Here is a 71,556-nt window from a genome sequence, read left to right as displayed (position 1 = left end):
TAAAACCCTTCAGGTCACTTTGACATGGTGGTAAGGGTTTTTTTCTTCTCGAAGATGCTTGGTCTTTTCTTCAGACAATGGGCTCTATGTCTGAGGAAGAGCTCAGGTCTGAAAACTTGGCGAGAGGTCCCGAACCTTGATTTATTCTGATTGTGTGGATTGAGCAATTTCCCCACTGGCTGCCTGTCAACCTCGCCTTTAGGAATGTCGGGTTCTATTAACCATCTTAATGGCTGTCTGCGGGTCGGGCCCCCAGCCGCCTTGGTGACTGGGCTGCTCATGACGATATTTGCGTTCATCTTGCTTCTGGTGGTCACATGCCATCTGGGATGCCATCATTCCCACTTCCATCAGGGAAGCTGAGGGGACCCAGCGTTTTCTGGAGGGAAAAATGTGATCACTTGGCCTTAGTCAGGGGTTTGGCAGTCAGGCAACGAGGTGGGGGCATAAACTGAGCGTGGGATGGAGCGTATGTTTCCTTGCAACATGGAGGAGGGGAGATAACTTCCTGCATCACGGTGAAGCCGGCGAGGGTGCTAGTATTTACCAGGGGTCCTGGGCTACCTCTGCAGGCTCTGATGGTCCCACAAAGTGTGGGGGCTTCCAGGCTCTTGGGTGCATCTACACTGAGGTCCCGAGCCAAGACTCGGGGCTCCGTTTTCCCAATTAAAGCTCTGACTTTGGCATCACAGAATGGCCAGCGTTGGGCATTTTCTTGGTGCTCTGTTGCCCTTCTAATGGAGCCCTGGGCCTGAGTCTCAGCCTCTCCATCCTCTGACTGATCGCTTCCGAGGAAGTCCTTTCAAATTCCAGGGGGTTTTAAACCTCCTGCCATGGCCGAGGAGGTCCCGCCTTTGGACTTGGGCCCTGGGCCCGAAAGCGGCAATTTTCTTGATCTTTCTCCAGTCCGTTCATGGCATTCAGCGAGAGCCAGGCACTTTTAGTGACATTAAAAATAGTACCACATCTTATACCTCTCAAGAGCCTGAGATGCTGCACCCACCATTCTATTCCCTCCCATGGTAAAGCCATCCCAGTTTGCTACCAGTAAAAGGCTATGTTCACACAGCTATACTACCCTGGGGCCATGTGTACGCCATGTGTCCCCTTGCTCCCCGGCCCCTAAGTGCAGGAGTACTCAGTCATTGTCCCCAGCCAGCAAATGGGTGATCCAAAATCCCATTCCAATTCACATCCTTAGTCAACTCCTCTTTGGGCACCAACTCATTAAAGTCAGACACGCTGGGGAATAGATTCCAGGGCAGAATCTGAATGGAAGTTGTTTAATGGGAAGTACTTTTGGGAACGGCCCCTGCAAGGGAAGAAAGCAATGTAGGACTGGGCAGAGGCGGAAGGTGACCTCTGACGCAGTCACAACAGAAGCCTCAGGCGGTCCCACAGGGTGCTCCAAAGCTGAACTTCTGTGCTTACCAGTTGTGGGGCTGCTCACAGCCAGGGGAGAGAACTCTGGGGGACAGCCAGCCACTCCTGGGGAGGGACAGCCCCCGGGAGAGTGAGGGCCTCCGTCTGAAAGGGGGATATGGGCGGAGACCACAGCGTCCAGAGACCTCAGCGGCGGTTCTCATAGTGGGGTCCCTCAACCGGCAGCATCAGCATCCCTTGGGAACGTATTAGAATACGAGACCTCAGGCCACACCCAATATCTGCCGACTCGGAAACTCTGGATATAACATCCTGCAGCCCGTGTCTTCCCAAACCTTCTCAGTTGGCTTGAGGCCGCGGAAGTTCAGGCTCCACAGAACTAGAAGGAGTGAGAGCTAGCGGCTCATCTGTGGGGAAAATTCCTTCTGCTCAAGGTCAGTTCCAACCTCCACGTGGAAAGGCCCACTGGAAGGGTGGGAAGTGTGTGTATAGTGGTGTCTCTTTATACACGATGTCCTTGATCTATTTTTAAGGATGTTTGTGTGTTTCTCAGTGGACTGGTGCATGAGGGCAACTGGCTCGTTAGTTTCAAGTGGTTGGTTTCACCCACCTGGGTGCTGAAGCGTTCCCCAAAGTTCCCGCAGCTTTCAGGAAGTACCCGGGCCCTGGCAGCCTGGGTGTCTAGAAACACTGACGTACATTCCAAACAGCCCAGTGGAAAGGCTGTGAGTGCTGACATCAAGAGGACCTGGGTTCGGAGCTGGTCCCCCAACTCCTCTGAGGGTGCGACCCTGGGAGGCCCACTCTTTCTTTCTTATCTGTAAAAGGACGGGGTTGATGTCAAAAGGGAAAGGAAGTCACACATAGTAGCTGATAAAATGCTGAGCTCTACGTTTCCTTCTGCTGCCCTGGGTTCTAGTCTCTTCTCCTCTATGGCCACACGGTGTGATGTTGGGTACATCCCTTCCTGTCTCAGGACTGTCCCCACATCCACTGACTGGGAGGGCGTTGATCAGGACAGGTGCGAGGTTCCTTGCACGTCCCTCAAAGTCCCCGTGAGCAGGAGGAATTGTGTTAGTCCCCCAGGCATTCAGGACCCAAGACCTCAGGAGTGGAAGAGTCTTCCAGGCTGTTTAAAATCTCCCTTTTATTAATTCCAGGGGGTTTAAAATCTCCTCTCACGGCTGAGGCAGTCCCGCCCTTATGACCTGGCATCCAGAGACTCCTTAGACCTCGCCCTCTGCAGCCTGCCTGCTCCTGTCACTCTGTCCCTTCCTAGTCTTTGAGCAAGCCAGCCTTTCCCATTTTCCCAATTCCCTTTGCATGTCCAATTCCCTCTCCTGGAACATTCCACCCTAGCTCCTTGCATGACTAAGTCCTTCTCATCTTCTGGGTCAGAGAAGCCTTCTCACTACATTAGTCCTCACTGCCTTGACTCAGTTACTGTTGCACCAGCCCATCTGCTTCCTTGCAGGCACTTTTCACAGTTGGAAGCTTTCTTGTTTTGTTCTATTATGTATTTAATTGGCTACCATTTGTGCCGTCCAATGGGATGCACAGCTCTGTGAGACTGGCACCTCTGATCTGGCCTTCCTCATGACAGCGTCCTCAGCAAATGACCCTAGCTAATGCTCAAAAATGATCTTTGGGTCTGACCTGTGGTGGCGCAGTGGATAAAGAGTCGACCTGGAAATGCTGAGGTCGCCGGTTTGAAACCCTGGGCTTGCCTGGTCAAGGCACATGTGGGAGTTGATGCTTCCAGCTCCTCCCCCCCTGCTCTCTCTCTGTCTCTCCCTCTCCTCTCTAAAATGAATAAATAAATAAAATAAAGATCTTTGAATGGCTGAGAGAGTGGAGACATGCTCCTGGGAACTCAGGCTGGCTCTGTCTCTCTCCTCTCTACTTCTCCTCTCTCTTTGTCTGTCGTCACTGAGAAGTGGATTTCAACAGGCAGGCCCATGTCCTCACGCTGCCACGTTACTGCACTGTGGTGCACGCCACCTGGCCTCAGGAACCGAGGAGACGTGCCGGCCGGGCCTGGCTCTGTTACCATGAGTGCCCACTCAGCCTCCCCAGGCCTTGAGGCCAGGAGAGAGCAAAAGCATAGAAGGAAAGGAGTTGAGCTTGGCTTTGCCCTTCCGAAGACCAGCAAACACACAACGTCTGGTTTTGCATTTCACTGAGGATTTGTCAGCAGGGCCTGGGCTACAATGGCCTGGGTGGGTGGAGGGGGTTACGTCACTGGTGAAGTGTGGTGGCGTAACGTGGGGTGACAACACTATGCAGGCCCGGATATGGTGTCAACAAACATGAGAGGAGCTGGGAGGTGGGGAGGGGGTGGGGTGACCCCTGAGGGAAGGGAAGAGGAACGGTCATTTCCTGACAATGCCTGCTAGGCGCCAGGTCCTTTCGTATGAGAATTCTGTGAAGATTCTTTACCCACCAGGCAGGGCTCGTGTTACTGATGTCATTTTCACATGTGAGGAAATCAGGTTTAGGAGTTGAGGTAACGTGCCCAAGGTCATAAGGTCCAGGTATAGACAGGGCAGCTCCTCACCCCTCTCTGTTCCCCTCTTCCTAGGGGCTCTGGACAGATGTTGCAGCTACACGACCGCCTCACTTTGCGAGTTCGATCAGGTTTCTCGAACTCTCTCTCAGTTCTCACAGTTATATGGAGGTGTTACCCTCACTGGTCCAGGTGGGATGAGGATTGAATGAATGGTCCTTGTAAAACACTGGGAAGAGGGCCTGGCGCTCTGTGCCCGGACCCATCTTCCTTCCTTGTGAGCCCAGAGGTCCCAGCCCACTGGTGGCGGCACTGCCGTGAAGGAAGGAGACTTGCGGGGGGAGGGGGAGGAAGCGAGGTAGAGGTGAGAGTGGGATATCCTCTCTGATTGGCTCCGAGAGGTGGAAGCTGCCTCTGGACCCCAGGCGGGGGCCTGCCAGATACAGCATCCTTTCCTCTGAGAGCCTGCTCAGTAGGTGACTTCCACCGTGCGGTGATGCCCAGGTCAGTTGGCCTCCTCCTGCTCACTCTGTTGGCAACGAGAGCAGGGTAAGGTTGCAAGGGGAGCACTTGAAGTCCTCAGTCTTGTCCCGCTCCCCTCCCCCCGCCCCGTATAAGACCTTCAAGAGGAAGGTGGTGTCTGTCCCTTGCTCTCCTTTTACTGATGAGCAAGCTCCTGACGGGAGAGGTGAGGCCGGTCCAGCAGTCACACAGCACTGCATGGGGAGATCTGAATTCGAACTCGTGTCCGCTTGCCAGCAGCTGCATGGCTGCTGGCTCTGCTGTGATTGACAAGCGGGTGCTTCTCCTCTTCGGGACTCCGCTTCTCATCTAGGAAATGAGGAGGGTGGACCAGATGACCTTGAAGATTCCTCCCAGCTCTGACATTCCCTGATCTCCCCCAAGACAAACCCTTTGCTTCTTTCTTCATCTTCCCACATAGTTTTAGGTGCTGTAGTTGAAACGTGTTAGCTTGCTGGCTTTTGAGGTCACAAGGAGCTGAATTGTGGCCATTTCAGGTAGTCCAGCTGACCCCTTTGGTCATTCCACTTCCTGGTGGAGTTCCGTCCTCTGTATCTGTCCCCTTGAAGACTGTGATCTTACAGAGGGCAGGGCCTCAAAGGGCCCTGGTGCTGGTGGCCTTTGGATGGACAGAGGGATGGAGATGGCCTTGGGAGAGAAAGAAAGAGCTTTTCACTCATCAGGAGTCCTCTATGTGCCGGGCGCGTTCATGGGTGCTTGGACACACAGTCTCCAGTCTCCATGACAGCACTGTCAAATAGGTATGATTGTCTCCACTTTCTAGAAGAAGAAACTGAAGGCCCAAGAGTTTAAGTGCCTTTCGATTGGCTAGACAGCTTTAGGAAAGGCAGAGCTGGGATTTAAGACCAGACCCATCTAGCTTAAGAGTCACAGTTCTTTTCACATGAAGAAACTTGATATTTGAAGATCTCCACCAGGTGCAGATTTTAGTATCATGAGTTGCAGGCTGGAGGATATCTAATTACCCATCTGTTTATCCATTCAATAAGTGCTTATTATAATTCTTAGGATCTGTGGGACACTGTAAGTGTCTAAATAGTGCAAGGACTAAAACAGGCCTGGTCATTGGCCTCATAGACTCCATAAATTAGCTCCCTACTTTGTCTCTAAGAAGTTGTGGATTTAACTACTAACTGATTTATTACCAATCTACTCCTCCTCCCGTCCATCTGTCCAGCCATCACCCATGTATTCATTCAATTGACTCACACATTTATGCATTCATTTCTTCACATGCTTAATCATGTAATCCTTTATTTTGTTACTCTTTCCTCTCCAATTGCTTAGTTTATTCTTTTATTCACTCACTCATTTATTCTTTATAATTCATTCTTCTATTCTCTCTTTCCCTTCATTGATTCATTTAAGGACATGCTGATTTATTTACTCACTCACTCCCTCTCATATCCATTCTTTTTTTTTTTTTTTATCATTATCATTTAGTCACCAAACACTTATTAGGTCTGTTTTGTGTTCCGGGGCCCCCCACACAGTAATGGACAGGTGCCGAAGGAAGGCGCGGCTGTCCTGTCTCCTTTGAGAAGAAGCCGGTGAAGAGGAATACCACCGGGAGGCAGCTCTCTGGTGGGAGCCCCCGGGAGCTGTGGGGGCCCAGGGCAGCCTGCCAGCATTGTTTCCTAATCTGCGGAGCCTCTCGGTGAAGACGGCTGTCTTCCTGCCGAGGGTCACCTGTTGCCACCTCCTGAGAAGCGATCGGCTGGGAGAAGCTGCCAGCTTCTAGCTTTCTGTCTCTCCACCTTTCTCAGAGACGGCCCTGCAGCTCTTTCTCGGTCTGCCCTGACTTGGGGGCGGGGCTCAGGAGTGACTAGCAGGGTGGAGGCGATGGCAATGGCAGGGAGAGACACGAAGCTTCCTGAGGCTTATCTCAGGCCTGTGTGGCAATGGGAGCCAGAAGCTAGGACGGGGGAGGAGCTTAGTGATCTCATCAGCAACTGTTTTTGTATTTATCTGGAAATGGGGGCGAGGTAGGGGGTGGGAATGGGATTGAGTTGTGGCAAAAGGAATTTAGATGAGACGCCTGGAAGAACTTCCCAGCATCAGTGCCATAAAGTCAAAGGGAGATAGAGCAGCTGCCTTTTATCCTGCGTCAGTGGTGCAACATCACTGTGTACAGGTGTTCACTGAATGTGTACGGAACTCAGAGGACTAGGGGTCTGGAGACCTGGGTCAAAAGCCCCTCTCCGCCATCCATTCCCGTTGGGGCCATTTCTCCTGTTTTACTCCTTTGAGCCTCTGTGCTGTTATCAGCCTTACAATGTTGTGGTGAGGAGTCAATGTCACAATATGTGAAAGTGACTAGTCCAGCCAACGCCTGGCACATAGTGTGTGCTCGAAAAATATCTGTGGCATCTGAATTCTGGAACTCCAGGACACTATGGTAGTCCAATAAAACTAATCCAGGAACTCATAACCAGGATTTAATTTATGGGGCACAGAGTGTTTATTCCCGTTGGTTAATAGCCAGTAGGTTTGGGAGTAGGACAGACCTAGAAGTATTTAGAGCGAGGCGTGTGGTGGGGGGCTGATTGGGGAGGAGGATGGTAGAATGAACTGGGAAGAGTCAATGAATGAATCAGAGGCACACTCAACCCACCTCCAGGCCTGCTGACAGGAGAGGTTTGGGAAGGGGAAAATAGCCATTGAAAAACTTTAAATTGGAGAAACAAAGACCTTTGGATGCTAAGAGAGGATGCATTTGGGGGGCTCAGAAGTGGATGCAGGGAGGTCATCCTGGAGGTCCTTGCAGAGGTCCAGGTGAGATGGCGACAGCAAGGTGTTGTCATCAGAGGGAAGCTCGAGGTGAGATGGGGCTTAGCCGCCTCATATCTCTGTGAAGGGCAGGTGCGAAGGTGTTGAAAACCGTCTCAGGCTCTTCTGACCAGACCAAACTCTGCACTTCTTTTGAAGAGGAGCTTGTACAGTGTATCCAAGGCCTTCCCTGGCTCCACCCTCTTTGATCCAGTAATGTCCCTGGAAGACAGTGTGAGCCGATTACCCAAACCATGGCGGGAGGCGTGGCCAGTCAGGGACTCTTTATTGAGCCCTGGCTCTGTGCTGGGCCCCGAGAGAACATCAGGCAACAGGAAGGGGGGAAACACACCTGGGAGAGATTTTAAAGGGCTGCCCAGGTCTTTTCTCTTGCCATTCAATGAAAAAATATTTACCGAGCAACTATGATGTGGTCTGTGTTCTTCATGGTTCTGGCTTTACAACTGGACAGACAGGGTGTCCGCATTCTTGGAATTCAGAAGCGTGACAAGCAAGAGTCAGAGGCCAGCGAAGTTTGAGTGTTTGTGCTGATGTAGCAGGTTTCCTGCTCACCCCCCCCTACCCCCAAATTAAGTTTGGTTCTTCTCTTCTATGGTCTTCCCTGTCCCCCAAACTCACTCAAAGTGGGGAACCCTACTTCCTGTCCCAATTCCCACTAAAAGCCATCATCCAAGTCCTTTGCATGCATAATAAACTTTCTCTCAAATTTTGGGAGATGGAGAGAGTTATACAATGAGAAGGCAAATATATTAGTTGTCAGTTAATTAGCCATCACCGTTCTTTCAGATTCTTTGCCCACCAACTGGTCTGGCCGCTGCCATCTTCCCTCACTTTATTTCTGCTTCCTCAGTGGCCAGCAAGGTTCCTGTCGCTTCCAGTTGTCCCCGGTATTTCCCCTCTCGTGGCCACATGAACACTTGCTTGTACAAAGTCTGTTATTCTTGCTGCGTTACAAGCTCCTCGGAGCACCTGGCTCAGTGCCTTGTCCATAATGGACAGTTTATAAAATAGTTATTTAGTGAAGGAACAAATGGATGAACGAGACCCCCTTCCGATCACTTCAGATAAATGGTCTTGCCCATGTTTTTGAGAGAAAGGGAAGCAAATGAAATTTTCTCAAAGCGACACCTCATGGAATTCTGAATTACAAGATGGGATTTCAGTGTGTGGGTTTGCCCTTTGCCCTTTTGTCTTCCCTGCACAAAATGATGAACAGCACAAGCTCTCGAGGTGGGTGTGGTGGGTGTGACTCTCGGCCCTTGCATAGTGCATCTGTGGGCGAGGGGTTCGTGTCACCCTAGTTCCCTTATCTGCTCGATGGGCACGCTAAGAGAACCGCATTTCGTGGAGTGGTTCAGCGTAGACTCCAGAACTGGACTTCGGAATTCACGTCCCAGTCATACCGCTTACAAGCTGTGTCATCTGTTATCCTCATCTTCAAAGTAGCGATAATAATAGTCTTTCCCTCGTGGGGTCGCTGGGAGGACTGAGCGAGGGGATCTATTTCAGGCACTTGCGTGGAGCCGGGCACTCAGTCAGCACTATGTAAGGTCAGCTTATATTATTACCTTCCTTGGAGAGCAAAGAGAACGAGATAACATAGGTAAGGTGCATGCTGGGATGTCCTAGCTGTTCACTACCTGCCTGCTGATTGTCATTATTACCGTATATTTTGTCAACTTACGTGCACATTCTTTCTCTTTCTATCATCTCTGGAAATGGAATACATCTGTCAGTCACTTTGGGGAGGGAGGCATTTGTGGCATAGTTTTTATTGCCTGAGCTTTAAGTTTTGCAGGATGGTGTCAGCAGCTTGGAATTGCCCCCAGGAGACAATAGCGGGGCACTCCCTGAAGAGACGCTGCGCCGTCCCTGTAATTATTCCTCTGTTCCAGATGGCGTGGAGGGTGACATTGGGGAGACGACCGTGGCTGTACACGACTGTGCCTCGAAGGGTGATTCAGAAGACATGGACTCTGAACGTGTCCGAGTTTTGGGACGACCTTAAGCAGCTTGCTTCATTGATAGTTCGCTGTCCGTGCCTATGTGAGGTGGCCACAGAGTACAAGCTCATCTGCATCAACCCGAAAAAGCTTCCAGTCAGTCTAAAGTCTACATTTGGAATAATAAAAGATCTATGGTGTCATAATTTGATAGGTAGCATTTTTCCTTTCCTTCTTAGAAGTACATAAAATATTGGTGCCTCTGACGGTCACCGGCATCCTGGGTGAAGGCGTCGTGGCACGTGTCGGTCGGTGTGGTCTGAGCAGCCAGCCACTGTAGCAAGCGCTGAGGTGTGAGAGTCCCAGGTGGGAGGGTGAGAAACAGATGCTGAGGTCCCGCCTGGGGCTGGCCATGGTTCTTCCCGGGGACTGGGGCGTTGCCAGGGCAACCTAGTCTCCCTATTCTTCCCCCGAACCTCTTGCTGCCAGACTGACCTGCTCCTCTCTGGTTGCTTGGCCTTGGCTCGCTGTCAGCTTGCAGGCAAGTCCATTCGCTTCCTCTGAGCAAGTTGTGACTGCCTGAGATAAGCCTGTCCCGTGACTGCACAAGGGACAGGTCGGGTCGGGCAGGCAAGTAGGTCTGATAAGGAGGATGGGGCAATTTCTGGCCTGCACCACCTTGCAGGGAATCTGGGCTTTCCCTCCAGGGCTCGGGGCAGGGGCAAGGGAAAGCAGGGCGGGGATGTGTAGCCAGTGAAAGTGACAGGCCTCTGTGTAATCAGAGAGAGAGAGAGAGAGAGAGTGGAAAGAGGGACACAGTCTTAGAAGTAGGGGTGTCTTCTCGTTGTCAGGTGCTCAGGGCTTACAGGAAGTCAATTAGCGACCCCTGCTTCCCACTCCCGAACATGAAATGCTCTAGGCTTTCCTGTTTGGTTTCCAGAGAGTTCTGTGGGGGAGAAGAATTGTTATTTGTCAAGAAGAGTAGGTGCCGATCACTCAGTTTGGTGATATTAGCTACAGGTGATAACGTGGTGTCAAGGAGGGAAGGGCCCTGGATGGGGTAAGAGGCTGAATGAGGTGGCTGCCTGTAGCCAATGCCCACATTATGCATGGGGGAGGGTTATAAACACCCACTCCTTTCCGAAAATCATTCCCAGGGTGTGAGTACATATGTTTGTGCTTTTACTCCCAAGTCCGACTTCTCTGCCTAATGAATGCTATTTTGAACATAGCATTCACTGTGAACTCACCTCTCAGGAAAGAAATAGTTGATCTGGTTTGGCCATTTTTAATTTGAAAACAATTGAAGAGAAAAGAAATGAAAAGGAAGGAAGAAAGAAAGGAAATCCCATAAAAGTAATTCCTTTCTGTGTTACCATTCTAGGATGTGGCCACACGGCTATGATTTAGGTATTTCTGGATTGGCTTTCTGATTGATCCATCCTTTGAGCAAACGTTGATTACCCAGAATGAGTCAGTTGTTGTGCTAAGAATAAGGGGCACATCGTAATAAAACAGAGGGTCCCTCGCTTTGAGAAACTTCCGTGGTAGTAAATAAGCAAATTTCTACAAAATGAAACATTTTTCTTTTTTGAGTCACTTGATCTTTACAGCCTCCCTTTGAAGTAGGTATTGTTATCTATTTTACAGATAGTGAAGCCGAGACTCCAAGAGGTGAAGAAGCAAGTACGTGTGGACAGAGGACTAGGGGAGCTCGCAGGGGTGAGAAGGGATTTCCATTTAGCGGTGGTCTGGGAGGCGGTGACCTCTGGGCGCTGAGACCGGGGCAGAGCTGGCCCGCAGCAGGCGGAGAGCAGGCGCTGAGACCGGGGCAGAGCTGGCCCGCAGCAGGCGGAGAGCAGGCGCTGAGACCCGGGCAGAGCTGGCCCGCAGCAGGCGGAGAGCAGGCGCTGAGACCCGGGCAGAGCTGGCCCGCAGCAGGCGGAGAGCAGGCGCTGAGACCCGGGCAGAGCTGGCCCGCAGCAGGCGGAGTGCAGGCGCTGAGACCGGGGCAGAGCTGGCCCGCAGCAGGCGGAGAGCAGGCGCTGAGACCGGGGCAGAGCTGGCCCGCAGCAGGCGGAGAGCAGGCGCAGACAGCTCCCGGCCTCGGAACATAGCCAGAGCTGCGGTGAGGGGAGGCTGAGCTGCTCGGAGAGCGGCTGGCGAGGCTGTTGGCTAAGTCTGAGCCCCTGGGACCTCCCGGTGGGGAAGCTCAATGACCCGAAAACAGGTCTGAACCCCAGGCAGATAAGGAGCGGTCATTGCAAAGCTGCATCACGGGGAGCTGCTCAACCTTCAAGGGAGAAGCAGCTGTGTTTGGAGGGGTCGCCCAGCACCGGGCAGGGCTCCTCTGCCTCCCCGCTGTCTCCTCTTAGCCCATCAGCTCAGCCACGTGGGCCTCAGCCTGTGGAGACCAAGGTGGGCACTAGAGAAAGCCAGCTGCAGGCAGAGCCTGTGGCCTCCATTGTTCACTTACTCATTCCACAAGTATTTACTGAGTACCTACTATGTCCCAGAGGCTCTGCTAAGAGATAATGAAAACACCGTGTCTACGGTACAAACACTCAGTCTAGTGAAGGGAAGAACCACAAAGCAGTAGTTACTCTAATGATAGATAATGAAAGCTCGCCGATTGCCAGACACTGTTTAAAGTGCCTTGCAAGTTTTAACTCTGAGAATCTTCCTAACAGGCTGGTTAGCTCATTACTCTTGTTTTCTGGAGGAAGAGATGGGGTGGGGGTGGGGGTTGGAAAGAGAGATTAAGTGACTTGCTCAAGGTTCTAGGGCTAGTAAGAGGCAGAGTCAAGATTGAAACCTAGGCCGCCGACCCAGAGCCCAGGTGTTTAACCACTGTGTCCTACCACCTGCTGTTCATGCAGCCAAGCCGCTTGTTTATTTCATGCAGGATGACCACACAGAATGCTGCAAGAGCGCCACGAAGAGCTCCCCAATCCAGCTGGTGGGGGAAGGCAGAGGACTTCCTGGAAGAAACGTATGTGGAGGCCTGAAGAATGAGTGGGGGCACTGAGGCCGAAGAGAGGTCGGGGGCAAGTGCCAGACAGGGAACAGAACCAGAAGGAGACGCTGGTAATAGAAAGTACAGCCTGCCGGAAAGACGACGAGGAACCCGTTACGGCTGGGAGGGAGGTGGGGAGACTCCGGGGTGGGCAAGAAGATGGACAAGGGCCATGGTTTGAGAGGAGCTGATCGCATCTCCCTCTGGCTGGTGGTACCCTGGGTTCCCAAGGCTGCAGTGCCCAGCCCCGTGCCAGTCGTACATGGGCCGCTCAGAGGGTCAACGGCCTGTGTGTGAATGAACACACCCTTGCAGCATAAATCCTGCACATCGAGTGACAAAGGTACCTACTGAGGCCATTCCTTTAGGGTGACTTGAGAAACCAGGATGCAGCAACTTCGTCTTTCCAAACTTTGGTTTCATCATCTCTGAACTGGGGTTCTGTAATAATCCCAGCCAAGGTGGTACCTGGCAAGGTGTTTGTGGGGGACCCAGCCTCCTTGCTTTCAACAGCTCTCCCGATGAGGGGATCCTCACTCACCAAGCGGCAGATTTTACAGCAAGGGCTTTCCAACGGGGTTTTCAAAGATCTTTGCGTATTCTAATGAAAACAACCCGACTGGTTCTATTATGTCACCATCTTCTCCTGGGAACAGTGTCTGGTTGTTACCAGGGTAACGTGCCTTAAAACTTTTGAGTTCAAAATTGGATGTTAACCATGACTATCATCCGACTGGAGTGGGTGAGTCTGATGGGTGAGAATGAATCATAAGACGCCAGGGTCCTCTTCTCTGGCGTGGTCAGCTTCTCCAGATACCACCGGTTCCTTCCTCTCAGGTCCATCAGCTGAGTTACCAAGTCATTCTTTCTAACCATCCAGGGCAGTGCACTTCACGGGAGGTTTTAAGACACAGTGATAAGGACAAGCATTCCTGCCTGCTGGAGCACTTGGAGGAATTGAAGCAAAACGCACTGGCTCGAGGCCTCAGAGACATGTCTGGGAAGGCCATGTGGACCACCTGTGCAGGCTGCAGCGAGCAGGGGTAAGGGAGAGCACTTTCCTGCATAAGAAAGTGAAGTTAGGGAACCATGTGGACATCACACGGGCATCTATATTCTTGCAAAACTTTGCTTCTTGTCCCATTTAGTGGTTTATTCCAATAAACCACAGGGTTTATTTTCACTCACAGGGTGGGTGAAAGTAGGTTTACAGTTGTTTGTATGGAAAATAATATCATAATAAATAATAATACAAGAACAAACTCTAGGTTCCACGTACTCACAACGGTAAACCTCTTTTGCCTGTATGTACAAAGCCATGTATCAATAGATACATATACAAAATCGCTAAAATATTTTTGGTTTCTAGTTCTTATAATGTACATTTAAACTTATAACTAAGAATCCAACCATTAGTAATAAACATCACAAACTATCTATTATTTTCTGAAGCACAAAAGGTCAATCTAAAGTCCAATAATTCTTTCCTTCCAGGATATTTTGTACTCATTTGAAAGGATGATTTATTAACTATGAAATCTTCTGTGATTATTTTTTGGCAGGAGTCCTCTACTCCATCCTAAATAGTTTCGAAATGTTTATTGCTTGACTCAGATGATAAATAATGAAGAAAGAAAAAAAAAAAAGGAGGGATCTTAGATAACTGCATTTTGCAATCCTTTGAAAGAATTCCTGAAACACTTAATATGTGATCTATTTCAAACCAACGATACATTCAGAGAGTTGGAAATGATTCCCAGTACCCTGCTCATTTTATCAGACCCTTGATCTTTGAAAAATCATTTTAGACCATTTCCTAAATTTCGTAATCTCTTAAAGGAAGTTAAACTCAAGCGAACACAGCCTACCATAATGGGTAGCCCAGAGACAAGTCCAAGGAGTGACACGGCCTCCTGCATGCTGCGACTTCGGTCTGCATGGCACTGCTTGGAAAAGTCATCAGCCTTCCTTCAGACGCGCGGATTTACAGTATCGAGCGGAGCTCCTTTATTTCTTCGCTCACACATCAAAATGTATAGTGCTGAACTCCCAACCTTGGCATAACCATGTGTGTAGGAAATGCTTAGCTTTCTTTTCATCAGTGTTGCTACGAATCCACTCACTCCTCTGCTCCCGTGAGCAACATGATGGTAAGCCTGGCTGAGAATTTTATTCTGATGCACTCTAGGCTGCAAACCCTGTGCACATTTGTCCCTGTGTTCCTCCAACCTGGGGGAGTGCACGGCAGCCTTTCTTTGTTCATGCTGGGCTTTGAGGTCTCCCCTGGTCTCTGGGCACAGTTGATGAGTGTTCCTTCGCTTCAGGTACTATTAACTAAGCTGAGGAAACATTAATCTCATTCTTAATGCCCTGAAACATTTCATGCTTCATTGCTCTTTTAAAGAGTTCATTAAAAAAATATGTGTGTACTTATGTCATTCAGTCTAATGCTCTCAGAAAAAGCTAAAAATGATATGATCTCACATATAGGTGGGATATAAAACTGAGACTCATGGACATAGATAAGAGTGCAGTGGTTCCCAGGGGGAGGGATATGTGAGGGAGGGAGAGAGGGGAAGGGGTGGGGGAAAGGTCTAGAGAGGGACAAATATAAGGTGATGGAAAATGATTTGATGTTGGGTGATGGGTATACAACATAATCGACTATTCAAATGATGTAGTGATGTTTACCTGAAATGTATGTGCACTTGTTGATCAATGTCACTCTGTTAAATTTAATTTTCTAAATAAAAAAAAATAAGTGTACTTTTATAGAGATCAACTAGTAAACACCTCGGTCCAGGTAAGTTCTATGAGGGCAAGGACTTTTGTCTGTTTTTCTTTTTCATGGCTAGACATATTTAGCACATAGTAGGTACTTAGTAAATATCTGTGGAATGAAGTTTTTCTTTCGTGATTCACTTTGATTTCAAATGTGCTCCTAAACATTGTTTTTCTTTCCGGATACATAGATTCATGTTTTCAACCAGGGGTTGGCACAGTTTTTCTGTAACGTGACATGTTACAGAGTAAGTATGTTAGGCTTTGTGGGACACAAAAGGCTCTGTCACCAGTACTCACCTCTGTCAGTAGAGCACAAAGGCAACTAGAAATGGTATGTATATGACTGAGCGTGGTTGTGTGACAATAAAGCTTTATTTACAAACACGGGTGGAGGGCTAGATTTGACCTATAGGTCATGATTGGGTTTCAATTGTTTTAAACCACTAATTCTTAAAAACCTTTTCCCTTCACTTCAACTTATTTGGGTTGAGCAAGTGATATCCCCCTCCCCTCCCATGGTTTCACCACAAATCAATACCCACTCTGTAATTGCAATATTATTTCTTACATGTTTTCTGAAATTTTTCGTCCCCTGCCCCCCCTCCCCCCAATAGAAATAGCAAGCTTCCTTTCCTACTGCTGAATTTTCCTGGCAGCACGATCACTCTGAGGACCAGGAAGCTGCTGAACTCCAGCCTTCACCAGTATGTTCTCCGGAATCTTCGCACTTTGTAATTAGCCCTGAGCTCTCTGTCCTTTGAAGGCACATTTTGGTTGAGAGGATGCAGCTGCTTCTTATATAATACATTTCAAATCACGTGCAGGATCTCGGCTTGAGAGAGCGCTGGGTCCTGCCTCCATGTTGGTCCCAGATGTCCCCCGATGCATGGTCTGCGGTGATGAAATTTGATGTTACTCAGCGCTGCTGTTATCTGCCCTCCCATTTGACTAGCGAGTTTTGCAAAGAATGATCACACAGGCTTTTAAATAATGACAGGCGGTGGGGAAGAAACCAGAGTTCATCGCATCCAAAATATCAAAGATCTCTAAGGCTAAGTTTATGAATTTTAAAAGATTTTTGCTTAGAACTGCAGAGTGCTGGCAGGAATGAAGAAGTAGCAGATGAGACAGTGGGCAGGACAACACCTCTGCCTGTTGAAATGTCACCGTCAGTTGACTTGTATGAATACGCTCTTGGATTTTATTTGCTATGGTGATGAAAAATTAGGTTAGTACCTTCATGGATCATACACAAATGTACATTTCACAATTCAGAACTAATTTTACATAACAACAACAACAACAACAATAATAAAATAGTTACATTTATTGGGTATTTACTAATGCCAGTTTCTATACTAATGTCTTTGCTTGGATTATCTCATTTAGTTCCCACTATAGACCAACTAGTAGTGGGCACTTTGTCCCCAGTTAGCTGGGGTTTAGAGACGTTAGGTTGTACCTTGTCCAAGGTCACAGAGTTACCACGTGTGGAACTGGTATGTGTGTTTCTGATGGGTACAATTTTCTCTTCCTTTGAAAAATGTGGTTGGGGGAGAGAGTAGGGCAAAGAACAGGAAATCTCCGCCTCTACACGGACTCTCCACCACATCCTGCGATCCCCATTGCACTCTGTCTCTGCCTCGTCTCCTGCAGAGGTTAAAGAGCCAGAAGAGAACGTTCCAATGTGGCTGTGTGGGGGAGGGCTGTGGGGGCAGGGCTGGAGTAGAGCCCATCAGTTCCACCCAGGCAGGGCTAGCCAGCCCCGTGGGAAGGGGAGGCAGATGGAGAGCAGGACATTAGAAGAGTCATTGCGGACGTCTCAGGTTCACCAAGACTGGAGCCAGCTGAGAGACAGAGAAAGCTGGCGTGTTTAGGACTTAGCAGTAGAGTACCCACCCGTGTTCTGGGAATGTGGTAACATCTTTGGTGGGAACAGAACACGGACAGAAGATGCTCTGCCTAGGTATCAGTTGGGGTTCTCTAGAAACTGGAGCCGATAAGGCATTTGTAGATACACAGAAAGAGATTTATTATGAGAGATTGGCTCAGGTGATTAGGGAGACCGAGAAGTCCCACAATCTGCAAGCTGGAGACCGAGGAGAGCTGGTGCTGGAGCTTGCTCGCTCAAAGGCCTGAGGACCAGGGGAGCCGTGGGGTCAGTCACGGTCTGAGTCTGAAGGCTTGAGGACCAGGAGCTCTGGTGTCCGAGGGCAGAAGATGGAGGTCCCCGCTCAGACAGAGGGCGCAAACTCACCTTTCCTCTGCCTTCGTGTTCTGGGTGGGCCCTCAGCTCACTCAATGATGCCCGCAGGCACTCGGGAGGGTGGTCTTTGCTCCTTCTACAGAGTTAAATGCTAATCCGAGAAACACAGACACACCCAGAATAATGGTTTGCCAGCTCTGTGGCCATCCCTGAGCCTAGGCAAGCTGACAAATAAAAAGACTGGTCAGGCTTGTTGCTTTAGAGGGAATCGTGTATGTGTGTGTTTTTCTAAAAACACCAACCACCACTTCATCGCTTCTGTACTAGGCACCCTACAACCACAGTTCATCACATCTGTCGCCAACAACCCCACAGAAGAGAAGCCCAGCACCCAGAGAGGCATAGTGATTTGCCCGAAGTGGCACAGCTACGAAGGGGCAGAATCAGGATGTGAAGTTCCCGCAGGAGAAGTCCCGGTGATTCATCTTGTGCAATTCTTTACTGACCGGTGACTGGCCAGGGTGTGGCTGGCCTCAGCCAAAGTGAAGGGGGTGGGGGCTAATGCCCTTTGTTTTCTTGGCACCTGGTTTAACAAGCCTTAGTTTCACTACCGATAATTAACAGAAATAACTGCTTAGACCTGTGGATTGTTAAAAAGCACTTTGACATCTGTCATTACGTTTAATCCAGGCAAGCCTGTGATGTGGGCTGTTTATTGCTCTCACTTCATAGAGAAGCCGAGCTCCTTCCAGGTCCGTGTTGCTGTGAGTTAAGACGGCCAAGCCCGGCCCCAGCAAGGAGAACAGACATGTCAAGTGAGAGTGAGAGCAGTAATCCGCGGCCAACTGCTCGGGTTGGAATCCTAGTTCCGCGGCTTCCCAGCCGCACGACTGGAGGAGAGATCGGGGGAGAAGGCAGGATTTGGGAAGGGGGGAGAGGGCATGCTAGGCAGAGACAACGAGGGCCTACCTGAAACGGGGAGGGGCAGTGGGAGCCAGTAGTTAAAAATAATGCTCTCGGGATCATTTATTTGCATTTGATTTTGCGTCTTCTCCACTTGGATACGCAGGTGCCTAAGATGAGGCCGCTCTCACCAAGTGAGGTTGTGTCAAATGAATGGAAGGGATTGCTCAGCCTGGAGCTCAGCCTGCGGTCCGAGTTCCCCCTCCTGCAGGCATCAGTGCTGTAGTGTTTGAAAAGGGGGGGGGGGGAGCCAGCCTGGGTGTCATTTGAAGGTGTCAGAGTCTGGGGACTAGGGTGTCCCTGGGGCAGTGCTTGAGGATGGCTCATGAGACCCAAAGGACCTTCAGGAGTCACACTCGGGCTGGAACTGCTGGGCCTGGGACTCGTAGTCTGCATGGTCGCCAGGCCCGGGACTTTGATCCTGGAGGCCATGAACACAGCGTCGCTGGGGCCCTTCTTCTCCCCTCTCCTTCCTGTAGGCGTCTTCAAGGGCTCGTATTCTCTCTTGGCAGGACGGACCACATCACTTCTGGGGCGCAGTGTAAGAGAAAAACAAACAGAAATTCTCCTGTTCAAAAATTACTAAGAATTTCAAGATGGCCCTGGTAGAACAGGTGGGGTGGGGGTTGCTTTCTGAGTATGGAACCGTGTGCAGCTGCACAGGTCACCCAGCCATGCAGCTGGCCCTGACTGTCCCTTCCTGGACATCTGAATAAACTCTGAAAACCTCCATCAGCGGTCCAGGTACCACACACCAAACATGTAGGCCTCAGGGAACACCCAGTTTTTAATGGATTCTCTCTTAAATCATTTGTTAAATGCAGTCAGAGACATTGATAAGACCAATACTTTCTCCGAGCAAGTCAACGTCTAGTGCGACAAAGATACATGTACACACACAATGATTAATAGCTTAATTATTTTATTCATGTAGTCAACACAGAATTATTACTACCTACCGTGCGCCAGGCACTGTGCTGGGCATCAGAGATACAGAAACGAATCAAATGCCCTATAAAGCATGGGATTTGAGGCTGCATTGTTGGGGTTAGGATTCTGATTCTTTCACTTGCCTGCTGGCTGGCATCTGGCAGATGACTTAACCTCTCTGGGCCTCAGGCTCCTATCTATAAAATGAAGATAATAATAGAACTTTCCTCATAGGGTTGTTGTGAGGATTAAATGAGTTAATCCTCATATTAAATGAGTTAATAGGAGAGGATTTTGAGAGCCATGCTTGGCACATAGGGAGTGCTATGTAAATTATTGTTTCCTCAAGGAATTAAAAGTCTAGTGGCAGAGAATGACACACACACACACACACACACACACACGAAATGCACACTGTAATTCATCTATTTAACAAATAGTTAATCCTATCTGCTCTGCCCCAGGCTTTGTGTGTGGCCCTGAGGGGTATAAGGGGAAAAGCTTTCCTACAGTTCCGTGGGCATATGACAAAGAAGGAGGACCCTGTCATGACAAAACCACTGTTTCAGAATATGTTGTCACTTCTCCATTTGGTGCTACGTACAGTGGGGAGGGGGGAAGGCGGATGTGCAATGCAGGAGTTTACAAGTCACTCGGAGAGTGTGAAGCCAAGGGCCATTCCCTGGCTAGGAGGAGGAGAGGGGTCAGCGCGTAAGGAGTAGTTCCCCGTCTCCCCTGGGGCCTTGCTGACCCAAGAAGCAGACACAACCTTTGGGCCCTAGCAGCCTGAATGGCAAGACGGAGCAAAGCCGAGCCCATATTTGGGCAGGGAGAAGTTCACTTCACTCCACGCCCTCTGAGTCACCCTCCCTGCCCAGCGGCCTGGGGCTGAGCTCACAGGCTGTCTGACTCAGTGGGGTGTCCTCATCAGGGGCAAGAGAGAAGACTGTCCTGGGCCCTTCAACCTCCAGCCGGCAGCCGGCCTCTCCCCGACCATCTGCTGGCAATGCTGCATGCATGTTGGGTGCTCAGCACACCTCTGGGACCCCTTTCCACAGAGGACTGCCACCCACCCCCTGTCCAGAAGCAGATTCTGTAAGAGCTGATGCCTCCCTGGGAAATTTCTCCCTAGCTTCTCCTTGCAAAGTGAGCTAGAAGGTGCTGTGATTTGGACGGATGGGCGAAACGCTGTGTGGTGGGTCACAGCAGAGACCTGGGTGCCTGTGCAGCTCTGTGTGACTGCGGGCCGCTCAGTGCCCCTCTCTGGGCCTGCACCGCTGAAAGCGCGGACGGGACAGGCGCAGTGGAGCCCAGCCGGCTCAGTAGGGAAGCACATGCTAGCGAGGCCCTGTCTTTTGGTCCCTTGCCTCCCTGTGTGTGGTCCCTAGCAAGGCAGCCTCAACATCACCTTGGAGCATGTTAAAAATGCAGACTCCCAGGTCCCTCTCCACCCACTGAACTAGAACCCGCCTTTTAACAAGACCAATGAGTGACTCACACACACGTGGAAGTTTGGAGAAATGTGTAAACTTGGCTGCACACTGGTACATGAGGAGTTTTGAAACATTCTGCTGTTGGGGCTTGCTCCCAGAACTTCGGAGGCTGCCGGGTGGAGGAGTGTTGGGGGTACCTTCCAGAGCCACAGGGGATTCAGAGGTGCAGGAGCTCAACCTGGGTGCATCAGGGTGAGGCTGCGGAGCCTGGTCCCACACTGGAATAAATGCAATGTCCAGTCAAGTGCAGACACGAGTCCAACAGGGTGGGGTCAGTGCCTGGGACACCCAGTGAGTGTGGAGGGGACTGCAGAGGACAGAGGACAGCTGTTGCCAGGGTGACAGGGTCCAGTGGCTACTGAGCTGTAGTCTATTCCTGTGGTCAGAAAGCTAGTAAATAAAAATATTGTATATGACTATGATAGACTATGTTCATGTATAACATTACATAATATATAAAATAGAATAGTCTTGGGTCTATCGTCTTTCTCAAAAAGTAGTCCTCAATTTGATATACTTTCACTTAAAAAAAAAAGGCCTTTAAAAATAGTTAGCGGTGACTTTGCTGGAGGATCTTTCCTTTTCAAAACAAAAATTCCACTTGAACAATCACACACCGCTGGGCACTCTGCTTAGGAGCCATGTGACGAAAGTCATGTGCGTTGGTTATCTATCCTAGCGTGACAAACCACCAACCATCCTAAGACCTAAGTCTGAGGCCTGAAATAACAGCTTTTGTTTTAGCTCGTGATTCTGCCAGGTGGCCCTCTGGCCTCGCTTGGGCTTGGCTGATCTTGGCTGCCCTGGCTCCTGTGTCTGTGGTTGACAAGGCTGTCTGCTCTCCGAGGGGCTGGCTCACGTGGCTGGGGGTGGGCGGGTGGCGGTGGGCTGCTGGTAGGAGCGGACCGCCTGGGTTGTATCATCCAGCAGTCTGGCCCTGGACTTCTTCACCGGCGGCGGGGATCTGGGCCCCTCTGTGTGTAAGCGCTTTTCAAGCCCTTGGTTTGGTCAATGTTTGCTACTTTTCCACTGACCAGAACAGGTCACAGGGCCGCGTCCAGAGACAGTGTTCAGGGAGTACTTCCAAAGGGCGCGGATCCAAGGAGCGCTGAACAACTTGGGGGCGATGACTGAGGTCCACCTTCCACACTATTATTAATTAAGAAAAGATCTAGTTACATTGTTAGGGACTCTATTTTCTCTATCAGAAGAATGGGGACAAATTCTAAAAAAAAAAAAAAATTGACTGATGGTACAAATAAGCAATTAAAATGTTTACCTTTCCTTCTTGTTTTACTTTGAATTTTATTGCTTTTTGCTGATTTTTAAGATGTCAGTCAAACTCTTCCTAAAATATCTGTTAGCAGAAAATGTGATTTAAGAAGGCTGAATACTTCATAATCCTGCCATTCCTGGGCCAACACCTATTAATAGGTTAGTTAGTATATATCGCTATGTGGGTATTAGCCAGTTACACACACATTATTTTCTTTTACAAGAATCAATTTATTTGAGAGTTAATTAGTGGATGCCACCTCTGTACTGAGGGGTACGTATTAGAGAGCAAAACAACAAAGTCCCTGCTAAAATGAGATAATATCGTCAAAGGAAAAAGAAATTTGCTTCCCCGCCTCCGCACTTACTCCATCAGCCATGGGAGTATAAATATCAGGTATTGAATGCTTATTTTGGGATAGGCACATGATACATGATTTCATTCTAATACTCACTGGCATCCTAGGAAGAAAGTACTTTCACCATTTGCATTTTATGGGAAGGAAATTAGGCAGAGAGAAGTTAAGGAACAAGACCCAGCTAGTAAGTGTGGCAACCCGACACTGGCCCAGATCTAATAACTAGCTCCGAAGCCCACGTTCCTGACCCCTTTGTCCAACTGACTCTTGGTTCCAGTAGAGCAGCCTCTTCCTTTTTGGTGCTCCATAGTATTCCGTTATGAGAGTACTTCTACATCTTAAACATTCAAAGTGTGTGTTTGCTGTGATTAAAACGACTGACCTCTCCATACTGTCCCTTGTGCTGGATGAATTTTGTTCTTTTTTGCCTGAAATACGCCCCCCTCCCTTTCTTTGTAGTTAACTTCTTCTGTTCATCAGGAAAGACTTCTTCAGTCTGTCATGTATTTAGCTGCCATCCGTCACGATCCCCCAGTTTCCAGGATTTTCTCAGCATTGACTCTGCGATCTCCCTTCTATACATGTTTATTTAGCTGACTCCCTCTGCCCTTGACAATGAGCTACCAGAAGGCAGGGTCTATATTTAACTTTCCTTTGTGGATCTATAAATATATATATATATATATATATATATGTATATGTATAATCTCAGCTCTTATCACTTGCTTGGGGTAAAATGAACTCTTATTTAATGCAAATTGAATGAAATCATAAATAACTTTTGTATCCATGGCATGTTTTCTATTAAAAAATCAATTAATAGAGCTAATTTATAGGTGAACAAACCTGTAAGCTAATTTTTATTATGGATATATGAATAGTAAAAATTTAAAAGCAAAGGGTATACTAATGAAAAAATATTTTTTCCCATTTGAGACCCCTAATTCTACTTCCCAGGGGTAGTTACCCTCAGTTTTTATGTCATTACTATAATTTTTTATATCTACAACCCACACATAGGTCATTTCTTAAAAATATCACAAACGGTAGCATGCTGTCACATTGTTCTGCCCTTGACTTTTGCTTCTAATTTATCATGGCTGCGTTTCCACGTCAACGGTCTACTTTTTAAAAGGGCCCCACAGGGTTCAGCTGTAAAAATTGTACCATATTTAGTTCAGTTGACCTTTATAAACGGGCTTTTTGTTTGTCACTTTTTTGTTGATTTTTACTATTACAATGTTTGCTGCAGTGAACATTCGTGGGTGTTCAATTTTGCTTTTATATTCATCTGGGATAAATTCTTAGAAGTGGAGTAGTTCACGTTTTTTAAAATTTATTTTTAATGAGAACAAAACTCCATACAAAGGTGGCAGAGGAACGGAAAAGCACAGAGGGCTGACGCTGAGCCCCATTGCTCACGCTCCCACTTCTCCTTGGCAGAGGACATGTGGTCTTTCAGCTGTCCTGTGTCTGAACCACTTTCAAATTTTAAGGGTCATGTGGTGCTTGGTGGGAGCCAGGCCAGCTAGAAAAGATGAAGGGGCTGGTACTCCCTCCCTACCTCTCGACGATGCAGCTGTTGGACTCGGGAGCTTAGGGTCTGAGGGTTGTGGAATAAAGGTGCAGGGATGATTAGAAGTGACTCTCAGGGAGATGGGATCCTGAGAAGACTCTTCTCCAGCCAATCAGCACACCTCTGACTTCCCTGGACCTCCAAGTTCCTGCCTTTGTTTTGACCTTGCCTGGAATGGTGGGCCCATTTTTCCATCCAGGGGAGCTCCTACCACCTTTCTGCACTTATTTTAAATATCATCACCTCCTCCATGAAGCCTTCCTGTACTTCCACCAGAACCATTCATTCCTAACTTCATTCATTCAGCACACAGATTAGTTGTTTTACAGCTGCCTTATCCCAAGTATTATCTGAGATGCCTTGGAATTATGCCTTCCTCTGGGCTCTGTTGCTGCTGCACAGAACTGTGGGGTTACGAGCCGGGGTGTCGAAGGCAGACTACCTGGGTTGTTCACACCCCAGCTTCATCGCTGGCTCCTGGACAAAGCGCAGCTTTTGGCCTGAATTCCACCCACTTGGCCTTCCTTTCTCTGGGCAGTGGGTTTCGGAAGGCTGCCTTCGAACCCTGGGGGTTCTGGAAAGTACAGTTTGCAAATTACTAACCTACTTCACCCCTTGTCTTGCACATGGGAGGAAGGGTGGCCTGCTGAGGGTGGTGACCTGCCCATGGTCACACGACAAAGGCCTAGCTGGACCATAAAGCCTGGGTCTCTTCACGTCCGGTAGGATATTTGGCCCAGTGCATCATGAGCTTCCCTGGAGCAAAGGGGGAAAGGGTCTAAGTTGTCCCTCAGGGGCCTGAGCAGAGTTCCCGGTCATCATTCACTTGCACTTTCGTGGGCCGCTTCCATTGAGCAGTTCCTGTGCTCCCAGCTCTGTGGGTGGGGACCACTTACTGCTGCCGAGACCCTACGCACCAGCCCAGAAGAGGGCCGGGGGTGGGTGGGGGTGGCTCACCCCCCCCCCCCCACTGGGAGTCTTGGGGTGGAACAAGGCGGGTATAAAAAAACATACAGAATTCATCCAGCACACACATTCAAGGACACATTGCCAGAAAGCTATTTTTAAGCTTCAGTTCGGGAATTTTGTGCACTCCAAAGTGACTGTGATTACAGGCATGTCTTTAGTCAGTTACTCTGTCTGCAGGGCAGTTCCGAGAATTTGTGCCAGCCCTGGATATAAGCGCAGGGTTGGGTGGCAGCGCTGGCAGGAAGGCAAGGAGGGAGGGGATGCAGCACGAGGCGGGCGTGGAGAAAGAAGCTGATCCCTGGCAGAGAGGACCTCTTATCCAGGGTCTATGCAGCGGGCACTGTACAACGAAGCATGAAAGAGAGCTGGTGTCCAGTTTAGTGGTGTATACAGTCAAGACTTTTGCTGAGGGGTGGAAGACCCTACCCAGATATTCCACCCTTGACTTGGCCTTTCTGCTCATGGCAAATGTCAAGTTCAGAGGGCCTGCTTTTTTTCCCCTCCCTGATCTGTTAGCTTTATGTTAAAGCAAAAAAATGGAGTTCATCATATTTCTTCATAGAAGTCATTTTTCTTTGACAATTATTGAACAACCGCCTGGTGCCCAGGGAGGCACTGGGGATACTGAGACAGAGTCCCTGTTTTCTGGAAGATTCCTAGTCAGTGGGAAAATGAAATGCAGCTCAACACAGTCTGTTGGGGAGGATGTGGGGGTCGTAGTGAAGAAACAAGTGAGTTGTCTAGAGTTCTACATAGTGCTGTGGGTCAGAGAGTGCTTTTCAATAATCTCTTAAAATTGTTCATTTATGTTATGATAGAGGTAATTAACATCTTAGTTTCTTTGCTTTGGTTGGAATTAAATCATCGGTTCAGAGTTGCATGCTGGTCAGAACCTTTGATTGGCTGTTGATGACATTCTAGAAACTTTGGAAACATGATTAGCAGATCAAAACCGTGATAGACATGCTGCCCAAGGAGCACATGTCTGGTTGTGGGTAACACACACACACACACAAGCACACACACGCAACCTTGATTAGTAAGAAGTGAGGAAATGTATTTGTTCTTACTCAATAAGTGTCATTTGTTTGTTAGACAAAAATCTTTCAAAACATGAAGTCCAAAGGGAACAATTATGAAAGGGCCCCTTGAGAATGAAAAGCGTGGGAATCGCTGGGGTAGGCTAGTCATCTGGTGGAAAGCTTGATTCTGAACATCTCCACCAAGGGCTCAGCTTCTCTTTGTCTTCTCTCAGTGACAGGAAACTCACCACCGTTTGAGGCAAGGTAGATGCCTCCCCTGGGTTCAAGGCCCTTGGCTTTAACCCCTACACCCTATCCCGTCAATATTTGGTTTCTATGATGTCCAGTTTTCCTCTCAGCTCTGTAGATAAATGGCCATGTGTTTTGGGCAACTTGTTTACATCTTTGATTCTCAAAATCAAATTTTCATGACAAAGGGAGAAGAGAATGCTCAAGTTCACCACTCTCCAGTCTCCTCTGGTCTCTGGGGACATGAATAAGCCCCATTTCCCAGCATCCTTTGCATCTAAGTGGTGCCACGCGACTTGCTTTGCCCAGAGAAGTGTAGGTGCAAGTGATCTGTGACATTTCTATTCCTGGCTGTTTTGTACTAGAAACTATCCAGGAGCCTGATTGGTCTTCTAAGCTTTCACCATCTCTCATGGCTGTGTGATTCCAGGTTGAATTGGAAGCCATATAACGGTGGAGACACAGTAGGATGGCAAACTGGATCTCTTTCACAGCAGGGCCTCTAGACCAGCAACATCAGCACGGGATGCTATGAGACTAAATACACCTCAGTTCAGCACAGAGACGGTGCTGAGTCGATGCTTCCCGGTGGAAAGGGAGGGTGGATAATGGCAGAAGTAAAACTTTCAGAGTGTTAAGACGAGGAGATTTGGAGGTTGTTTCTAACAGCTGTCAGTGTTAATTACACAAAATTAACAACCATTCCTTCCTGAGGTCAGAACCAAAAAGACAGATGGAGAGAACAATATCGACCCATTAACTGAGAAAAGTTGGGCTGAAGGATGTGGCATGAGTGTGTCATTGCAGTGAATGAGCTTCATGACGCCACCGCCTACAGTTAGACAGAGTTGTCCACCCTATCAGTGGAAACTCAGGACACGCCATGCTTCCCCCACATGGACATGATCCTACTGGCAGATCCTAAAGAGAAAGAACCCAGAACGGCTTATCTCTTGCTTCTCTCAAACTCATTGATCAGATAAATGGCTTCATCAATCATGAGGAGTGAGCCTAGTGGAAAACGAGGCAGGAAGTGTTACCTTGGATAAGGTCCCTCCACATGGAAATGTGAGGCCAGGAGACCAAGGTTCCCACCAAGGTTCTTCACAGACATAAGCGTTCGTGAGTACTCATGGCTGTAAGTTCACCGGGGAAAGGGGCCCCCTTTTCTCTTCCCTATGCTTCTCCCACAGCACTAGCACAATGCTAGACACAGACATGGTGCTGAGGTAATGCTGGCCGATTGACCCGTGACACTTCATGAGCTTATGTGACATTTCCCCCACTGGGTCACTCCAGGAGGAGCAGCAATTGCTGTGGTTTGACCCCTCACACTGGCAGTCCTTGCCTAACCCAACAATTTGGGAGTGTGAAAGGCTAAACTGATGACCCAATCCTTCCTTGGGGAGATGCCCGTGCTCTCCTTCTGCCCACCAAGTCCCACGCTGGCCAACACACTGGACTCTGCTGCGTTCCTAGCCAGCCGCTGCACTGGGGTGGGGTGTGGGTGGGGTCACCGAACGCGTCTGAGTCCCGTTTGGTTGTAAGTTCCTGAAGTCAGGGACTGAATCTGATAGTATTAGCTGAGCAGAATCTTCAGCTGGTAGTAACTGATTAAAGAAGGGTTTATTTTTCTTTCCTCTGAAAGATGTTTGGGGTAAGGAGACAGGCCAGCTGCGTGACATCATTGATATCCCAGGTTCCTTTAATCCGTCTGCTTCACCATCCTCTGTCCCATGGCTTCCATCCTCACGGCGGACTTCCAGTTGTAAAATGACACAGCAGTCCCAGCCCTTACGTCCATATTTCAGGTAGCAAGAAAGAGGAGGGAGGAGGAACTATAAGGTCCCCCAGCTGCGTCTACTCATTCTGTTTAGGAGTTTTCCAGGAAGCCCCAGACAACGAAGGATGCCTCGGTCAAAATGTAGCAAATGGTCTCATTTCTCTACAAGGGTGCCTGGGGAATAGTGGTTTTCAGCTGGTGCCATTGCTTTCCCTTCAAAGTCAGAACTGTATTATTAAGGGAGAAAACGAGGGTGGAAAATGGCAGGCAACCCAGAGTCTCTGCCTTGCCTCTCTCTATCCTGCGAAGTGCTGATCACACAGTAGGTGTGTGTCTGTTTCATTCAAACATTTCTTCTTTATAACAATCTTTTAAAAAAATTACAGAGTGAATACCTATTCAGGGCAGGCATATGTCTAGTTGGGAAGAGAAACAATGCGAAATAAACAAACAGAAGAATAAGATAATGTTAGATAGTGACACATGCTAAGAAGCAAAATAAAGCAGGGCAAGGGTAGGGGTGAGAGGCAATGTTCAGTTGGGTGGTCAAGGGTGGACTTTTGGAGGCGACGCTGAAGCAGAAATCTGAATGAAGAAGGATAGTAAGACATGCTGGGCTCTAGGGGAAGAAGTCTCCCGGAAGAAGCCCTGGGATAGGAGTGTGTTTGACACGTTGCAGAACAGATAGCCAGGATGGAGAAGTAGTTCAAAGCCAGACTTTGACCCTGTAGGCCATGACAGGGACTTTGAAATTTCCCCCAAGAGTGAGGGAAGCTAGTGGAGACTGAGCAAGGAATTAACACATTAAATTCAAATGATCTCCTGTATCTTTTTCTGACTTCCCATTAGACATATGTTAGACTCTCTTATTCTACCCACCATGTATTTTTTTTCCTCTCTGCAGTGCAGTGTAGATAATTTTTTTAGGTTTGTTTTTACTAATTTTCTCTTCAGATGTATTAATATATTGTTGCAGAAATCCATTGGGTTTCTAATTTTAATTATTACACTTTTTCATTTCTAGAAGTTCTGTTTATTTGTTTTTCAAACATGCTTGTTTTTTTAAAATTTTTCTTATTCCCTCATTATGTGCTCAGTCCTCACTTGTATTTCATTATCTACATGATTGCTTTATACATTGTATCTATTCATTGCAACATCTGTAGTCTTTATGGGGCTGATGACATAATTTGATTCTGCTGACTCTCATTTATGTGGGTTTGTTTATTTGTGTGCTTCTGATTCCTGACTGTGAGCTTGTGTTCCTTGGGCCGATATCTGTGGTGGTTCTCTGAGGCTGAGCTTTAAAGTGTACACCTCCGGGGACTATTGGTGATGTGTGTCTGCTCGCTATGCAGGTCTACTTGGGTCGGCATGGACTATATCAGAGACATGAATAATGGCCCCAAACACTGAACTTGTGCTTGTGCTCAGGAATTCTCAAGAGAATAGTTTTCCTTGGTTTCTGTTTCACCAAGAGCCAAAACTAGACAGATAAGTTTCATTTTTGGAGGCTGACATTTTTGTGGGGTTCTGACTTTTTATGCGAACTTTCAGTCTGACTAACCCCCTTGCGAGGGCCCCAGGTCTTGTCTCCTGCTTCCTGCCCATGTCCTTTCTGCCTCAATGCTCAAGATCCACTAAGACCTCGTCTCTTTGCTATTGGGGAATCGCATGCACTCTGGGCACATGTCACCTCTATGGATTCAAGCTTTTAAAAAAAAATTGTATCTGATCTTTTGGAGATTTCTGTTTTGCTAGCTTAACCATTCACTAAGGAATATGCTTTTGAAAAGACTTTATCTATTATTTTTATTGTGCTAAACTGGCAAGTTTCTGCTGTACTTTAGAAAAATCACATGACCTCATTTACTTAGTTTTTGGCCTGAGTACCTGAGTTCAGGGCACATCTCAGGGAGTGAGGTGGCTGTAGATGAAGGTGGCTGGAGCCCGTTTTCTAGGGTCTGAGCCTTTCTGGGTAAGCCGAACAATGAGCCTGTAGGCCCATAGACTCCTGAAGGGTAGAGAGGCTTGTGAAGCCTGGATGTCATTCTCCCTCCTCAGTTAGGTTGCTTCCCTTCGTCCAGGTTTAAATATCAACCACAAATAGAAGTCCTGGGTAGCGTGGGGAGCAAGTGTCCTGTCATGTCACCCAGACTGGGTCACTGGTTCCCCGGCCTTGGGGTTATGCTGACTTGAATATTAAACCCATCACCATGGATGAATGGATAATAAACAAAACGTGATGTATGCACCTAGTGAAATATTATTCAGACTTAAAAAGGAAGGAAACTCGACATCATGCTACCACATGAACGACCCTTGAGAGAACGACACCAAGTGAAATAAGTCAGGTCAAAAAGGGCAGATACTGTATGAGCCCAGTTAGAGCGGGTACCTGAAATAGGCAAATGCACTGTGACCGGAAGGAGAACAGAGGTTGCCAGGGGCTGGAGGGAGGGGCGAGTGTGGAATGGGAGTTAAACGGGTTCAGAGTTTCAGTGTGGGAGGAAGAGAAGGTTCTGGGGAATGATGACAGCGATGGTGGCAGAGCAATGTGAATGTACTTATCTGCCACTGAACTTGACACATAAAAATGGCAAAAAAGAATTTAAAACAAGCAAACTGATATAAAATTAACTCTGAATTTTGTCCATTGAAGGCATTAAAAACCAAACTATAATTTGTTATGACCACCATGTGATTCAAAGACAGAATATTTTTAAACCTCAAGAAAGCAAGAAAGAGTGTGTCTCAAGGTACATGATAAATCATTGAATGGGGCAGTATGAGTTGTATATATACATATATAAAAGCTATAGATATAAAAGCTACCATATTTTTCGCTCCATAAGATGCACCTGACCATAAGACACACCTAGGGTTTTAAGGAGGAAAATAAGAAACAAAATATTCTGAACCAAATCGTGTGTTAAAATATTTAATAAAATACCATATTTTTCACTCCATAAGATGCACGGGCATTTCCCCCTCCATTTTTTGGGGAAAAAAGTGTGCCTTATGCTCCACAGGCAAGAGAAGTGAAGGCAAAAATTAATGAATGGGACTATATCAGACTAAGAAGTTTTTGCTCAGCAAGAGAAACTGATAACAAAATAAATAGAAAGCCAACTAAATGGGAAATGATATTTTCACACAACAGCTCAGATAAGGGCCTAATATCCAAAATATACAAAGAACTCATAAAACTCAACAACAAACAAACAATCCAATAAAAAAAATGGGAAGAGGATATGAACAGACACTTCTCCCAGGAAGAGATACAAATGGCCAACAGATATATGAAAAGATGCTCATCTTCTTTAGCTATTAGAGAAATGCAAATCAAAACGGCAATGAGATACCACCTCACACCTGTTGGATTAGCTATTCTTAGCAAGACAGGTAATAGCAAATGTTGGAGAGGCTGTGGAGAAAAAGGAACCCTCATCCACTGTTGGTGGGAATGTAAAGTAGTACAACCATTATGGAAGAAAGTATGGTGGTTCCTCAAAAAACTGAAAATAGAACTACCTTATGACCCAGCAATCCCTCTACTGGGTATATACCCCAAAAACTCAGAAACATTGATACGTAAAGACACATGCAGCCCCATGTTTATTGCAGCATTGTTCACAGTGGCCAGGACATGGAAACAACCAAAAAGCCCGTCAATAGATGACTGGATAAAGAAGATGTGGCACATATACACTATGGAATACTACTCAGCCATAAGAAATGATGACATCGGAACATTTACAGCAAAATGGTGGGATCTTGATAACATGATACGAAGCGAAATAAGTAAATCAGAAAAAACCAGGAACTGCATTATTCCATACATAGGTGGGACATAAAAACAAGACTAAGAGACATTGATAAGAGTGTGGTGGTTACAGGGGGGAGGGGGGAAAGGGAGAGGGAGAGGGAAAGGGGGAGGGGGAGGGGCACAAAGAAAACTAGATAGAAGGTGACAGAGGACAATCTGACTTTGGGTGATGGGTATGCAACATAATTGAAGGACAAGATAACCTGGACTTGTTATCTTTGAATATATGTATCCTGATTTATTGATGTCACCCCATTAAAAAAATGAAACATTAAAATAAATGACTCAAAAAAAAAAAGTGTGTCTTATGGAGCGAAAAGTATGGTATAGCTATGCTAAGTAGTAAAGCACATTGCTTTCATTTCTTTTCTGTTCCTTGGTGGACTGTGTGGTCAGTGTTCCCAAAGCCACGGAATGGCTAGATGACCGCTTGTTGGAGGCAGGCAGGAAGACTCAAGGGTCACACAGGAGCTCTGGATGGAGGCCTCCTTCAAACATACTCGCTCAGGGGGATGGCAGGATGGCTGGCAGGCGGGTTACGACTAGGGTGACCACAGGAGAGTGTGCTGTTGTACTCGAAACTGCTCTGGTTTGGGTGCTAACGGGCACAGTCCCCTGGCTGCTGCCCCCTGCTCAGGAGACGCGCCTGGGCAGGGGCTGCCACGCCTGGAGAGTCTGCCCAGGGAGAGCCGGCGTGTGTCGAGGGTGCCCCGAGGACTTGGCGAGCAGCGGGTTCTTGATAAAGGGCAGTTATTTTTATCCAGGCCATCTAGAAAAAGCACTGGCTTTCGAGTCTTCGGATATTGGATTGAATCCCTGTTTACAAGGGCTTTGACCTTTGGCAAGGTACTTAAATTCTCTGAGCCTCAGTTTCTTATTGGTAAAGTAGAGCCGTCGAAACCTTTCTTACGGGTTGTTTGGAAACAGAAATAAAATATAACAATATTGACTAATGCATGTAAAGTACTTAGCCTGGAGCCAGGCACACAGTGGGTGCTCAAAAAATAACCACTTTGCCTTTCCCCTCCCTCCCTCCCTCCCTTCTTCCCTCCCTCCCTTCTTCCCTCCCTCCCTCCCTCCCTCCCTTCCTTCCTTCCTTCCTTCCTTCCTTCCTTCCCGCCTGCTTTCCTTCCTTCCCTGATTCCTTTCTGCCTTCTGCAGATACATATTCAGCCCCCTGATTCCAGTTACTCAGGAGCCTCCCAGGCCCAGCATGGGGACCTCCTGCACTGGCCAGAAGAAGTGCAGCTGAGGGTCTAACTTTCCTGTTCAGAATGGCTTGTTTGAGTACTGTCGTAATCTGTTCGGTCTGCTATAAGAAAACACCACAGATTGGGTAGCTTACTAACAAAAGAAATTTATTTCTCACAGTTCTGGAGGCTGGGAAATCCAAGATCATAGAGCCAGCAGATTTGATGAGAGGGCTGGCTGTTGAAGGCTCTATTCCTGATTTATGGAAAGTACCTGCTCACTGTGTCCTCACATGGGGGAAGGGGCTAGGGATCTCTCCGGAGCTTCCTTCATAAGGGCACTAATCCCATTCACGAGCGCTCCACCCACATGACCTAAGCACTTCCAGATGCCCACCTCCCAATACCATTATCTCTGGGAGATAGGAGCTCAACATATGAAATTTGGGGGGAACACAAACATTCAGACCATAGTAAGGACATTCTGCTCTAAAACTACAGGTGTCCTTGCCAAGAAGGGAAGTATGAGGGTGGGGAGGCATGGCTACCCAGACACAGAAAACACGAACTTCTATTCTCAAGGGGCTTAGAGCTTCCCTGGGTTCAAACACTTGCTCACACTTGAGATAGTCCAAGAGCATTTTCTCAAGGAGAACAAATGCTTTCTTCACCCCTAGTTTATCCCTAATTTTCAATGAACTTCTGAATACGACCATCCAATTTGTCACCCAGTTGGGGACAGAAACACTGGTCCTCATCTTAGAGACTAGCACAGCTGGGATGTCTTGTAGGACTCAGCTACTCTCAGCTACAGTAGGCTCTGTCAATGTCTTTAGGTTGGTTCATAGAGAGCCTTCAAGTTCATGGGCTGAGAAGAGATGGTGAGGTAGAGGTTGGCTGAAACCAGAAAATGACTCTTGCTGAGGAGATAACTTCTGAACTGGCATTTGAAAAGAAGGCTGGCGGGGTTTGCTGAAGAGGGCAGGAACGGAGCTCTGTCAGAACCCCCCTACATCCGGCTCACTCCTCCTGGCCAGCCTTGGCATTCTGCCTGGCACCGAGGAGGTGTTTCCCAAACTCTGGCTGAGCAGAGCTCACCTTCAAGGCCTGGCGTGTGGTTCTCCTCTTCTGAATCCTCCTGGGATTGCCCAGACAGGACTCAGGATCCACTCCTCCCCCTGGGCTCATGGAACTGGTATGCGTTGCGGCATCTGTCATATTGTGTTGTAATTACTTGTGGGTTCCAGACGGAGAGTCCTCGAGGGCAGAGGCTTTGTCATTGTACCTCTTGCTCCAGCTTCTGACTGTAATAGGGACTCAGCGCACGCTGAGTGACTGAGAACCACGGGTCAGCTTGTCTGGCATTGGCAGTGGTCAGGAGGGTCCTGAGGAATTAAGGGCTGGCTGGGTGCCAGGGGCCACTGAATACCACACTCCAGGGCTACGGTCTGCTTGCCAATAACTCTATTCCACATTTCCCAGAGACTGTTCTCGTAATACATGGGCAGCATGCCCAAGCCAGGCTGTGACTAGTTCCTAAAACAAGTTAAAGCTTTCCTTTTGGGACAATTCCATGAGCGGGACAGACGAGCATGCTCTGACTACTGTGGCTTCCACGGTCCTGATCGTTGGGTCGTATTTCATCCGGTTCCTCATGGCCCCTCGCAGCAGCCCTGTTGTGCTGGGCTGGGCCTCTGGCTGGTGGGGAGATGTGTTCTGTCTTCCCAGGTCTCGGCGTGGAAGGGAGCAACATGCATGCCCCCACCCACGGCGCCTGTGCGCAGCTGGGATGGAAACTAGCTCCTCATCCAGCAGATCTTGGTGCAGACTGGAGAGCGCTGGTCGGAGCAGGGAGCTGTGTCATTGTGGGTATAGCCAGGCTGTAAGTGAGACCACAGTCTCCCCATCGAGTTTGCTTTCCACTCTGGTGGGAGGCAAGGCCATTTTCCAGTGCCAGCTGCAAAAGAGATAGGGCTGGGCACTATCTGCCTGGGCTGGACCGACTTTCACCAGATGACGGTCATGAGGGTAGACCGTAGGATGGCCAGAGAAGAGAAGGAGTGACTCCTTGTGAAGAATTCACAGTCGGAGGCTGTCTCTCTCTTCGGGATGGTGCACTTCCACCCTTTAAGACCTACTCAGCACATCTAGGGTGTAAGCATGATTTCTGGCACACGCACTTGAACATCAGTCTCGACTTGAGTCATCTCAGCAATCCCCACCCTGCGCATGATCCCCAGGGAGCCGGAGAGATGAACCTCAGGAGTCCTTTCTGCGGATCCTTCAATAGGGGGCCCGCCGTGGTCTCCCTGTGCTGTGTGTGTCTGTAATAAAAGGGAGCACACAGAGGAGTTCAATCTCACCCTGAAAATGGAAGCACTCATTTAGTTGAGAAGCAGAACCGAGGAGTATGCAAAAGAGCACGGAATTGGGGGTCAGTGCCACTGACGCCCACCCAGCTCTGTGAACTTGGGCTGATCCCCTCATTTTATTTTGTTTTGTTTCTAGAATTCATTGAGCAAATATTGAGAGGAGTGTCGGGGCAGCAAAGTGGGGTACATCTAAATATGGAGCCCCCTGCAAGAAAGCACAGGGGGACGTCTAGGAAGACATTGATGAAGGGTCAGGTGGTAAGAGTCTGTCTCTATGAGAAAGATGGAGTGGATCAGAGGAGAATGATACCGATGCGAAGGCTCCAGGAATCGATCCACTTGGGAAGGAAAGGGCTTCCGCAGGAACAGTTGAACATATGGGGGGTGCTGAGACACAGAATATGCTGGAAACATTGGGAGGGGACATTGACAACACTCTGCTTGCAAAGAGAACAAGACGCTCAAGGCTTCTCTCAAAACCTTAGCCAGAAGATTGGGCATATTTGGAAAACCCGACGAGATCAAAGGCAGAAGCTGGACCCAGAATATCCTCAGCAGTTTCTGACCTTGTTTCAGCGGTGGGAGATAGATGTGCAGAAAGCCCAAGGACAAGAAGAGAAATGAGCTAGTTTGTTTTGACAGCAGCAACAATCTGGAGTTGCTCTGAGCCAGAGGCTGAAAACAATTAAACAGTTATGTGAGCAGCTCCCAAGGAGGATGGACGTGGAGAAGAGTTATGACACTCCACTGGCTGGCGCACAAAATGAACTTACAAAAGGAACAGCGATGTTGCTAAAGCCAATTACGGTGGACGCTCAGCAGCAGGAGATGGCAAGTGTTGGAAAGTCTCTCCAATCCATGCATTCTGATGACTCCGTGAAGGAAGAACTTGAACCTAAGAAATATGATACAATTACAACATTAGCTAAGAGGCATGTGTCTTTAGAATGGTTTAAAAATTCTAGCTGCCTAACCAGGTGGTGGCACAGTAGATAGAGCATTGGCCTGGATGCTGAGGACCCAGCATCCTCAAAACCCTGAGGTTGCCGGCTTGAGTGTAGGCTCATCCGGCTTGAGCATGGGCTCACCAGCTTGAGTGCAGGGTTGCTGGCTTGAGCATGGGTAGAACTGACTCCATGGTTGCTGGCTTGAGCCCAAAGATCACTGGCTTGAAGCCCAAGGTTGCTGGCTTGAGCAAGGAGTCACTGGCTCGGCTGTAGCTCCCCCCCGCCATCAAGGCACATATGAGAAAGCAATCAATGAACAACTAAGGTGCTGCAATGAAGAATTGATGCTTCTCATCTCTCTCCCTTCCTGTCTGTCTGTTCCTATTTGTCCCTTTCTCTGTCTCTCTCTGTCTCTGTCTCTCCTGCTAAAAAAAAAATTCTAGTTAAAATATTACATCGTGTTAATCATTAGCTTACATACAAGCCTCTTTCTGTTAACCTCCAAATAAAATCTAAATAGTTATGGGAGTAGCAGTCATTCTTAATTTGTATGTAGCAAGCTTTCTGCTGTTTAAATAGTAGTTGTGAATTTTTTTCTCTAACACTTGTCAACTAATGTAGCAATAAAGATGACTTAATTAAAATAAAAACCCAAAGATGAATCTAGTGTTTAAATAAGTGTAATGAACTATTTTATGTGCTTGACAAATATTAATGCATTTCATTTCTATAGTTTTCCATGATGTAGGTATAATTTTTAAACTCATTTTATGACTGAGGAAAGTGAAGGACAGAAATGTCAAGTGATGTCCCAAGATCATACAGCTAGTCAGTGGTGGAGTAAGTCTGAGCTCTCTGGGGTCTCAGCTTAGTTGGGCATAAAACCTGTCACCCTGCCCATGCCAGGATTTAGTCCCACAGAGCCTCACTTGTACCTCGGTGATTATTGGAATGAAATCCCTTTAAAATGCAGCTGATGAGGGCTTGCGCGTGTTCTTTGGTCATTGATTACTTGCACAAGTGAGTAAGAGAGCTTCTGACATGTCGCAGGCACTTAATCAATGTCGAATGAATGAATGAGTGAGTTCACCCCATCCCTCTGTGTTGTGATGAGAGGGACCCGGTTCCTCCCCACACGTGGCTTTCTGAAGGCACAGGCCATGGCTTCTTTATCTCTGGATCTCCATTCCTGGAGCAGACAGGTGCTCATACTGAGTGAATGAAGTCACATTACTGCCCTTTATCTGAGGTCGGAAGTCACCTGTTAGTCATGAAGGCACGAGCACAGTTAACTGTCATAAGGCAATGGACATTGACACCTGTGAGCTATGGAGTAATCTTTTTTCCACCCTTCTTTACCAAGTTGAGAGAAGGGAAAATAGAGAGACAGACTCCCACATGCATCTCAACTGGGAACCACCAGGCAACCCTATCTGGGGCTGATGCTCTGCCCATCTGGGGCCATGCTCACAACCTAGCTATTTTTAGTATCTGAGACAGAGGCTCCATGGAGCCATCCTCAGCTCCCGGGGCTGATGCACTCAAAGCAATCAAGCCATGACTGTGGGAGAGTAAGAGAGAGAGAAAGAGAGAAAGAGAGAGAGAGAGAGAAGGGGCAGGGGCAGAGAAGCAGATGGTCACTTCTCCTGTGTGTCCTGACTGGGAATTGACCCCAAGACATCCACATGCCAGGCCAATGCTCTATCACTGAGCCAACCAGCCAGGGCCTGGAGTAATCTTTTACAGTGAAAAAGATAAAGTGGAAAAAATGGGAGTCTTTTAGTTACTGTATAATAAGCCATTCCAAAATGTTTGGCTTAAAACAACGATTTATTATTTCTCCCAATAGTTGGCCAGGTTTCTGCTCTGTGTGGTTAGTCAAGAGTCTGTACTCACCCGGGACCTCTCTGGAGCTCTGACATCCAACGGCTTCTCATCCTTGGGCCCTCTCGTCTCCATGTGGCTCGCCATCATTCATTGCCGAGCTAGCTTGTGAGAAGCGGGGAACAGAGCTCTCCAAACTCTTAAGGCCAGGCTCAGGGGTCCCAGGCCGTCATTTTTACCACATTTGGTTGTGCAAAGCAAATCACAAGGCCAGACCAGATTCAAGGGGAAGGAGACTAGATTCCACCTTTTGCTGTGAGGCGCAGAACACAGGAGGTACAGAGATGGGAGAAACTGTTGGGGGCCATAGTGAAGACTCTACCCAGGGGTAAACTGGAAGTGGTGGCAGGAACCCCCAAATATCCTCATGTAAATGAGCGGCTGTTAAGGGTGAGGCTGTGGTTTGCCTGCCGGAAAGACAGCCTGGGGTGTGAAAGCTCTCCACCTTGACCTGGGAGGTCTGACGGACTAGGCTCCTGGAAATGCTCAAGTGTTTTCTTCTCTTCCAGGTGATGAAATAGGGAATAAAGAGAAGTGACAGGTCAGTGTCAGGATGAGCGCTGCTGTTTCCAAGTGACTTTTGGGTTCAAACGTTGGCTTTGCCACCAAAAAATCTGGACAAGTCACATAAACTTGCTTGACCTCTAGTTCCTCACTTCTTTACCGCTGATAGTAATGCCTCCTTTCTAGTGCAGACTATGTAGTGGTTAACAGCAGGCTTTCTGGAGCTAGACTACTTGAGTGCAAATCCTGGTTCTTCCTTTTACCACCTGTATTATCTTGGGATAAGTATTTAATTGCCTCATGCCTCAGATTCCTCCCCTGTAAAGAGGGGATAATAATAATAATAATACTGTTTAGCATTGTTGTGAAGATCCAATGAGTTTAAACTTACAGAAGCATCTATAGAACAATACCTGGAACATAATTCACAACCCATCGATATTATCTATTCTCAGTATAGTGTTTCTTTGAAAATTAAAATGAGATAATGTTTGCAAAAGCCTAGCACATGCCTTATATATCGGAAGTGAAGGCTATCCTGGGTGGGAAGGTGCTTGTTTTACCGTGCTCATATTTGGGGAAGTGTGGAGCATGCAATCCCAATTTCTCTCTTTAATTGTTCTTCTGCAAGCAACGAGTGTCTCATCTCACTTGTTAGAGTTGGCTGGTTACTAGTGGGCAGGGAGACTGAGCCTCTCAAACACAAACAGGCTTTGGCCTCCTCCTCTCCCTGCATGCACTGACTTCCTGCTTCTATGTGGTAAGTCCACTGCAAAGGAGTCCTCCCACCAGAGGGGGCGTACCTCTTTCTCCCTCACTGTCCCAGCCTTGCCTTTGACTAAGTAGATAAGTTCTAAGAACACCTGGAATTCAATCCCTTCTTTGACCATTACTGGTCTGCCATTAGTGTATCTCAGTGATCTATCTCATCTGTATCACGAAAATAACAGTACCTACCTCATGGACTTATTGGAAGAATGAAATGAGGTGATATATATGAGATAGTGCCTGGCACATAGTGAGTCACCAGGGGTTAGTGGGTTATAGTTGTTGTTATTATTATTATTATTTTATAATTTTATTTATTTATTTATTGTATTTTTCTGAAGTTAGAAGCGGGGAGGCAGTCAGACAGACTCCCGCATGTACCCGACCGGAATCCACCCGGCATGCTCACTAGGGAGTGATGTTCTTCCCATCTGGGGCATTGCTTGGTGCGGCCAGAGCCATTCTAGCACCTGAGGGGGAGGCCATGGAGTCGTACTCAGCATCCGGGCCAATTTTGCTCCAATGGAGCCTTGGCTATGGTAGTGGAAGAGAGAGATAGAGAGAAAAGAGGGGGAAGGATGGAGAGGCAGATGGGCGCTTCTCCTGTGTGCCCTGACTGGGAATTGAACCTGGGACTTCCACACTCCGGGCCGACACTCTACCGCTGAACCAACCAGCCAGGGACAGTTGTTGTTACTATTATGCATATTCCGGGCCCAGCTACAATGCTCCTCCTCCAGGAAGCCTTCCTGAGCTTCTCTAGAGGGAAGTTGGCATTTTCTTCCCCCGGGCTTCCTTCTTACCCCTTCTCTAGTTTTTTCGATATCATGTTTCTCTTCTAATTGAATGAGAATAATTGAGAGGTGAGTCTTCTCCTTGACGGTAAGCTCGGAGATGCAGTTTTGTGCTGGTTCAGCCCTTGTGCTCCATTGGTCTACCCCAGGTCTGGGCACAGAGTAGGCACTTAAGCGGTGCTCAGGGCAGGCATCCTTACAATCATTGCAACTATCACATAGTAATATATACATATATTAAGAGAGCACCTACTATGTGCTAGGCTAAGTGTGAGGGGTCAACATGAGCACACTCCTTCCTCATCCTCCAAGGTAACAGCCCCTCCTTCGCTCCACACAACCCTTTGGGCTGCCCCTTGGTGACTCCACACAACCCTTTGGGCTGCCCCTTGGTGACTCCTTTAGCTCTTTCAGGCTGCTCAGAAATTGCTTTCTCTCTTTAAGTTCCACCTCACTTGTAGCAGCTCTTGGGGGTGGGGGCGGGAGGACGAGCACAGGCAGCTCAGAGTCCTGTAGCTCTCTCCCTTCAGCGCTCTGACCGCCCCCCTCCCCCAAGCTGTGCATCTCACCCTGTGGCTCTCAGTGTCCTTGGGGTTAAACAGGAGCATATATGTCAAAGTGCTTGGCAGACAGGCCGTCCCTCCCAAATATAATTACTGTTTTCTGCCCGTGCCTGGGAACAGCTTTGGGGCCCTGAAATGTCCTGCAAATGTGGCAGGTATCCTAACAGGAGGTGCCCTGCTGCAAATTGCACCTGGGTTTTTGTTCTCACCCTCAGTGAGGAAGGTGCCGGCTATGCCAGGGGACAGGTGCCGGGGGCACCTCCCCGAGAAGTGCAGCTGCAGAAAGCCCTCAGGCTCCTGAGAGAAGGATATAAAACACTGTCCCTCTTTCTGGGTATTTAAGAGAGAAGAGATGTCCCCTGCAGTGCTCACAGGGCAGGAAATGAAGGATTTGTGAGGTCAGAAAGGAGAATCAGTTCTGAAGAAGCGTGTTCCGGGTGTTTTCTCACAGCCTGGGAAAGAGCTGAGTGCGAGGAAGTGATTTAGGAAAAGGATACTTTAAGAGCTCTGCAGGGGGGCCTGGCTGTGGGTCAGGGGCTTGGTTTTGGCATTGGCCTGTATCCAAGCAATTGCCTAGGCCTATTTCTGTCTTAAAACATGTTATTGAATTGATTGGGGTGACACTGGTTAATAAAATTATATCGGTTTCAGGTGTACAACCCTATAATACAGCATCTGTATATTGTACTGTGTGTTCACCATGTCAAGTCACGTCTCCGTCCATCACCATCTAACCCTCTGTGCCCTCTTCTCTCTCCCCCTACCATCCTCCCCTCCCTGTGGTAGTAATCCCCATACTGTTCCTGTCTATGAGGTTCTTTGTTTCTTTGCTTTATCCCTTCACCTCTTCCTCCAGCCCTCCCAGCCGTCCCTGTGACAGCTGGCAGCTTGTTCTGCGTGCGCCCGCGCGTTAGCAGTGGCAGTCTGTGGCAGTAAGGATTGTGGCCGAGAGGCTCCAAGGCAGTTAGTCGTAGGCTGAGCACACTCCAGGTCCTCTGAACCTGGTGTGTTTGAGGACTCATTCTGCTTTTCCTTGGCCCATCCCGGGGGCTTTGGGAGAGTCTGCCGGGAAGGGAGGAGACCTCCAGAGAGGTGCGGGGCTTTCTGCTCTTCGTGTAGCCGCGTGCTTAGGAGAGTCATTGGGAAGAAGGAGCGGAACGTGGCCGTGTTTGTGCTCTGAGTTCTGGAGCAGCGCTCACTCGCTGGACAAATTACCCCAGAGGGCATTGTGAAACGCCGAGAGAGATTTGGTCCGGATTAAGTTTTGTGTTTAGGATCCCGGGATGACTCGTTCTTGGGAGGCAGAGGACAGCCTGCTTCCTGGGCGTGGAGGTGCGGAGGGCACGGTGTGTTTGGGATCCAGGCAGAAGGCTGGCTGCCTGGGTCACAGAGTCTGCCCAAGGCGGCAGTGGGCGAAGACCTGAGAACGGGCTCCCCCGGGACCACGGAGGCCTTGGGTGCCTCTCTCAGGGATCTGGGCTCGCTCCTGGCACCCTGGGAGGAGCCAGTCGAGCCGTCATGACTGGGAGGGCCTGGGGGGCCGAAAGAGCCATGTCTCCCCAGGGCCCACCCGGTCTCCAGGAGGGCTGCCCACCGGCCCTCCATCTCCTTATCCGCAGTCCGTTCTCAGAAAACAGCCAACGCGGCAGCTCCCGGTGGCCGGATTGCGACACGGAACGTGTTTGTTCCCCGTGTTTGTGAAATGCCTCAGAGGCACCGTTCCAGTCCCACCTGACCAGTTTTCTGATTGCCACACAGCCCTGCTCTATCTGCCAGTGCTCCGCCGGGGCTGGCTGGTCGGAGATCTTGAGATGTTTGTGAATTCAGAATTTAAGAGACCTCATTTCTGTCTGTCCAAGTGAAGAGATTTTTTTTTTTTTTTTTTTTTTTTTTACCTTTCTGCAGCTTCTGACTATCACTTGTTGGACTTGGAGGCTACTCTGGTGTCCTGGAGTGAATGGTGTGGCCTTGGGTCGGTGACGTGACCTCTCCCAGCTCTCATTCCTTCAACTGCTCAATGAGGGTAATAATTCCTATCTTGTAAAATTGCGACCCACAAAGATACCACCAGAGGAAAGGTCAGGGTACCAGCTCACTCACCAGGCTTCCTGCCCCAAAGGTTACCGACAGCAAAGTTGACCTCAGATTTCTGAGTCATTAAAATTCAATCTTGCATTTAATTCTTGCAAATGAATTACTTTCAGTCTTTGAGAGCAGGAAGAAGAAGCCTGGCTAATGTATAACATCATGGGAACCTGGGAACCCCTGGCAATGGGCTCAGGAATATGGTCCGTAGCACTCCGCCCGGGGAAGGGGGCTGCAGGGGGCATGTGACCTTATGCACCATTTCCTACATTGACCTCTTGCTGAAGGGGAGGTGGGGTGGAGGGAAGGGGATGGGGTGGGGGTGGGAAACAGAAATTAGGGAGAGAAAGAGCTAACAATTATTGAGTTTCTATTATGTGCCAGTCATAAAAATAATTCTCATTTTGTCATCTCTTCAACCCTAAGAAGAAGGCAGTGTTTTCCTCAAATAACAATCACTCATTTCATAAATATTTATTGAGCAATCATTATGTGCTACGCATTGCTCTAGGACAGCAATTTTCTTTCTTTTTTAAAGATTTTACTTATTGATAAAGGGAGAAGAGAGGAAGTGGGGGGAGCAGGAATCATCAACTCATAGTTGCTTCTCATTTGTGCCTTGACCGGGCAAGCCCGGGATTTTGAACCAGTGACCTCAGCAGTCCAGGTCGACACTTTATCCACTGCATCACCACAGGTCAAGCAGGACAGCAATTTTCAACCTTTTTCATCATGAGACACACACACTAATTACTAAAATTCTGCCGCACATCAAAAAATATATTTCTTGCCAGTCTGACACACACAAAAAATAGATAGAATTTTGATTCATTCACAACAGACGTCTATTATTGTGTGGCTGTTGTCATTTTTTATTTGACAGTCCAAGGGAAAAGAGGTCAGTGCCCTAGACTAAATAATCAGGTACTGCATGTTTTGAAAATTCTTGCGGCACACCGGTTGAAAAATCGCTGCTCGAGGATCCAGAACATAGGAGAAAACTGAGACCCAGCGTGGTGTTACGACTTGCTCAAGGTCACACAGCTGGTACGTGGCTGATCAAGATCGGATCCCACCTTTTCTGAGGCTGATTTCAGGGTTGTTTCTTCCCAGGATGCTGCACAGACACAGATGCACAAATATGCACACAAATGTACATACACACAAATGCATCCACACTCACGTGCACCATTCTGCATACATACTCACCCCTGGTGCAATGCACACGTTCTCGCTCATGCACTCACACACACCATTTGAGTGCACAAACACAGATACATATATAATTGCACATGAATTAGCATACAACATTCCATTGATTGGTGATTAGTTTTTCAAACAGCTGGAATCTCTATTTCAGTTCAGTAATATTACAGATACTATCACAAAGATGTCATTCTTTTTGTTTCCTTTTCTCCCTCTCCCCTTCCCTCCTCTCTTCCTTTTTTTTTTTTCTCCCTCTCTCTCTCCATTTGGTGACCAGCCCTCTCTTCCTGCTTTTTTAAGTCACTAAGTCTTGGAGAATTATGAGGACTACTGGGCTCAGGTGGGAAGACCCAGCCAGAAAGCAAAGATTCTCTCTCTCTCAGGTACCAAAGGCTGACCCTACGTGCTAAATTCTACCTTGATCAAGGTTTCTCCCATACAGCTGCCCGAATCCCCTGAAATTCCCTTCCCACCAGCCCTCTCCCTGTCTGCCAGCAGGGGTGGCATGCTCAAGTTCAAGTCAAGACCTTGCAGCTGGGTCCCCAAGCCCAGATCCCATCTCTCCTGCTCTCTCCTACGTGTGCCAAATGCCTGCGAAGGCCTCTTCCAAGTGTTTCATCATGCCTGGGGGTGGGGGTGCCTCTACTTTTGTTTCAACACTTTGCTTCCACCTGGCATCTCATTTGCCAGCTAATAAGTGAGGTAACTCCTCCTGATGGCTGGTGGCATTCAAGGAGGGCGCTGTGCTCCAGTCTGTAGAGTGTTGTTGGGGGGGCATCGGGCATCTGACTCATCCTCAGTGATCGCTCGGGGGGTCGGCTAGGGTACTGGGCTTTAGCTCAGCTCATCAGTGTGGGAAATTCAAACTCTTCAGAATATTTCATCACCCAGGCAGCTGAAGGTGGGGTGGCAGAATTTGAGAAACTGGCAACTCCCGTGTCTCAATCCCAGAAAAGTGCCAAGAGAGTCACCTTGCCCAACTCACCTATTTTCCTATGGTACCAGCAATCTCTCTCTCTCTATATATATATCTCCAAAACCCCTTTGCCTCGAAACGCCCTCATAGGTGTGCTTGGGGATCCCTCGGAGCCTTCGGAGTCTGGGTTCTGGCACTAGTACTCTCCGTGACCATTTGGCCGTGTTGCCCAATTGGGTGAGTTTGCCGGAGGCAGGCTGTTGAGTCCAAGCCTCATTAAACGATTCACCAGCAATAGCTGTCCTAGGGGACAGCATGTTGTGCAGGCAGCCCAGGAACGGTTTTAGCAATATGTGCTTTTCCTGGGGGCAAACTCACTGTAACACACACACACACACACACACGCACACACACGCACACACACACCCCACTGCAGAAGATGAAATGGGAAGCTGGAATAGGAGACCGAGTCGGCATGGCCCTGTGAAAGAGAACACCACCCAATGAGAAAGGGAGCCCAGCACCCAGGTGCCTCAAGGGCGTGGGCCAGACTTTGGGATTGTTTAACGATAAAGAAATGGAATTCCAAAGGCGGGGTTCTCTGGGGTGCTTGGCTGATAGTCTTACCTGGTGATTACTTATGATCAGGTCTCACGTTGTAACTAGACTGAAAACCCTGAGCACGCAGGCACCAGGGCTGGAGCTCAGTTTCCCTCTCCTGTGTCCCCTAACTCAGACTCTTACGGGCAGGGCAGAGAGGGTTCATTCAGGGCAGGGAAGGAGAGGAGGCTAGGCTGCATTTATAGGATGCTGGGTCATGGTCAAAACTCTTTACAGTGACTCAGCCCCTTCTGGTGGCTGAGCTCACTTTCAGGTATGTGACCCCCTCACTGCCCTCATATGGGGCCCCCTTTTGTGTCTGACAGGGTTGCCTTGACAAGCTGTCTTCTAGCCGAGGAGGCAAAGTTTACAGGCACACTGCAGGGGTCACCCCGGGCTGTAGTGGGTTTGCTGGAGTGTCGTGATGTTCAGACAACACAGCCTGCGGCGGCCGTTGAGAGCAGTGTCCCCTTGTGTTCCAGATCGTGTCCCCTTCCAGTAGAGGGAAGCTTCTTGGAGCAGGTGAGACGAAGCAGGGCTTGGGAGAGAGGAGAGCGAGGGCTGCTCCAGGCAGGAAGAATGGCGCCAGCTGAAGACCAGTTCAGGGCTGCGCACGCGTGCATTTCTTCATTTTGTCCCTCTTGTTAACTCATTCATTCACCCCAAAAAGACCCCACGGACCTTGCTCTGAGCCAGGCACTCTCCAGCCATGGGGAGCAGAGCTGTGAAAGAGTCTGGTTTATAAAGCTGTATGGAAGCCAGATAATGAACACATCACGAGAGCGCGAGCCCCACAAGAACGGAGTGTCATGGGCGTGAGGGACAGGCGGGGGTGGGTGGGACGAGGGGCAGTGAAGCCTGGACCCTGGAGGACAAGGGATCAGCCTGGAAACGGGACGGAGGAGGATGGAAGGAATGACAGGAAGTGTTTCAAGCGTGAAGTTCCGGGGACAGAAAGAGCCTGGCTTTTGCAAGACACTTGAAGGAGTCCTGGGTGGCGGAGGGTAGGAAGTCCAGAGGGGGGGAGCGAGGTGGGGGTGGGGCACAGTGAACGAGATGGGGGGGGGCATGAGCCAGGAAGAGTCCGCACAGAACCTTCTGGGCCATGGTAAGGATTTTGGACTTCATGTAAATAGTCTAAGCAAGAGATGCTATTGACTTGAATTAAGGTGCAGGTTATGTGGGGTAAAAACGAGGCAGCTTGATGAATTATTCAGAAAGGGGACGTCCTGCTCACCGGAGATATTCTGTATGGTTCATTCCAGCTCTGCCCCTTGGTGACTGCACTCTGTGCTCGAGCCGGAGGCCAAGCTGTCCCCACGAACCCTGCCAGCTTCCTGAGGCCCTCCACTCACCACTGTACCCCCTTTCCCCTAGAGCCCCCTGCCAGTAGCCCGTGCCCTTCTTTACCCTGCCCAACTGGGTAGACCCCCAGTTATCCCAAGGAGCCTGATCCTCCCTTTACCTCTGCCTAAACCTCCCACTCCAGCCCTCCATCAACGCCATTTTTTTTAACGCCCTTATTTTTGCATCAAGAGCCAGCTTGTCCTCTTCCCAGCTGGGCAGCTGGGTGTCTTCAGCGCGCCCAGGCCCATGGCGCTCTGTAAACATGGCTGCCTGTTACTATCATCACGGCCCACACAGCCCTTGGCCACCCACCCCACACTCCTTACCAGCCTCATTTCTATCTCTCCTCCCAACTTGCCATCTCCCCAGATGCCTCCCGATGCCTGGAGCACACCCGTTTCTTTCTTCTCAACACTTCACTCATACTGTTCCCTCTGCTGGCAATGCCTTTCCTTCCCCCAGCAGCCTGAGGCCCAGCTCAGGTCTTGGTGACGCCGGGAACCTTCCTCAGCGGTTGACCTCACACTCCTGGCCAGCTGGACTCTAAGGCAGACCGAATCCTTCCTTCTCTCTCCCCAGCACTGGGGGAGCATTGCTTTACTATAACGCACGTTAGTGTTAGTGTGTTTTCCTTTGATCGCTGGGGGCAGCCTCCCCTCACAGATGTGCTTCCTGTGGGTGGGCCTGTGTGCTATTCACCTCCCCACCCGGAGCACTCAGCACAGCGCCCAGAAGAACGTGGCGGTGCAGTGCGCAGAGCTAGCTGGATGAATGAGGGAAACAGCCTGGTGCACTCATCTATCTGCTCGAAGGCAAAGACTGTCTGGCTCAGCTTTGTTCCCCGGTGTCTGGCACCCAGACGGAGTTCACGCAATTCTCCTCGCCCTAGATTGAAGGATAGATAAGGCAGGTGTAGGCAGAGACAGGAAGCAGGGCCAGATATGAAGGGCCAAGGAAACAGGACATTTGGACAATAGGATCAGGGGCTAAGAGATGCTGGCAGACCTCGGTGCGGGACGACTCGGGGCTGGAGAGCTAGGTTGTCATGGCGGGGGCGGGGGCGGGGGCGGGGGCGGGGGTGGGGGTCAGGCTCTCTTCCCTGGGCTGGAGCCTCTCCTAGCCCCGTGGGAGGGACGAGAGGGAGGAGAGGGAGGAGACCCCGCCCAGTCTGAAGGGGTCAACAGGCCAGGATGACTTGAGGAATATTTCATGGGCTTAGCTGTTAATCATGAAAATGAAATTATATTAAAAATGCAACCATGTGTGGGCTGCAGGACCACTTAAGGATTCCTCCCGCAGTCAGATGCGTGTCCCTGTAATTGAGGCGGTAATGACCGTGGTAATAACACCCCGGCTCTGTTTACGATCTCTTTCTTCTGAGGAGCTCAAAGCACTTTCTCTTCCTATCTCATCTCTCTCCCCAGCTTCCCAGGGAAGCGAGTCTTATTACACCCATTTCTCAGGTGTCTGTATGCCATGACTCACTCTGCGCTCTGGTGCGCGCCTCCCGGTCCCCCCCCCCCCCAAGCCTGGGTGGGGCCCATGTGCATCTCTCCTCCCTGAGCGCGGGACCTGGAGCACCTCATTTTCTGGGTGACTAAGAAGCCTGGCTCACTATGAGGGTGCCAAGGCACCGCAGGAAGCAGAGGGATGGGAGCAGGGGAAGAAGGGGAAGAAGAAGGAGGAGGAGGAGGGGAAGGAGGAGGGGAAGGAGGGGAAGGAGGAGGAGAAGGAGGGGGAGTATGAGGAGGAGGAGGGGAAGGAGGAGAAAGAGAAGGGGGAGGAGGAGGAGGAGGAGGAGGAGAAGGAGGAGAAGGAGGAGGAGTATGAGGAGGAGGAGGGGAAGGAGGAGGAGGAGAAGGGGGAGGAGGAGGAGGAGGGGAAGGAGGAGAAGGAGGAGGAGTATGAGGAGGAGGAGGGGAAGGAGGAGAAGGGGGAGGAGTATGAGGAGGAGGAGGGGAAGGAGGAGAAGGGGGAGGAGAAGGAGGAGGAGGGGAAGGAGGAGAAGGGGGAGGAGGAGGAGGAGGAGGAGGGGAAGGAGGAGAAGGAGGAGGAGTATGAGGAGGAGGAGTATGAGGAGGGGAAGGAGGAGAAGGAGGAGGAGTATGAGGAGGAGGAGGGGAAGGAGGAGAAGGGGGAGGAGGAGGAGGAGGAGGAGGGGAAGGAGGAGAAGGGGGAGGAGTATGAGGAGGAGGAGGGGAAGGAGGAGAAGGGGGAGGAGGAGGAGGAGGAGGAGGGGAAGGAGGAGAAGGAGGAGGAGTATGAGGAGGAGGAGGGGAAGGAGGAGAAGGGGGAGGAGGAGGAGGAGGAGGAGGGGAAGGAGGAGAAGGAGGAGGAGTATGAGGAGGAGGAGGGGAAGGAGGAGAAGGGGGAGGAAGAGGAGGAGGAGGGGGAGGAGGAGGAGGGGAAGGAGGAGAAGGAGGAGGAGTATGAGGAGGAGGAGGGGAAGGAGGAGAAGGGGGAGGAGGAGGAGGAGGAGGAGGGGAAGGAGGAGAAGGGGGAGGAGGAGGAGGAGGAGGAGGGGAAGGAGGAGAAGGAGGAGGAGGAGAAGGAACAGAGACAGGGGAGGTGCAGAGAAGGCAGAACGCTAGACTTCAGTACCCTGAGGGCAGGGACCATGTCCTGGTCATCTGTCTATCCCCTGGGCCAAGCACAGTGCTTGGCATGTTGCATGGCAGAGCACAATTTGTGCCACGTTATCACTGAAACATCACCTCTTCTCAGAAGCTTTCTTTTTTTCTCCCAGTGCCCTACCACACTGCTGCTGGCCTCTCACAGTCCTCGGAGCCTCAGTTTACCCTCAGGAAGCTTTGGTTAGAGTTAACTGCTCACGTGTTAGCCACCCTTATCCGGGTGTCAGCTCCTAGACTGGGCATGAGTTGGACTCATCCCATGTCCTTGAGGTCTGTTCGCCCAGGACTGTCATCCAGAAGGGTACAAATGGAGAACAGACAAGGCTAGATGTTGAAATGCGAAAGACCCAGATTCCAAACCTGGTTCTGCCCTTATAGCTGGGTGGCCCGGGAAGCCCCTTGACCTCTTCAGAGATTCCCCTTCCTCATCATAGAGTAGAGACAAGAAAACTCCTGCTGGCGGGCTGCGGCAAGGTTAACCACAGCGACACTGCTTGGCACCGCGGCGATCTCGCTCAGTTTTCATTTCCTGTGATTAATTTTAGATTTGGTGATTCCCAGCTCTGGCTCCACATCAGAACCACCCTTCTGAGGAACAGACATGCCTGGAACCCCCCTGGGAAATTCTGAGCCCAGGGGTCTGGGGTGGGGCCATCTGTCTTTTAAAACAACTCTCCAGCTCTTCTAATGCTGCAGGTCTTCCTTGTTGTCAAATGCAACATATGACTGAATATAAAATGGTACAAAAGTCCCTGGTTCTCTGGTTTCAAGGGTTCAATCCAGAAGGGGCAGTAAAATATTGTAGGTAAAAGTTGTCACTATCTTCTTCTTGATGGACCCACAGGTACCAGCGACTGCCTTTGGCCTTGGCCAGTCATGGAGATGGTGGACAAAGAGGATGTCCATCACCATCACGTACTCCTACATCTTGTCACGGCTAAGGAAGCAGATGAGGGCAGTAGCAGGGTGGGCTGCGGAGCTTTCCTGGATGCTGACCAATGAGGAGGCCCCAGTTGGATGGCAGCTGGAGGGGCCCCTTCCACAGTGTGGGACAGTGTACACTGCACAGGGCCCAGTGCCTGTCCCTGGCCACGTCAGACAAGAGATGCTTCCTTTGCAGGAACTGGAAAGGGTGGGCTGAATGATTTTTCAGGGTCTGAGCCCATGTTTCCAGATTCCAAGTCCAGCGTTCTCTCTGTGACATCGAGTAGATCCAGGGCGTGGCCCCTGCTCTGGGAGCTCGGCCTTGGTTTGTGGCAGGTGGCTGACGGGGTACTCGGGGGACACAGAGGAAGAGAAGCGCCCCAGAGAAAGTCTGCAGAGGAGGTGACATATGAGCCAGGCTTTTTAGGTGGAGACGAGGGAGAAAGCAGCGGTCCCCACTTCTTCATCTCCCACTCGCTTCTGCACCTCCACCCACGGCAATCTGGCTTCTCCCACCACATGGAACTGCTCTCACTGAGGTCATCGGCGACCTTCTTGTGGCAGATTCAATAAATGCGTCACTGCCTTTCCTTTAACTAATTAGGGGTCACATCCGACACTGAGTTCACTTCTCCCTGATTCCTAGTTCTCCCCCTCACTGTCCCTTCTCAATTTCCCTCGTGATCTCATCTTTCCCTGCTACCTATATATCTTCCATCCATCCATCCACCCATCATCCATCCATCCATCCACCCATCCATCACCATCATCCATCCATCCATCCATCCATCCATCCATCCATCCTCCCAGTCATCTATTTATTCTATCATCTATCTATCTATCTATCTATCTATCTATCTATCTATCTATCTAATCTATCTATCATCTATCATCTATCTATCCATCTAACTCCCTACCTATCTATCACCTATCTTTCATCTTTGAAATTAAGGAGAGTTTAATGAAGGCACCATTTGTGAAAGTGTGAAGGATTAAGGGAATCCAACAAGAAATAGCACATTGCTTTAACATAAATAATCTCTGAAAGTCACTATCAGCCTAGGCTTGAAGGTCCAGTGGTTATTGAAACCCAGAGCATAGCTATAAAAGGGAACTTCCTGTTAGCTGCTTCAACAGAGGGATACAGCCAACCAGGGGCATAAATACCCCTGACCGTGCCCTGTCCTCAGATGAACTTCACAAAGGTCAGCTCCCATGCCAGTGACACTGGTGTTGGCCCGCTGCTCTGTCTGAGCCCCCTGCTTCCTTCCCCTACGCTCCCACAACCAGGACTCTTCTCTGTTCCAATTCCTGACACCCCACATTGCTTTCTTGGGCTGAGACTTCTTTCCTGACCACATGAACCCCCAATTATCTTCTTAGTGGGTGTCTCTGACTGTCCTCGAACGCAGCACGTCTGTAGTGGGAGCCATGGCCTTCCTCCAAACTGGTGATCGTTCACATTTCCTGGCTGTGTGAGGGGCATTCCTGCATCTGCCCCTCCTTGCCCCTCCCTCACCAAGTCTTGCCAAATCCATACCCAGATATCTGAGGGACACGGCCCTTCGCCATCCGCTCCTTCCCTTTGCTTTGGTCCTTCTCACCTCTTCCCGGATTGCGGAATTTGCTTCCTAATTAACTTCCTGGTTCCCATCTTTGTTGCAGGAGCTGCTAGTTGCCTCTTAAGGTCCATTCTCTTTTCCCTCTCAGTTAAAGAATCCCATTTTTAAATTAGGTACATAGCCAGGGATCTAAATGACAATTTGTCCGTCTCTCTTGTGGCTAATGACCACATGCCTAAGTTCTGGCCAAGAAGTGGTCAGCGGAAGTGTCACATGGAAGTGTTGGAAAGTTTTCTTACAATGAAGGGGGTGCACACTTCTTTCTGCTGCTCTGTTCTGCCCCCTGGACCATGAATATGATGGCTGAAGCTGCAACAGTCACCTTGGTCCATTTGCCCAGTAGAGAATGTCTTTGACAAAGTGAAGCCATAAATCACTATTCCTGGACTTCTTCAATGCAATGGTGAAACTAGTCTGACTTGAGGAAGTCACTATTATTTTTGTTTTTCTTTTATTTGTAATGGAACACAATTCTCATCACTGCACCTTGGACCCAGGGGGATTGTCGCAGATGTTTTTGTGCCCCACACACCTCCCTCGGACTGCCTGGTTTTGGACAGTTTCACGCACGCTGCGAGTGTCCTATTTTAAACCTGCAAGGCCATAGCAGACGTGAAGTCCCTGCCCAGGCACAATCTGGAGGAGCGATGGGAAGGGCTACAGTTAACATGTCCTGAATGAAACCCTCAGGCTATGGGGACTGACCGGTGGTGACCACATGAAGTTCCTTAATAGTGACTTAAAGGGTCCCCCAGCAAGACTGCGGTCTGGCTGCCCACAGTGGTGACCAGCTCAACAGCACACCCCTTGTTGTCTTTCCCCCAACCCCCAGCTCACTCAGCTTGCTCTGTCCCTGCTGTTTCCTGGGGTCATCTCACAAGGAAGCCCCCTCCCTTTCTGTTCTCATCTCAGGCTCTGCTGCTGGGGGAGCCCACAGCGTTCTGACATGGAGCTCTACTTATGCCCTTCCTGCCCTTCCCCCAGTCCATCTCTCGAGCCTGTGACCCCCCTGGATGATGATACCATTCCCTGCCCTTGCCCACGTGGCCCCGCAGGCTCTGGCCACATTCTCCCTCGCACCCCCGTGCCCCTCACCTCTTGGCCCCATGGGCCCTTTTGCTCCAGCTGCGACATGCCATCAGCAGTTTCACGCTCTGGTGGCTTCTCACAGACCGGAACACCCCTCACCTTCCCCTGTGGCAAAGGCTCAGGTGCTTTACACCGTTCTGCTCACATGTCCCCTCTTCTGAGAAGCCCTCCCTTTCCTCCCCCCGCCCCCAAGTTTAGCTGGAGCTGCCCCTTGTCCAGGGTCTCGTTCTCGTTTCACACTACACTTGAATCATCTAACTAGCTGGCTTTCTTTCCTCTTTCCTCTTTCTTTCTGTGCGCTTCCGTCTAGAACAGCAACGGCTTTGGCTGTTGTGCTGAGGAAGACGCATTTCCATCTGCAGGCTTGGGGAGCCGCAGAAGAGCTCTGAGTTCGGGCAGTGTGGACAGAACGAGGGGGGTTCTGGAGAGGCCTGGACTGTGGGGGCGATGGGCCAGGGGATGCGAGGGTTGCTCCTCAGGTTCCCAGGACTCTCGGCTCCTGGGAGGCCTTTGACCAACCGAGGCAGAGCATGGGCAGAGCGAGGGGATCCTTTCTTATTGACACTCTGGACTGGAAAAGCCATGGTTAAATGCTCGGTATTTCAATCTACTTCTCCTGGGAACTCCAAGACTGAGATCTGGTGACAAGGCAGCTTGCAGGAACCCTGCAGGTGGCTGGGAACAGCTCTCGAGGCCTGGGCTTTGGGTGAGCATGGGTGTCGGTCCTGCCCTCACTGAGCAGAGAGAGGGGGAGACATCCTGGCAGGAGATCTGCTCCTGGCTCCACCAGCCTCCCTTCTGCGCTGCCTTGGGGAGGGAGGAGGGTGGGTGCTCAGAATAGCAAAGATGATGTTCCCTAATGGATGGGGGTGCGGGAGGTGACCACAGGAAGAACCTTGGACTAGCAGTTGGGAACTGTGACTTAATTTGCTGGGTGATTTTGGTGACGATCTATTTCTCATCTACGGGCCTCAGTTTCTCCATTTGTGAAATGCAAAGGCTGGGCTGGATGCTCATATGACCCCTCTTAGCCTGATCTTTAATGATTCTAACTACATTTAGGTTCCCCTGGGGAGCAAAAGGAAGGAGGGGGTTTGGGGTGTGTTATGGCCTGAATTGTGCCCCCCCCCCAATTCATGCGTTTGAAGTCTTAGCCCCCCCCCCCATATCTCAGAATGTGGCTGTATTTGGAGACAGGGTCTTTGCAGAGGTATTTAAAGATAAATGAGGTCCTGGGGGTAGGCCATCATCCAATCTACCTGGTGTTTTTATAAGAAGGGGAGGTTAGGACACGGCCACACACACAAAGGGATGAACATAAGAAGACACCAAAAGACACTACGAGCCAAGGAGAGAAGTCTCAGAAGAAATCGGCCTGCTGATACCTTGATCTTGGATTTCCAGCCTTCAGAATTGTGAGACTTGTTTATGTAACCCAGTCTGTAGTCCTGAGCTGTGACAGCACCAGCAACCTGGTACAGGGTGGCATCCCTGGCTGACCCAGTGGCAGGGTCCCCAGCTATGATACCTTGGTCCCCATGAGGTCAAGTTAAACTAAACAGGAAGGGAGTTCAGGTAGGACAGGAGTCATTTTAGGTCATCTTGGATGTGTGTTGAGCCTGCTGTGTGGTCAGGGCTGTAGGAGTGAGCCCCAGGCCTGCCCTCAAAAAGCTTCTAATCTCATGAGGAGACATATATACAAGGAGCTCATGCTCGCCCAATGGGAGCCCCTGCAGTGATGAGACAGATAGACCATGCAGACCCAGGAAGTCCAGGATGATGTCACAGAGAAGATGCCTACCAATCTGAGAATGGAGGGAAAAGCATCTCAGATAGAAGGATCAACATATGCAAAGGCACAGAGGCACACATGAAATTCCAGGAGAAGAATGACATAGGATGCTAGAGAGCAGGGCTGGGCTGGATCAGACAGGCCCCTCTGGGGAGGTTGGACTTTACCCTGGCTGGGCTGGGGAGTCTGTGGATGGTTAGGAGGAGGCTGACCCTGCGGTCCAGCACCAGAGGGAATACAGCTTATAAGCATGGGCCTTGGGAGCTGGACCACCAGCATCTCAGCATTGCTCCTTGCTATCTGGGTGGCCCTGGGCAGGTTACTCAACCTCTTGGAAGCCCAGTGTTCTCTTGGAGGAAAACGGGGGCAATCGTACTTGCCCGATAGGGTTGCTGTGAAGATTAAGTAGATTGAACACTGACGTCACAACCTGAACGGTGCCTGGCGTGTGGATGGCTCTCGATTGCCCGGCTGCCAGCGCAGCCTCATTGCACACCTGCCCTCGCACATTGGGGCGGAAATGATGATTTCACAGCCCTTTCCGCTTGGCGCCGTGGAGGATAAGGTCGGGGTAGGAAATCACTCGTCACACACTGGAACTGGGAACTGAGAAGGGCAGAGGGGCTCCTGGAAACGCAAGGAGAACTTGCAGAATGCAGCCTGCAGGCTCTAGGAGGCCCGGCCCTCGACGGGCACCCTCTGCGGCCTCATAGGTTTGTGACACACACACGGGGGGAGGAACCGAAAAAGGGACCTGAAAGACGTGTTTTCTCAGAAACAGGCAAAGAGGGCAGCCGGGTGGAGGGGCACTGTGCTGCAGGCTCCTGGGGGCAGCATCCTCGTGATCAGGGCTGGGGGTGGTGGTGGCCCCGAGAAGTACTGTAATCCGGCCTGTCGACGCCCAAAGGGCGGCCATTGGATTGGCTTTCACCTGCTCCACATCCCTATAATCCTCATAGCAACACTGAAAGTAAATATGATTTCCCCAATCTTTTAGATGGGGAAACCGAGGCTCAGAAAGGTTAAAAGAGCTTTCTTAAGGTCACAGGACCATTGCGTGGTGGAGCTGGGACTTGAACTGTGGTCTCTAGCTGATACTAAAGCTCCACAGCTCTGCTGAAGGCCTGTTATGAGCTGAGTGTTAGGTTAGGCTCTCATGGTGCAAATCTTGGAAAGTTCCGGAAGCCGCAGTCTGAATGGTTTGCCGATGGTCAAGTTGGACAGTTGAGGGCATGTCAGGGAGGTTTCAAGTTGTTTAGTGTCCCATGAGCTGCATGGCAGAGAGGTGACTTAGTCCCCCTGCCTGCGACTGCCTCTCAGGCATTTCTCATCATAGGAGGACTCCCCCAACATCCTCCAATATGCTGGATAATGGCCCCAGATGAGGACTCCCAAACACCGCGACCTGACCTTGAATATAGCAGTTGTCATGTGGTGCTGAGTCTTCCTCAGTTTGTCTGTCTCACTCTATGTGTTGTCTGCTCCCCGAGGCCAGAGACCCCATTTCACGTATGTCTGTAACTCCATCCATAGCTTTGTACTTGACCCACCGTGGGTACAGTGACTGTGCGACTCTAGAGTGAACGACAAAGGGACCACTTCTGCTCTCTGGGCTCAGTCTGCTGGGGTTTGAATCTTGGCTCCACACTCACTAACGGAGTGCCTTGGACAAATGATTTTACCCTCGTTGGGCCTCAGTTTCTACATCTGTCAAATGTGGATGCTAATTGTGCTTTTCTCATTGCTGTTACTATCCATACACTATCCATAAAGCACTTAGCATAATATCGCGTACTGTGCTAATACAGTGGCCACGAGTCACATGTGGCTATTGACATGAACTAAAACAAGAAACTCAGTTCATCGATTGTACTGGTCGTAGTGCCAGTGCCTCCAGTGCGCAGTAGTCACACGGGCCAGTGGCTACTATATTGGACAACACAGACATGGGACTTCTGCGTCATTGCAGAAAGTGCTGTTAGAGCTGGTCTAGAACATGGTAAATTCCTGCTGTTCTTGCTGTCCTTGCTGCCGTCTCTCAGCTCAAGGAGGAGCAGGATGCCAGCACTGTCTTCAGCATCGAAGGGGGAGACCTGCCCTCAAGGCAGGAGAGGCTGAGACTGAACCTGGCATGTGCTCTCTTCCTGGATGCCTCCCCCACCCCATCACCTGGTGACATTCCCTGTGTGCCCGTGTTGGATGTCAGGCTTTACGATGCCTCCAAGTGGGCTAGCCCAGTGTAAGAGTCCTTTCCTCCTCTTCAAGGGCAGGGACTGGCTTTTATTCATCTTTGTGTCCCCGGAGCCTGGCATTTGGCAAACACTCAGAGTAAATCTGTTGGGGAATGAGGGAGCCGTGCCCAGAGTTTTCCAAGGATCTAAGACGGCGCTTTTGCTCGGCGTTGTGGCCTCACCAAAGGGGTTCCCAGGTGACAGATGGCATGGTCAGGAGCCACGAGCATGGGAAATAGCAGCAGGGCGAGTGGCCTTCATGAATGACGGCACCAGCAGGGAAGGGACAGGAAGCACGGGGTGAGCGGCCAGGCGAAGGTGAGTGGATGTCACCGGATTAAAGGAAGCGCAGCCTTGTGCACGGGAGACAACCCAGGGCCTCCTTGAATCTGCAAGCAGAGGCCGAGGTTTCAGCACAGCCCTGGTGGGGGTGGGACGAGCCACAGGCATTAGCTATGTAGTTTCTGTTACGTGTCCTCATGTGTCTTCATTCTGTTCGGCACTGATGGGGCCAGGGGAAATGAAAGTCAACCAGAATCAAATATCTTTAGCCTGTAACTTTAAAGACCCTCAGTTTGGCTTCCTTTGTCAACAGGGATTATTTTTTTTCTCTGCCAAGCCTGTGTTGTTTCAAGGAGAAGTGGGCCTGGACATCTGGGGCAAACTGCTACATTTCACTGGAGGGAATCAGGCTCCGTCTCCTTCAATCAGCCCACAGATCTAGAGGCCCTTTGGGGGGGGGGAGGTGTGTCCTTTGCACCCTATAGTCCGTGCAAGCCACCACTGCCTCCAGATCTGCTCCTGTTTACATCTCTACCCGGCCCTCCCTGGCGTAACAGCCTCTCCAAACCTCTTCTGGGCCACTTCCCTCTGACCTCAGGGTAAACCCCACTCTGCATCAGGGTCCACATAGCTCTGTGGCAGCTGGCCCTGCTGTCTGTCCACCTTCAGCTCCCACCCTCATCTTCTTTTCCCCCTGACCCTTCAACCAGCCTCACTCAACTTTCTGTTTTCCTAACTGCCAAGCTCTCCGTCACCACTGGGCCTTTGCACGTGCTCTTTCCACTTCTTGGTTCATTGTGCCCTACCTTGTCATCTGGCCAACTTCTACTTTTTTGTGAGGCCTCAGTCTAGATGTCACTTCTCTAAAACCGCCCCATCTCATCCTGGGATTCCCACAATGAGCTGGCCCACGTATGCCACCTGTCACCTGCTGTCTATACTGCAACTACCAGCTGACTCCCTGACTGCCGTCCAGACTGGCAGCTCTGAGCAGTAAAGGTCTTATTAATGATCATCTGCTCAGTGGCCAGAGGCAGAGAGGGTGGTTGGTAGCACTTGCTGAATGAGTCAAAATGTGAATTAATGAATGTCATCATTAAATGCAGAAGTCAGTCTTTGATGACTAGTTCTGACCATCTTGATGCCTTTAAAGTTCAATGTTGAAATGACTTGCTCATCACAAGCATTTATTTATTTACTGTCCCAAAAGGATAAAACCAATGTCTTTGTGTTTCTTTTGCTTTTACAGCGTAGAGGTTAAGAACATGGACTTCAGAGCCAGACAGCTTGGGTTTAATTCCAGCTCTGCCTCTCAGAAGCGATGTAATGTCTGGAAAATTGCTTAATTTTTATTTGCCCCGGTTTCCTCATCAATAAGATGGAGACACTACATAGTCATACTGCTCTAGAGAGGTTGCTGTAAAGATGAAATCAGTTTATGTTGGTAAAGAGCTTTGAACAACCCCCAACACATAGATATTCTGTGTAAAATTTGTTAAACACAGTAAATAAAGAATGAGTCTCATAGACAATGGGGAGGTCTCTTGGATGACAACCTCCTCTTGGAGCAAAGATTTGGCATGATCCCACCGGAAGGCAAATTCATGACAAGAGTAAAGTTCATTTTCAGCACGTGCCAATCCTCTGCCCCCACCCCTTTCTCACCCTGTGTGGTATCTCGTTCTGTTTATAAGTCCCAGAGATCTCATCTTCTCTACCTTCTCCAACTAACAATGGCTTTCAGGTCTCCTAAAGGGCCAATTCATGCTCTAGTGTTAATGACTATTGGGGTTTCATGTGCCTCTTCAACAAAATTACTGTCTTAACACGAAGTGTCCTGATTCTAGGAACCCAGGAGGGCAGACAGCCCGTGTTATACGTGCTGTGCACACCTGAGTGCAGCAGACTGAGTCTCCCCTAGTGAAGATTCAAGGCTGGGAGGGTTAGCCTTCCCCAGTTAGTTCAGTTGGTTAGAACTATGCCAAGGCTGTGGGTTTGATCCCTGGTCAGGGTATAGACAAGTCAACCAATGAGTGCATGAAAAAGTGGGACAACAAATCAATGTTTTTGTTCTCTCTCCTTTCTTCTCTCTCTAGAATCAATTAAAAGAAAAGAAGGATTGGGAGGGTTAGACCCAAGCAGCTTAATATTGAGGACCTTGGGGACAGACGCTTTGGGAGGAGAGAGAAAAATGTAGCACTGGACACTGAATCACGACAGATGAGTTTAAAATAAAAAATCAGAATCCTGCAGAGCCTGCAGGCCAACTCCGAGGTTCTGGAACCTGCAGATGCCACATGACCCGACCTCTAAGGAGAGCTGCGGTTTCAGGTCAGAGTGACAGCAGCCAGCGACTTAAACAGCAGAGCTCAGCTTGGGCCCCGTGGTGGCAGGCGGCCGCCTGGGCCCATAAACGACGCCATTGTTTGAACTCCATGCAATCAAAGAAAAAAGTCAGGAAAAGAAAGAAAACCAAATCACGTGAAAAATTTGGGGCAATATCCCTTGCCAAAAACGATGATTATTTTTTTTTAAAGAAAAAAGGCAACCTGAAACCAACGATGCCAACAGGCAAACAGAGTGTGGGCCTGTTCTGAGGGCAGTGGCGGCCTCCGGGATTTCAGCATCAGCCGGTCACTTTGTTCAAGGTGACCGCAGGGTGGAGGCGGCCTGCTCTGTGAGAGCCACTCCTAAGTTGGGATTTGGGCCTTTTGGTGGTTACAGATTTCTGGTCTGAAAGTGCCCTTTTCTGAAGTGCCCCCTTCAATTCGGGCCTTGTTGGGTAACATGCAATGTGCTGTCCTCTGGCCTCAGTTATTCCTCGTGGTGACACTCCCGGGGTGACACGGATTATTAGGTCCATTGTACGAACATGGTAACACCGAATTTCAGAAAGGTGACCTCACTTGCTCAAGGCCAGGGGATGAAGAACTCACATAAGCAAGTGTAGGACACAGACATCTTTTTTTTTTTTTAAATTATTATTATTTTTTTTGCCACTTGGCCCACTTAGTACAGAGAGGAAGAAAAGAGGAAGTCGTGTCTGACCCTGAAGGGGACAGGGAGCCTTGACAGTGATGTCACCTGGAGCTTGTTGAATGTGAAACAGAAGAGCGTGAACTGAAATCCAGACCCACATCCTATTAGCAGTGTGACCCTGGGCGAGTCACTCACCATTTCTGAGCCTCTGCTTCCTGACCCGTGAAATGAGCTCGGTGTGTGCAGTGTTAACAGCTGCGCCTGGCCCATGCCAGTGTTAGCTCGTATTACCACATCCTCCAACCTGAACTCTTTCATTGTGGGTTTTATGATGAGAAGGGGTTGCATATTTTTTGCTCCGTAAGATGCACCTGACCATAAGACACACCTAGGGTTTTAAGGAGGAAAATAAGGAAAAAAAAAAAATTCTGAACCAAATGGTGTGTTAAAATATTTAATAAAATACCGTATTTTTCGCTCCATAGACGCATGGGCATTTTCCCCTCCACTTTTGGAGGAGAAAAAGTGAGTCTTATGGAGTGAAAAGTATGGTATTTATTTTTATTTTCATTTTACAGATGATGAAATTGGGCACAGAGAGGTTATTTTTTTATTTTATTTTATTATTTATTTATTTATTTATTTATTTTTCTGAAGCTGGAAACAGGGAGAGACAGTCAGACAGACTCCCGCATGCGCCCGACCGGGATCCACCTGGCACACCCACCAGGGGGCAATGCTCTGCCCACCAGGGGGCGATGCTCTGCCCCTCCGGGGCGTCGCTCTGCCGCAACCAGAGCCACTCTAGCACCTGGGGCAGAGACCAAGGAGCCATTCCCAGCACCCGGGCCATCTTTGCTCCAATGGAGCCTCGGCTGCAGGAGGGGGAGAGATAGACAGAGAGGAAGGAGAGGGGGAGGGGTGGAGAAACAGATGGGCGCTTCTCCTGTGTGCCCTGGCCGGGAATCTGTGCCCTGGCAGAACCCAGGACTTCTGCACGCCAGGCTGACGCTCTACCACTGAGCCAACCAGCCAGGGCTGAGAGGTTATTTGTAAAGACACAGCTGGGGACTGCTCCGGGGCTTTCGGTGCTAAGCCTCCGTCGCCCCTGGCCTGCCCTGTTGGTTCACCAGACCAGAGTGCTTGGACTTCCCTGCCTTGTTGACCCCGCTGCCTTATTGGGACCTGCACCAGGGCTGCCACAGAGCAGAATCAGAACCAGGTACCAGCGTCTCCAGACTTCCCTTTCTGCCCAAGTCTCTATGTTGGCAGAAGCCTCCGATGTCCCCTCCCACGAGCTCAGTGTTTCTCTGCTCTAGCCTGTACTTCTGCCTCAATGGATGTGAACTTGTTTACCATATTAACCACCCCCTCAGCATCCGGGAGACTACAGTGGAGGGCCAGGTGAGAGCTGACCATACCTTGGACCGGGGTGGAGGTGGTGGTGATGGGGATGGACGGACCTGAGGGCCCTGAGGAGGTCGAATAGACTGTCCCGTTACTGTTAGGTACTGGAGAGACAAAGATGGATAACACATCAAAACCCACCTGCAAGGGGCTTACAGTCTGAAAAGAGGGAGGCATGCGTGTAACAAATATTCACAAACAGTTGCCACTGGCTGTGGTAGAATGAGTGGAGATGGTTACAGGTCTCTGGCCTGTGCTGAGGATGTGACATCTCAGCTCCTCTGTCCAGAGACCAGGCTACTTTCATACCCCTTGGGCTGGTCTCGTGATGTGCTTTGTCAATAAAATGTGATGGAAGTGACGGTGTGCTAGCTTTGAACCTAGACTTTGACTGGCTTTGTGTGTTACCACCACCTCTAGGAACCTTACAGAACTTCTAGTAGAACAAAGGCCTTGATGACGAGAGACACATGGCCCAGTAATCTATGTCACCTTCTCTGATAGCACGACAACTACCAAATATGCAAAGAAGCATCTTAGACCAGCTATCCCTCAGGCATCTGGCCAGCTGACCACAGATGCATGAGTGAGTCAGCCAAGATCAGCAGAGCCCGGCCCAGATAAGCAATAGGTTCAGCCAACTCATAGACACCTGAGCAGCGATAAATGCTTACTGTTCAAAGCAGGGATTGGCAGACTATGGCCTGTGGGCTAGCAAGTTACCTTCTTGTATGAGTAAAGTTTTATTAGAATACAGTTGTGCCTATTTATTTAGGTATTGTTTATAAACAATACCTTTTGAGCTACAAGCCAGAGGTGAGTACTTGCGATAGAGACTGTATGGTTTGCAAAACTTAAAATACTTGCAATCTGATCTTTTAAGAAAATGTTGGCCCTAGTCATCTGGCTCAGTGGATAGAATGTCAGCTCAGCTTGTGGACATCCTGGGTTTGATCCCCAGTCAGGGCACACATGAGAAGCAACCATCTGTTTTTCTTCCTCTCCCTCTCCTCCTTCTCTCTCTCTTCCTTTCTTGCAGCAGTGGCTCGATTGCTTTGTGTGTCAGCCCCAGGTGCTGAGGATAGCTCAGTTGATTCGAGCATTGGCTCCAGATGGGAGTTGCCAAGTGGATCCCAGTTGGGGCACATGTGGGAGTCTGTTTCTCTATCTTTCATCCTGTGACTTAAAAAAAAAGAAAAAGAAAATGTTTTCTCACGCTGGTTTGAAGCCATTGAGTTTGGGAGTGATCTGTCACAGAGATAACTAACGACTCTACTACATTGGTGTTAGAACAAAGGGGCCAGTGGGAGCCAAAGGAAGGTTTGATGAATTCTCCTCCGACTATGACATGGAATAGTGGGGAGGGACTCTGTAGAGGGAGTGATGCTACATGTGTGTTGACCCAAGTGTGGCCTTGGGACCAGAGGGAAATGATGAGGAAAATTAAGGGTTGAAATGATTGTGACCAGTCCAGAGTCACATGGCAGGTCTCCTGGTTCCTGTTTAGGGACGTTCCCCTTGTTCAAGTAGGCAATTTATCCTTTTTTTTTGGGTAAGAGGATCATGAGGCAAGACAGAGCTGTGTTTGGATTTCAGTGCTACCATTTCTGAGATGTGTGATTGTGGGCGACTTAATGTCTCTGCCCCTTAGTTTGCTCTTCCATAAGATGGGGAAAACAATGCTGATCTCGCACAGTTGGTATGAAATTAAATGAGGCGCTGGCATAGGTGTGGTCTATCACCTGATGACTATAACCCAGCCGTGGAGAGGAAGACGGCTTACAAGTCCTTGCCCTGGGACGTTCCATTTCAACCAGGGGGAGGGATTTCAGCTAAAGAGATGTTGCTCTCCTGCTGAGATTTCTGGTGGGATGGATGGCTTTGAACCCATGAGACTTCAGGGGGCCATTTGCTTCCCTGATGGAATCATCTCCTCCTGGGGATCCTCACCACCAACAGCTTCCTGGGCCCCAGTGCTGGGATTCCCACTCTCTGTTTCACAACCCACCACAAATGCTGGCAGAGCCTGTGGGCGGGGGGTTCAGTCATTTCGTGCTGGTCTCTAACTTCCTGTTTCTCCGGGCAGGGGCTGAGCCAATACACATGCCCGCTTAGAAGATCAGGGCAAATGAAGGGTGTTGAGCCAGATTCCAGAAAGTTCTCCTCCAAGCACACACTGTGTATCAGGCCCTGTGCTGGGCTCCGGGAATCAGGGAGGAGCCGGAAACAGCCGCCCCAGAACTTGGGGTCCACTGTGGCTGGCAGACCAGGAAGCTGACATTGTCGACACATGGCGGTGGGTGTTGAGGTGGGGTGTAGCCGTAGCTCGGGGTTCAGGAGATGATGCTCAGGTGAGTCTGAGCTGAGTGTTTCAGTGTGAGTATGAGCTCGCCGGAGGATGGCCGAGGGGGAAAGGCCTCCCAGGCAGAGGGACCAGCCTGAGCCATGGCAGAGTCATGAATAACACAGCCGTCAGAGCCTGGCAGGAGCCCGGGGTGGCCAGGGTGCAGTCTGAGTGAGGAAAAGTAAGGCGAGGCCACCCGAGCGGGCAGGAGCTCACAACCATCGTTCCTGCAAGGACTGGGCCCAGAGGGGCCTGGCAGGCGGGTGATAAAGTAGGTAAGGGACCTGAGGGACCCCGTCCACAGGCCACCAGAGCGGCTGACGGTTTCTGTATCCTTGGCCCCCCCAGAAGGGCAAGGAGTAAGGAAGTTTCATGGGCCCATCAGCTCTGGAGCCCACGCTGGTTTCACCATCAGGTTACATTCTTTTTCTTACCAAACCGAACAGCTCTTATCACGTTGCTTCATAACGTCTGGTGGGACATGGAGGGCGCTGATGACAACTGCCGAGAGTGTGAGTCGGGGACCGGGCAGAGGACAGGAACGGGGCAGAGGACGGGAGCGGGGCAGACGCATCCTGTCCCGGGCGGCCTGGTTTCGCGAGGTGACAGTCGGGGTCTGGGACGAGGCCGGCTCTCAGCGCGGAGGAGATGTTTGGTAAGCATTTGGAAATCCTTTCTGCTCTTCCAGATGAATGAAGAAGTGAACCCAAACCTGGAAGTGGAAATCGAAAAAAGAAAAAAAAAAAAACAAGTCCCATCATCACTTTGGGAGCTGAGAGGTCCCAGTGCCACCAAAGAAAATTTCTCAATGAGGAACTGGCCAGCAAGGGAGAAAAATACCCTTTAAAAATACTTCCTGCGAGAAGTCAAGTGGTAGGCAAACAAAAGTTGCACCATCAACACGGTCCTTTCTGGGTTCATCTTCTGGGTTCTGAGTAGGCTGTTTCTACGGAGGCAGCACTCCGCCCACACCCCCACTCCCAATCGCCAGCTCCCCTTCCCCGACACTCTAGCCACATAGTTGGGACTTGCAGCTGATTGGCTTCTGCAGGCCCCATCCGGCATGGATGGGTCCTCAATGATTGCTTTGTAGGGACTGAGGAAGGAGGCAAGCACTTGCCTGGCTGTCCGGCTGTCAGAGTGACCCAGGACCTTGGAAGGACTGGGTTCCATCCTTCTGTCCGCAAGCAGACTTGTGGGGACCATCTCACAGTTACCAGCAACAGTAATTGCATTTTGCAGCCGCGGACAGCTGATGTGCATGACTGGGCTCACCCTCTCCCACCCACTGGGAGACTGGAGGGAGGGTTCCCTTTGACCACGGTTCGCTAACCTACCCCATCACCTGGCGGGCCCTGCTCCAGGCTCAGGGATTGGAACATGGTGGCCGAGGGCATGAGCCTCTGAGTTCGGCTCACCTGGATGAGCCCTGGCCCCGCCCCTCGCAGCTGAGGCACCTTGGAAAAGCTAGTAATCTTTTTGAGCCTCAATTTCCACATCTGAATAATAGACACACTAAAGCTGACCTCATAGGAAGTAAATGACAGTGTGTGTATGAAAGCTTTTACGTACATTTGGAGCTCCTGCTGAGTACTGTAGAGAAAAGGGTTTGCAGGGGACACTGGAGTTGGGGCTTAGGGGTGCCCGGCAATCTTTTATCCAGTCACTCAGCGCTGAGGGTCCCATCTGTGCCGGGCTCTGCACCAGTGGGGGAGCTCTGAGTGGTTATTACACAGTCCCTCTGACAGTTCTCATCTGCGGTCCATCCTGATCTGTCCCCTGCTCTGTTCTGTGCTCTGGAGGCTGTCCCTGACAGCTGGATACTCCAGCTCTCCTGTGCCCTGTCCTCTGGTTGAGTTTGGCCATGCAGGGCCCTGGCAGCAGACCAGAGGGCAGAGGAGAGAGAGGTTCGCATTGTTGGCGGCAGCTGTGTCCCTCCGCCCTGGCAGTTTCCATGGCCCTCTTTCAAGCCCCTGTAAGACCGCCTTCTCCCCCTGCTCCTTCAGGGTGCCGTGGCTTCACCCTGCTGCCAGCCCTGGAGCCTCCGCTCCAGCCCACATCGGAAACGGTCCCTTCATGAAATGCTCTGTTTTTGCACCATCCGAAGTAAGTCTTGTTTTCTGCTGGAACCCTTACAGATCTATTCACCATTCTCGTTACTATCGGTGCTCCATTAGGCTTGCATTTCCTTCTCTTAGGAAGATCTACCAGCCCCCTCCTTTATTTCATCTTTGTCTCAAAAACAGCAGAGGATCAGCAGACTGGAGACTCCAAGGTTTGCTTTACCTCAGAAGGTTCTGGGTTTGGTTTTCAGTTCTCTGCTTGGTGTCAGGGGCAAGGCTAAGCTCTGAGTGGTTCTGAGGTGCCCTCTTTGGGGAGCGGGAGAGGGAAGATCAGCATCTGCACCCAGCTGGACAGCCTGAAGTTCCTCCTTCCGATCTGCCATCCCCACCCCACCCCGCCCCCCGTTGCCCTTTACTCAGCCCTCTGCTTCCTGCAGGTCTTCCTTCTCCTGCCCAGGATGCCAGAGGAGCCTAATAGTTCATTCTCCTGTGCAACAGCTATGCACAGAGACCCTACTATGTGCTCGGCCCTGGTCTGAGCAATGACGGTGTAACGGTGACCAGACGGGCATTCTTGGGTGGTTGTAAGACTCACATAAGGTTGGGAGTGAATGTTCTCTGACACGGAGCCTGGCACATTGTAGGTGCAAAGGGACTGTGAGCAATTTGGATTGGAATAATAAGATGTTGAGCCTTTCTCCTTTAAAACCATGCCGTGATTGACAGGGGTCCATCAGGGTATAGACAGCAAGCCCTGGAGGTGTTAAGAGGAGAGGGAGGGCTTGTTGGATTGGGCTGGTTAGAGAAAAGAAGGTGGGACTGGAGCTACGAGAATAATTCTCATCACGGGAGAATTATTTTGTGACTGTAAGAAATCAAAGTTTATGTTAAATCCCAGTGTTAGGTTCACCATCCCACCTGCGTGGGTGGACGGCTCCAGGTTCAAGTGCGGCTCGCGACAGCGGGGGTTTGAACCCTTCCCCGAGCGGGTTACCAGCTGGTCATTCACTTCTCCGAACATCTAAGAGAGTAAGGGTAACACCCCTACTGTGGAGTTTGCTAGGAGAACAACGGTAAGTGAGGTGCACATCGTGAGCGTTCTTCAGAGGCTGCACGGAGGGTACACGCCGAGTCACGGCTATTCTGCCCACGGTCATGGTCAGGCACTCTGGCACTGCTGCGGCGACATGGCCCACTAGAACACCCTTTGATTCTGGACCACCCTTCTAGAAAGCTGTCCTCAGTTCTCCTGGAATGCACACCTACCACCTACCATTCTCCTGTCTCTCTAAAGACCCACTTCCTCCCCAGGAAAGGCCACCCACTTCTGGTGTGTGTCACCCAAGGAGGGTTGTTCCTTCTCTTCACCTCTCACTCGCCACGCAACCTGTGGAAATGGCTTTCTCTTTCTGGGCCTTGGTTTTTTGTTGTTTTTTTTTTTGGTCAGCAAAATAAAGATGTTGCATTGGATGGCCGCTTAGATCCCTTCTTGGTTGGAGAGTCTCTAAGTCTATATGTTTCCAAGGAAAAGACAAAACCACAACTAAGAACAAAAACAATGACATAACCACTTTCAGACTCAAATAATCAGGGCTACCTTTACTTCTTAGGAGCCAGACACTGTTCATTGATTACTCATTTAACCCTCACAATAATTTTAAAAGGTCAGTGCTATTCTTACTCCTAGGCACAGAGAGGTTAGGTTTCTTGCCTCAGATCACACAGCATACATGCAACGTGACAATGCTTTACCCACAGCAGTTGTCCTCCACAGGCCAAGAACCTCGGAACACCGCTCTTCTCCATTGTTCGGGGGTGATCATGAGTCACCACCAAGAGCTGGTTGTGTCTTTCTCACACCCATCAGTTCTTGGATTTAACTCTTTCTTTTCCTGGTGTTGTCACATTACGCACTTTACTGTTTCCCAGAAATTTGGGGCTGAGCTGAAATTGTATCGAGATGTTTAATACTTCTGCCTTGATGTTGTCGGATGATATGTGAGCCCTGCCCTCTTACTGATTGTAAGCTGATGTTTACCGAACACTTACTGTATGCAGGATCCATTCTAAGAACTTAATGTGCTGGAATCCTTTGAACTCTTGCATCCAGGCTGCCTGATGAGGTAGGTCTTCCTGTCATCACACATTGCAGACAAGGAAACGAAAGCACAGAGCATGGGTAGAGTAGCGTGCCTGTGTCACACTGGGAGTGAGTGACAATGCCGGGACTCAAACCAGGCTGTCTGGCCACAGACACCAGGCCACTTCGCTTTCCTATCTTCCTCAAGATAGCCTCCTCTGCAAAGAAATTCTGTGGAATGGTTTTAGAAATTCTGGAGTAAAAGGGCCCTGTGGTGGTCCATGAGGCTTCTGAAAGGAGGGTTAAACAGGAAAACAGGCTGCTTTCCGTTTGCATTCCTCAGAGTTCTGAATAACCAGACGGCGGTCAGGGTCTTTACAGCGGGACAGAGCTGGCACACTCGCTAAACTCATTTGATGGTGGGGACTCTTTACGTCTGAAGCATCGGCTCAAGGCACATATTTTGTGAAAATCAACTGTACAGTCATTGTGGGTGAGAAGTCTTTCAGGGGGAGGAGGCAAATTCCAGATTCTCACTAGTCCCCACCCCACCCCCTGTTCTAGCTCTCCCCCAAAGATTCCCCCATCGCTCTACCTCTGACTCTGCTGACCCTCAGTGCACCTGCTATGTGCTTAGGAAAAAACAAACATATAAATATATTGAGTCTCCGAAAATTAAGGAGCACTTTTAGTGCACCAGGTTGGTAATTAGCCATTTAAAGAAACTTTTTCCTTGCTCCCCCTCTTCTTCCTCTTTTTCCTCCCCCTCCTCCTCCTCTTTCTCCTCCTCCTCCTTTTTCTCCTTCTCTTTCTCCTTCTCCTTCTTCTCTTCCTCCTCCCTCCTCCTCCTCCTCCTCCTCCTCCTCCTCCTCCTCCTTCTCTTCTTTTTTACAGCAAATGATATCTGGAAAAGCAAATCATTATGACTACCTGATCTATACCTTCCCTAAATCTGGACTTCATGAACTAAGCTTTTAAAGCAAGCACATCCAGATTTTCTCCTGTGGATGGGAGGAGAAAGTTAGATGGGGAGGGAATGGCAGAAGAGGGTGTGGAAGCCATAGGACCAGATGCTGTGGTGTTTCCCAAAAGTTGCACAAAATAATAATACAACTTCTGCTTTTCATCCCCTCTGGGTGGCCACTGGGAAATTCAGCAGCCTGCTTGAGGGGGCAGGGTTGGTTAAGTTGGAGGGTGGTCTAATTGTCAGAGCTGAGAAAGTCTTGGTGGTCTCACCTGCCGGCCTTTCTTGCTCACAGCACCTGCTGACAGCTCAGCACGCTTTAACTCCAGGAAGCAAGAGTTCTTCCTCGCGTTGTTTCATTCTGTCAGCTTCCACATCCAACCCCATCCTGTACACGGTTACCACGCACCCACCAGTGAACCAGGCACTGCGACTTGAGTGCCCATTTAATCCACACATACATGCCAGGCCCTGGAGCGGGAGAGTTAACTGAAGGATGCTTTCTGATTTGGAGGAGAACTTCTATTTAGTAGAGACCACTGAGCCGGATGCACAGCGATCATAGCTTTTGGCAGAATGTAAGGGCAAACAGAGACGGACAAACAGAGGTTGGAGGGGTTATGCCTGGGTGGCGGTGGGGGAGCTGGGCTTTGAAAGATGTGCAGAGTGTCGCTACACTGAGAGGTTGATGTAGGGAGAGGGAACAGCCAGAGCAAAGGAAAAGGATTGAGAAAGTCCAGAGGGTGCGAGGGTGTTATTAGCCTCTCAGCAGCAAAGTGGCACTAGGTTTAAATTCTGATGCTGTTTCTATGACAACGAGGGGCTTTTTCCTACGTTAAAAGTTCCCAACATCGGGGAAACAATGGCAAGCCTTCCAGGTAGGAAGCTTCTGAAGAGCCCCCCTAAGTGACTCAGCCTCTAGGGACCCTGGAGTCTCCATCAGCACACTGGGCATCGAGCACTGGTGAGGTTAAGGTAAAGATGAAGAGTGAGTGATGTACGGAAAGCTTGCGAACTGCAGGTGGCACCTAGAATGCTCAACACCTGTGTCAATGATGACGCTGATGGAATGCTGGTTGACTTCAGGAAATAGCTTGACCATGAGGTCTACAGGCACTTTCCCACGTACCAGTTTCTGAGCCGGTAATTTTCAGTAACTGTTTCTCAGGTGACTTGAATGATTGCATTCATAAATATGAGGAAAATATCCCTTCTCTCCCTAGGACCTCGGATGTGCCAGTTGCCTCTTATATTTGCAGCTCCAGCCCCGAGGCCAGAGGGAAGAGCTCCCAGCATGGGGCCACCCGCCTGGCTTCATGCGCATCTTCTGTGAGTTACTCTGGGGTAGGAAGAACATTTGACCCCTGTTTAGAAAGATCGCCTTTCACAATCTCCCAGTTCCCCAGATGGGATTTGCTGAGCTGACAATGTACAGAGATGAGCTAACTATTTTTAGGACGCACTAGAAAGATTAGAACTTTGCTCTCTCCTTGGCTATCGAACCTGCCATTTGCAGGAACCCAAACAGGAATGGTTAGAGGAGTGAATGTAGGGAATGATTCACGACACTGTCATTGCTTAAAATCCCCACATAAGTTAATAACAGACCATTGATGATAAAGTGCCTACTATGTGCCAGGCCTGGGGCCAGGTGCTTCATAGGCAATGTATTGCTTAATTCTGACAGAACCTCATGAGATTGGTTCAACGCTTCCAATTTTGCAGATTGAAAAACTGAGGCGTAGAGATATAAAGTATCTTGACCAAAGCCACAGAGAGAAAGTTCATGCAACTGGAATTTCACCTTTCGTCTGTCTGACTTCAAAGACCCATGTTCTCTCTAGGAGGATAAAAATTACAATGGATGTAAATTCAAATGGGGAAACATGAAGAATGAAATCGTTCAGTCACAGTGGATCTGTTGAATGCGGCACTTTGCTGGGTAGAGCAGCAGATTCACCGATGAGAAAGTCAGGAATTTTGTCTCTGGGGAGCTCCCGTCCTAATAAGGGAGGTGTAAAGACTTCCTTGTTTGTCAACTGCCTGTATCCCTCATTTTCTTTTGCTGGTCTCCCCTTCTTTCATTGCATGCCACCCTGGAGTCTTGCCAGCCCTGCATTCTGCTGGCCAAGGGGTTGGCATTTGTCCCAAATTAGAAAATTAGACGATGGGAAAGTATATTATGACCCATGAACTAAGAATGACTAGAGCTGATTGGCTATGTTAGCAGCCCCTGGAAAATAGCTGCCCATTCATTTCTGTGGTTGGACTACTCGGCTTTTTCTTCTTTCTTGGGCCTTTCTTGTGGTGCATACTATAGGCTAATTCCCTCAGCACACATTCCAACTTCC

At 49.6% G+C, this 71,556-nt stretch overlaps 1 pseudogene; it reads left to right on the top strand.

Annotated features, from left to right (window-relative positions):
- Nucleotides 1-12,899: 12,899 nt before the first annotated feature.
- On the top strand, nt 12,900-57,098 carry LOC136329729 (synaptonemal complex protein 3-like; annotated as a pseudogene).
- Nucleotides 57,099-71,556: the final 14,458 nt, after the last annotated feature.

This window comes from Saccopteryx bilineata, chromosome 3, assembly GCF_036850765.1.
Source record: "Saccopteryx bilineata isolate mSacBil1 chromosome 3, mSacBil1_pri_phased_curated, whole genome shotgun sequence".
In the NCBI taxonomy this organism is placed as follows: Eukaryota; Metazoa; Chordata; class Mammalia; order Chiroptera; family Emballonuridae; genus Saccopteryx; species Saccopteryx bilineata.
Note: the sequence above shows the minus strand (reverse complement) of the source record. Positions and strands in the feature narration are given on the sequence as shown.